We start from the raw sequence: 72,089 nt of genomic DNA, 5'->3' as shown, positions 1-72,089 counted from the left end.
CGCAAACACCCCCACCCGCCATCGGCCCGTACCAGTCAATCACACGCACAAGTACGACACGCACACCCCCCTACGCGAACACCCCCACCCGCCAACGGCCCGTACAAGTCAATCGCACGCACAAGTACAACACGCACACCCCCCCAACAAGCCTACGCGAACACCCCCACCTGCCAACGGCCCGTACAACTCGATCGCACGCACAAGTACGACACGCACACCCCCCCAACAAGCCTATGCAAACACCCCCACCCGCCAACAGCCCGTACAACTCGATCGCACGCACAAGTACGACACGCACACCCCCCCAACAAGCCCACGCGAACACCCCCACCCGCCAACGGCCCGTACCAGTCAATCGCACGCCCAAGTACGACACGCACACATAACGTCAACACCCAAACAAGCACAAGGACTTTGCAAACAAGTCGCACAACAACACTGAACATGTCTCCTGTGTACACACCATACATAATCAATGTCCTGGTCACAGCCAAACAGAGGTCAACACTAACACCCACCCCATATAACACACACACAACCAATTCAAATTAAGCCACACCCACTATTTGACCAATAAAAGGGTCCACACATACAACCCATCATCCTTTGCAACATACCCATTCTTGCGAAGAAACAGAGAGCATACCAACAATTGCAGCCACATACCTCCACACGTACACCCTATCACATCTACACCCACACCACCCCCTTCACAATCACAACCACACACCCTCATCCATACACACCATCACCCCCTCAATCACATACACCCCACACCATGACCACACCCAAGAATCCAAAGTTCACTAACCCGGAGAATGAGATACTTACAGATGAATATTCCAAAACAAAATAGGCTGGATGCACTGCTGTGGGTTAAAGAAAGTTTTATGCAAAAAGTTTGGAGGTTGTTGAAGTTGAGGTTAGGGTGCTCCACAAGTGGCGTAGCCGACCTACTACGGTAAATAAATGAGTACTTGATAAGCGCCCTGACGAATGTTAGTGCGTCCCTGTGGGCACACCGTGTGGTTCGTATAAACTACAGACTCCGTTGTAAATGATGTGTCAATTTATTATTAGTCATAAATTCAACAGTTCATTTGTATTGTGGTTTACTTCAAAGGTAATTCATTTCATATCCAATTGCGATGGTTGAACAATATATATTCATCAATGTGAGCAAACACGCTCCAATGCATTTCGGGCATAGCCCTTACTCAAGGAGCTCTGAAAAATGAAAAATGATACAATGTAGACTGATAGTAATAAATCAAGAAGTTCATCACACAACTTAATAACATGCAGCAAAGAACGTGCATATTTGGTTAAGCGAGGGACAGGGTGCGGAGGTTTGGAAAGGAGGCAGTGAGTGGTGAAATAAGGGGTGACAAGGTGGTTTGGACAAAACGATAAAGACGTGTGGTTTGGGTGGGTAGAACACGTACCAGTAATTGTTGAATGGCGGGATCAGGTTAAATATCGCTGTAAAGGAAAATTAGGATTAGCAATAGGGCTTCTCATGGTGGGAAAAAAAACGTGGGCGAGTGGAAGTGCTAACTCATGTTTCAACTTACTTCAAACGCTGAAGCTGAAAATCTTGAAGTGGGATCTGAAAGCTCCTCGGTGTGGAGACCATTCGAGGAGTGTAAATCATGGGTTTGTGACCCGCGGCATCAGGGTGTTTAAATCGGCCGGGTGTTTCGATGCCTCGTCATGTTTGTTTGAACATGGAGGAAGGACTGTGGGATGTCGCCAAAAAGCGTGGCGGACATCTTGGAATGGTCAAAAGGGGTTGGGAGTAACAACTGTAGGTCCGCACTGGGGATGGGGATGGGTGCAATGGGAATGGAAGGATAAGTAAGAAGAAAATTAAAAAGAAAAAAATATGTAAAACACATGTGAAAAAGGTTGCATCTTCAACCATACATATTAGCAATGCATACTGATACAAGATGGTATTTACAGGTAGCAACTGAGTTCAATGCAGTCATTAAGACCAAATGGTATCAAGGATTGCAAACGATAAATCCAGGATGTTTCGCGTTGTAAAAGAGTTCTGTTGTTGTCTTTACCTTCTTTTTCTTTTTTTTTTTTTTTCACCAGCTCTAATACCATGTATTTTAATTGAGCTATGTTGTGCTTGAGTTCATGGAAGTGCGTGGCTACACTTGATCTTTCATTTCTTGTCCGTATATTAGATTTGTGCTAATTGAGCCATGTTTTTTTTTTCCTTTCAGTTTTCCCTATGTAGATTTTTCCACACGGGCATTTTTACAGGTAGATAAGGTTCATTGAATCACAGGTAGCGTTGACATTGATCTTGATTTTGTTCCCTCTCATAGGGTGGTTGATGTGATTGCCTCTGATGACGTTGTTGCAACTGTTGCAGTTGTGGCATGGGAGTGTGCCATTATAAGGGGTTTGTTCAATTGGTTTCTTTGATAATATCTCCTTGAGATTCGCTGTCCTGGTGTACGCAAAGATTGGAGGGGCGCTGAATAATTCTTTAAAATCAGGTTTGGTGGCAAGTATCCTCCAATGGTTTAGTATGATTTTTCTAAACTGGTGACTTTGGGTGGAGAACTGTGAAACCACAACCATTGTTGCGTGTTATGGTATTTACTCTCTCGGTTGCTTGGGTTAAGATGTCTTGGGGGTACCCCCTGTCTTTGAATCTGGTTTCAGTTTCTTTCATGCAGACATGTGGTGGGTGATGATGTTATCCGTTTAATTCGCAACATTTGGCTGTAGGGAAGGTGTCTTTTAAGTGAGTTCTGATGAAAGCTGGAAAAGTGGAGGGTATTGTTTCGATCAGTTTCCTTCCTAAATAGGTCAGTTACAATTTTACCTTCTGTTAACTCAATGGAGACGTCCAAGAAATTTATCATGTGATCACTGATGTTCCAGGTTAGTTGAATCCTCTGGTCTCTAGTGTTTAATTGAATGAGACACCCTGACGCCGCGGGTCACAAACCCATGATTTACACTCCTCGAATGGTCTCCACACCGAGGAGCTTTCAGATCCCACTTCAAGATTTTCAGCTTCAGCGTTTGAAGTAAGTTGAAACGCGAGGTAGCACTTCCACTCGCCCACGTTTTTTTTCCCACCATGAGAAGCCCTATTGCTAATCCTAATTTTCCTTTACAGCGATATTTAATCCGATCCCGCCATTCAACAATTACTGGTACGTGTTCTACCCACCCAAACCACACGTCTTTATAGTTTTGTCCAAACCACCTTGTCACCCCTTGTTTCACCACTCACTGCCTCCTTTCCAAACCTCCGCACCCTGTCCCTCGCTTAACCAAATATGCACGTTCTTTGCTGCATGTTATTAAGTTGTGTGATGAACTTCTTGATTTATTACTATCAGTCTACATTGTATCATTTTTCATTTTTCAGAGCTCCTTGAGAAAGGGCTATGCCCGAAATGCATTGGAGCGTGTTTGCTCACATTGATGAATATATATTGTTCAACCATCGCAATTGGATATGAAATGAATTACCTTTGAAGTAAACCACAATACAAATGAACTGTTGAATTTATGACTAATAATAAATTGACACATCATTTACAACGGAGTCTGTAGTTTATACGAACCACACGGTGTGCCCACAGGGATGCACTAACATTCGTCAGTGCGCTTATCAAGTACATACTTACAGATGAAGTCATCAGAGTCGAGCCACAGGTGTTTGGCGCATTGGTCAGACAGACCAGCCTGGCCGAAAAAACACGCCTGTGGGAGAGGATCGTAGACCGGGTCAATGTTGTTGCACCCATCAGGCGCACCAGGGGGCAATGCCAGTCCAGGTGATATGATCTGCGGAGGATGGTCAAGAAGAAAATGGACCAGGACTACGCCTCTGCACACTACACTGGAAGTGGTGGTCCCCGCAGACCTCCTGTATACCATCCCTGGGAGGAGAGAGTCATGGCCCTGCTGCCACCGGTGGGAGTACATGGAATAGAAGGAGCCGTTGAGTCTGGTGAGTGTACAAAAAATACATGTTACATGGGTGGACTTACAACAGTGCCCAGCAGCATGGGGTGGGTGGCCATGAGTCCTAGCAGGACACAACTAAAAGTGGTTTGTTGCAAGTGGGAGCCACAAATGGTGGAAGGTGGAGGGTAGGAGGCTGCTCTCATCCCATATGTTCCAGGGCCTCACCCAGGCACCATGCCCAATCGACAGGGATAGGGAAATATCACACAAGATAGTAGACCACAGCTCCTAAACAATTTCATGTTGCGGACACACCTTCCAGAGATGCAATATTTTGTGGCACAGTAAGGCAGTGTAGCAAGTGAGCAAGCACAAACAACCTATCTCCATCCCTGTCTCCCCCTCCCTCTGTTGCCCTCTCCCACTGTTGCCCTCTCCCTCTGTCGCCCTCTCCCTCTGTCGCCCTCTCCCTCTGTCACCCTCCTTCCCTCTGTCGCCCTCTCCCTCTGTCGCCCTCCCTCCCACTGTCGCCCTCTCACTCTGTCGCCCTCTCCCTCTGTCGCCCTCCCTCCCTCTGTCACCCTCTCCCACTGTCGCCCTCTCCCTCTGTCGCCCTCTCCCTCTGTCACCTTCTCCCTCTGTCGCTCTCCCTCCCTCCGTCGCCCTCTTCCACTGTCACCCTCTCCCTCTGTTGCCCTCTCCCTCTGTCGCCCTCTTCCTCTGTCACCCTCTCCCTCTGTCGCCCTCCCCCACTGTTGCCCTCTCCCTCTGTCGCCCTCTCCCTCTGTCGCCGTCCCTCTCTCTGTCGCCCTCTCCCACTGTCGCCCTCTCCCTCTGTCGCCCTCTCCCTCTGTCGCCCTCTCCCTCTGTCGCCCTCTCCCACTGTCGCACTCTCCCACTGTCGCCCTCTCCCACTGTCGCCCTCTCCCTCTGTCGCCCTCTCCCTCTGTCGCCCTCTCCCTCTGTCGCCCTCCCTCCCTCTGTCACCCTCTCCCACTGTCGCCCTCTCCCTCTGTCGCCCTCTCCCTCTGTCGCCCTCTCCACCTGTCGCCCTCTCCCTTTGTCGCCCTCTCCCACTGTCGCACTCTCCCTCTGTCGCCCTCCCTCCCTCTGTCGCCCTCTCCCACTGTCGCCCTCTCCCTCTGTCGCCCTCTCCCTATGTCGCCCTCTCCCTCTGTCGCCCTCTCCCTCTGTCGCCCTCTTCCACTGTCGCCCTCTCCCTCAGTCGCCCTCCCTCCCTCTGTCGCCCTCCCTCCCTCTGTCGCCCTCTCCCACTGTCGCCCTCTCCCTCCGTCGCCCTCTTCCTCTGTCGCCCTCCCTCCCTCTGTCACCTCACCGCATCTCCCTGGGCATACACACAGTTGCACCCAAGCACTGCACAGGCCTTACAAACACCATAGAGCAGAATGTTTAGGGATGTCTCCTAATTACCAGCAGTCATCTACTAAGTGCCTGCAACACACACACCATTTCCAGGCAACACTGTACTGTGTCAGGACACACATATCGGAAAGCTCTGTAGTACACAATGGGCACAGGTATAGGCAGCACAAGTCCCTCCTGTGATCACTGCAAACACAAACACCAGGACAAGGTCACACATCCTGTGCATGAACACAAAACCACAATTATGCCAGCATGCTACAGCAGGGGGCAGCCAAATAATGAACGATGGGCGCTTGCAAATCACACTCAAACTACTAGCATGGCCTATCATACACCCACCTTACAGAAACTCATCCCCTGGGGACAGGCTTTGGAGTGCAACACTGTCCAAATTGTCATGTACCACAACAAAACACTCACTCATATGAATTTATTTATTTATTTATTTAGTGTATTTTGTTATAGCGCACAGATACCCCAACGGGGTGTCCCGGCGCTCCTGTGTGATCTTATGCTGAATTAAGAGTTGTTTGAAAAGATGATAGTTAACAGAACAATTAAGTTTTTAAGGCTTTCCGGAAGAGATGTTCTTCCTGGGTAGTCCGGAGGGAGTTTGGTAACTTATTCCAAAGAGCAGAGGTACATACTTGGAAGGTTTTTCCGCCTGAGCGAGTTTTTTTAAATCTGGGAGTGGTGAGGAAGTTTTTTGAAGAAGAGCGGAGAGTCCTGGTGTTGTTATAAGGGGTGAGGCAGGTGGAAAGGTAGGCAGAGCCCTTGCCTCTCAATGCACGCTGAGCCAATACCAGTGCTTTGAATTCTACCCTTTTTTGTATAGGAAGCCAATGAAGTCTACGGCGATGGGGCGAGATATGCTCGCGAAGGGGAATGCCACCAACCAGTCGTACTGCAGCATTCTGGACTGTCTGAAGTCGATGGCAAAGACCTGCAGACAGACCAGTATACAGGCAGTTGGCGTAATCCAGATGCGAGGTGATCAACGCCTGGACTACGGTCTTCCTGGTAGTGTTGGGTAAGAAGTTGATGAACTTTTTCACCATCCTGATCTTGGCAAAGCATGCTGCAGAGACTGTGTGAACTTGATGTTGCAGTGAGAGGTTAGAATCCCATCTGACCCCTAGGTTTTTCACCGAGTCTGTGGGTTGGGGTGGTGCACTCAAGTCAAGAGGCCACCAGATATGGGGATCTAGTGGATACGGCTGGTGGAGGAAGAGTACCTCCATTTTTCCTGCGTTAAGCCTTAGGAGATTATTGTCCATCCACTGGGCGATTGTGCGAAGGCAGTTTTTTAGTGGGTCGAAGGTTGTTTGGGTAATGCTATTAAATGAAAACAGAAGTTGAATATCATCGGCATAGGAGGTGGCCTTTATTCCAGTTTGGGCGATGATATCAAAGAGGGGTGAAAAATAAGCATTAAATAGGAGGGGGCTCAGTGAGGAGCCTTGAGGGACTCCCCACCTAAGTAGGTGGCTATCTGAGGTGAATGGGGGAGTGAACACGGCCTGCGTACGGTTGGATAGGAAGGATGCAATCCATTTTAAGGCCGTGCCCTGTACGCCTTTGGATTGTAAGCGGTCAAGGAGGAGGGGGTGGGAGACGGTGTCGAATGCTGCCGACAAGTCAAGGAGCACCAACACCGCTCTTGATCCCTCGTCCATCCTCCAGCGTACTGCATCTGCCATCTCGATTAGTGCTGACTCAGTGCTGTAGCCTGGTCTAAAGCCGTGTTGGGAGTCATGGTAAGCACCTGAGGTTTCTAAAAAACCCGCTAGTTGTTGCTGAGCGAGTTTTTCGAGCACTTTGGCGGGGGCTGGTAAAAGAGAGATCGGCCTGTAGTTGGAGGGATCACTAGGGTCGGCGTTAGCTTTCTTAATTATGGGGACTAGCCGAGCATGCTTCCAGGAGTCTGGAAAGACTCCCATATGCAGCGAGTCATTCCAAATCTCGTTCAATGTGGGGTTGAGGATGGGGGCTAGGGATTTATATTGCTTGGCAGGCCAAGAATCAAGAGGAGATCCGGATTTGCTTTTGAGAAGTTCATTGAGGGATTGATCTAGGGTGATCGCTCCAAAGTTGGAAAACGTATGGTCAGATCCAGTGATGGCAGTGATGGTAAAACAATTGTCTGAGTTAGTATTGCTAGGGAAGGAATCGTATATGGTGGCTATCTTATTCTCGAAAAAATCCGAGAGGCTGTTACATAGTGCCTGGGACACCAATGGGGGTCGTTTGAGAGCCAGGGGGTCGGTAAAGGATCTTACTGTGTCGAATATTTCCCTGGAGGATCCTTGAGAACGGTTGATTTTTTCTTCCAAAAAGGATCTTTTATGATCAATTTTTTTATATTCTTTTAAAGCAGCTTTATAGAGGGATTTACGGTCAGGTGAGTAGGTGATTCTCCAACGTCTCTCGAGGCGTTTACATTCCGATTTACATTTTCGGAGTTCGTCGGAGTACCACGGGGCCGATGGAGCAGAGCGGAAGGTTTTGATGGGCCTGATAGGGGCAAGGAGGTCAATGGCGGAAGAGATCCAACCGTTGAAGTTAGTCAATCGAGTGTCAAGATCAGAGGTCATTTCTGGGAGGTCTATAGGGTGGAGAAGAGCGGCCAGGCTGTCAGAGGAGATCTTACTTCAGTTCTGCCCTGTAGTTTGGCCGGGCATATGTGTCGTACTTGGAGGGGGAACAAAAAAGGAACAAAAGGTGATCAGATCAGATCACCAAGAGGGGATCACTTATGTCTAGACCCTCCAGATTGGTGAAGATCAGGTCAAGGGTGTGGCCCGCCTTATGTGTAGGGCAGCTAATAAGTTGATTTAGCCCTCCGTCTGATAAGGTAGATAGAAAATTGGAAGACGTGGGGTCCGAGGGGTTGTCTACGTGGAGATTAAAATCTCCAAGTAGTGTGAAATTAGAATATCGCGATGTTGCTTGCAGGACATAATCTAGGAATACTGGGAGATGAGATGTTTTAGAGTTTGGGGGACGATAGACCAGGAGGCCAGTGAGAGTAAAGTTGGCCGCTATTTTAATACAAAAAGGGAGTGCTTCGATGCGTTCCAATTGTTTGTAAGGGAAGGAGGATATAGTCCAATGGGACCTGTATATTATAGCAACTCCGCCTCCAGGGTGAGAACCTTGTCTGTTAGCGCAGAGTATACTGTAGCCGGAGGGGATGGCTAAGTGTATGGCGGGATTGGTTTCATCCCCTAACCAAGTTTCGGTTAGGAATAGAAGGTCCCACTTATCCTCTTCCAAAGTATGGGCGATATCAAGGGTATGTTTAACTAGGGACCGGCAGTTGATCATACCAGCCTTTATTCGTGATGAGTTGGTAGTGGTCTGTGTGAAGAGGCATTTGTGCTTAAGGTCGGCAGGTTGTTCTGAAAGACATTTTGTGAAAGGTAGATGGGGACTAGCATCTTGGGGTATGATAGGAGGTATGATACAGTGTTTAGGCTTTAGAGGCTTAAGCAAGGCACTGTCATAGGAGATAGGATGTGGGGAGTCGCAAGATGTAACAATACCAGCGTCTGCGGCCGCATACTGGTCGCGGACGGGCGCAGACGGGCAGGACTCTGGCACGACTCCGGCGCAGGTCCGGCGCGTCCTCTGGCCGCGTCCGCTGCGCGGAGGCATTAGCGTCCGTTTTTATAGTGGCCAATAGGGAGCGTGAAGATGCTACCCCGAACCAAGATGGCCGCCAAAGTCAGATCTACCTGTCCGAGGCGCGGCTGTCTCAGCGTCTAGATCGGCTGAGGGTGGCCCTAGTATCAGGGTGAGTCGATCGCGCTTATTAAGTCAGGCGGGGCGGCATTACCACCACTTCTAAAGTCAGGCAGGGTACAGACTGATTACAATATCTTTCAAACAGTGCAGCTAAGCTTCGTGATCAAGCTGAGTGCAGTGAAGTTAAAAGCTGAAGAATCAGTGAGGTTTTTAAAAGGTGCAGAACAGAAAAGTAATCAAACAGAATAAAACTGCAACCTCCTGGCTTCCGCCTAAGGAGGGGTTTAGATACACAACGAAGTGGAGTGCTGGATCAAAGATGTCCTTTTATAGTGGCCAATAGGGAGCGTGAAGACGCTGCCCCAAACCAAGATGGCCGCCAAAGTCGGATCTACCTGTCCGAGGCTCGGCTGTCTCAGCGTCTAGATCGGCTGAGGGTGGCCCTAGTATTAGGGTGAGTCGATCGCGCTTATTAAGTCAGGCGGGGGGGGCATTACCACCACTTCTAAAGTCAGGCAGGGTACAGACTGATTACAATATCTTTCAAACAGTGCAGCTAAGCTTCGTGATCAAGCTGAGTGCAGTGAAGTTAAAAGCTGAAGAATCAGCGAGATTTTTAAAAGGTGCAGAACAGAAAAGTAATCAAACAGAATAAAACAGCAACCTCCCGGCTTCCGCCTCAGGAGGGGTTTAGATACACAACGAAGTGAATACGCATACAACTCATACATGCACATTGCAGATGCTCAAGTCCATTGTGCCGCTCAAACAATGCACGTGCCCCATCTCATGAACGTTGTGGATGCACTGAAGTACCAACATGGACATGGGTATTGACAAGGTTATGTGTCTTACAGAAGTGCCAAGTTCAAAAGCCATGATCTATAAGTGTGTGTACAGGTCCAGGGGTGTTGGCATTGTTTGGCCATCATGGTACAGCAAAAGACATCCAAAGTAGTAGATGTCATGCAAATTATTGATGCTCTGTCTCTTACATCAACATGCTGTATCTAAACTCTGTGCATGCTTGACGCAGACATAAGGATTTACACCGTATCCTGGATGTTGAGTGAACATGACCAATGCTTTACATGTGTTGTGCCGGCAATACAAGACACAGCAATGGCTGTGTCAGTCATTGTCAAGAGAATGGAAGAATGAAAATACCCCAGAGTACATGTCAATTTACTACCACTACATACACAACAGAACAATGTCAACAATGTAAAGCTTGTGGAACTGTGATGCTCATAATGGATAACTAAACAAGATGTCACTTGATAGTGCCTTAACAGTGTCTGTCTCTCCCACACACAGGGGAACATGTGGCGCCCCCCCCCCAACCAGGGGGGAGAAGGATCCCAGTCCCAGGCTCAGCAGGACCCAGACCCCACCGACAGCGACGCCACTCAACGCACTGTGGATGACCCCAACCAACCTGGCTCTTCTGAATCCCAAACCCCTGCACCAACTGTACCAGCTACATCTCAGCCAACCACCGGACCCATTCCCACCACATCCCAGCAGACAGGTCACAGCCCTGCCCATGATCCACAAGAGAGCCAGTCTGAAAATGAGGGACACCCTTTGTCGGGCGCCCCTGAGGTTGCTGACGACCTCCACCCTGGCAGCACTCGGGGGGCCCGTCGATCGGATGTGCCCAAAAGCGCAGGCCGTGTTTGTGTGGGTCAGGGTGGTGGGAATGGCGGAAGGCGGAGGCGAGATTCTGGCCAGTCAGCTGCAGCACCCGGTATGCCTGAACTCGCTAACATCCTGGAGGCATACCGGCGGGACACCAGGGAGATAAGCCAGCTTGCGGAGGCCCTCAACCAGGTGAAAGAACAGCAGGCAGAGCAAATAGCCAGGCAAGACCTACATTATGGACGGGTGGAGGCAAGTCTGGCTCAGCTCTTGACGGTGCATCGGGAAATGAGCCAATCGCTACGTCAGATAGCTGCCAACATGCAGCACCCTCCCTGTGTCACAAGGCCAGCAACATCACGGCAACGTGTGACACCAGCCACAGGGAGGGAGGAGGAGGAGGAACTCTCTGACGTAGCATCCCATGCATTGTCCAGGCCTGCACCTGAAGGTCCCCCAAGGAAGGTGGGTCGTCCACGGCTAAGACGTTGAGGGGCAGTGGGCCATGCACATCTCCCAGGACACTGGACCTGGCATATTGCCCCTGGGTGCAACAGCATCCCCTATGAGACTCTCCCATGTGGACTTGCTGGTCACAGTCTGCCCAATGATGCCAAGCACTGTGGCCTGGACTCTGTTGACTGAAACTGTAAGGCATCTCATCTCCGGCAGTGAACTTTGGATTCCAGCCCTTTCTGTACAGCACCTATTCACGTTTCCTGCACAAGATCTCCCAATAAATATACTAATCCTCATAAGCATTTGGTGAGTTATCTTTGAACCAGAACATGAATTGATATGTGTTTGCAAATGTATGAAATACAAGGGTATCCAAAAAACAGCAGCCAACCACACACTTGGATCAGAATCTGAGTGCGGACACACATCGGTCAGAAATTCCTAACAACTAGATACATGGATGGAAAGACACACCTGTGTGGGATAGTAAATGCTGGAGGGGGTTTGGATCCCAAAACTGCTATCACAGGCAGGCCCAGGAGAGTCACTTTGAGGTGTACAGATCAGTGTGACAAAACTAGTTGTCCACGTTAAGCCTGGGCGTAGTGTGCGGAGTGGGGCTCCGCGGAGCTACGCGAAGTGGGCGAGAAGCTACGCCCACTCCCGCACTCCGCGTAGCCCCACTACGCACCTCCCTCCCGCTCTCCCCTAGATACATTATTTAAGCAACTACCCTGCAAAATACAATTATAGTGTCCGGGGCTCGTCCGGGGCTCCCTCTTTGAATAGCGTCCTTGCCTGGATACCAATGTGCATGCGCGGGTGGCCGCGCATGCGCATTTCTCCCGAGAAATGCGCATGCGCGGCCGCCCGCGCATGCGCATTTGTTTCCAGGAAAGGACGCTATTCAAAGAGGGAGCCCCGGACGAGCCCCGGACAAGGTAAGTGCTTTATAATTGTATTTTTCAGGGTAGTTGCTTAAATAATGTTTCTAGGGGAGGGCGGGAGGGAGGCGGGTGGCGGCCGACTCGGCTACGCACACGGAGTGGGCGTAGTGTTGCCGGCTACGCTGTCTACGCAAAATGCGTAGAAGGCAACACTACGCCTACTCAGTGGGCGTAGCCGAATCGGACGCCCAGGGTTAGTCCACGTAGGGAGTACCTACAACTGTGTCCTCAGGTATGTGAACTATCATCTGCATGATGCAGTACTGTGGATGTGATGAATGGCGCACAGGACAAGGGTGGCAGGACAGACTGTGGGCAATGGGCTGTAGCACTCTACACAAGCACACCTGAATAGGTGACCTACCCCTATGTAGCTACAAGTACTATACTACTGTAATGGGAGCAACGCATACAGAACAACTACCCACATCTGAAAAATACCTACACCAGAACGGGGAAATCACACCACACCCAAGAGACGTGGTCATGGTGTGTGTCCCCTGTGGCTACTTGACTGACTGTGACAGCTATGTTTTTGCTGCTGTGGCGTTGACAAGGTAACACTGTACAATATTGTGCCTATGGAAGGTGTGTGTGTGCTGTACACGGCACATGACCTGGTGGTACATAGACCCAATGTCATGTGAATCTGCCATAGTCGTGCCAGTATGTGTTGCACACACAGGCATAGCAGCTGCAATGGCTGAGTTTGAAGCATTGTGATAGCAGGAGGGTGAATGTCTGGTGTTGTCTGTGTGTAGGGTGGCAGGAGCATGCTCTATAAATGGATGGAAAGAGGGTCATCCTGTAGGTCTCTGTGTCCCTGGATAGTGTGCGCTGCATGGTGGCTGTGTATGCAGCAGCAGCAGTGAGTGAAGACATGACGGCAGGAGGGGTGTGACAACTTGCAAAACAAGCACATACCACAAGGGCATTGGCAAGCCACAAAGTGACATGTGTATGTGAAGGCAGGGGTGTCTGCCTCACTCAGGGTCACTGCAAATAAAATGGCACAGTAATCACCAAAGATCACAGTCACTGGATCAGGGCCCTTACGGACAAGTGGGGCACAAGACACACAGCGTCAGCAGGTGTAGACTACAGCTAGTGTGTTCAAAGCTAAACAGCAGCTACAAAGCCATCTACCACACACACAACATATTATTCTAGCCTTCCCCAACACCATGCGTGTGGTCACTTTACAGGTAAACACATAACAAGCATAAGCTAACTTCATGCCAAATAGTATACATGCACATTAGAAGGACATGTGCGTTGACATCAAGGCGGCACAATATTCTGTAGAAGTCAGACGTCATGCACAACATGATTATTTACATTGTGAGCCCATAGAGCATTATCAAACATACATGTGCATTGGCAAGAACTCCAAATAACACTATTAATGATGTCACCTGTAATGCAGCAGTACTATTGGCTACAAGCCTGTCAAGGACTGGCCGTACCTTTCTTCATCAGAGTGGTGTGATGCTCAAAGGGTTCCACCTCCAAATAGCCCCTTGGTCTGATTACAAATGACAGACACAAAAGGGTGATCAGGCGAGGGAAGGAGAGGATGGGAACTGCTGGGAGGGAGACCTGAAACAGAGGCAAATAACCATTAGGAGTACATTCTCATGTCACTGACACTTCAAAAACCTCATTTTCTACACTGTACCAGTCACACCTGTGAAGTGTACTGACTGGAGACAATTGTAGATGAGTAATCATGCTATCACATGAGATCCGATGCTATGACACAGACACATAAAACCTAGGACAGTCTGTCATCCATTAGAGTCATGTGTAACGCTCACAAGTGAGCTACCATGCAATGAGATCTATGTTGTGAAAAATCATTCACTGGCTCAGATGAGGTGGACCTTACAAACAAATGGAAACATATGGCAATGCTACTTACGCTAACTGTAATGTCTGTATGTGATTATGGGTACCCATAAGGGCCATGTAGGCAAACTTGACTTCACCCACAACAGCTGTAAGTATCACATATGATGAGGAAGCTAATGACCTACATGCAATGAAGGCACTCTGTAGGCAGTCTTTTGATCTATCAAGTTTGCATTACTATGCTAAACATGATATGCAGGTAGAAGAAATATAAAGTGCAAGTGATGTTGATCCAAGCCACATAATGAGACCCTAGCATTGCACAGTAATGCTGCACGGGACTAGAGATTCATGTGAATGACCGCACTCCACTGGTGCAACACAATAAATTACAAATGCATCATCCCAACATTTTCATTTCTCATGCTAAACATACATGGCATCATGTGAATCAAAACAGAACTGCTACTCACTGTGAAGGCTGGCGTTGCAGTATTTTTAACCTGCACTGAGGTAACGACATGACAGTGACATGATATACTGCAACAAGGGGCAATGCATCCATGTAAACAGAATCACAGGACAGTTATCTTAACATGTGGAACATAGACTGGGCCACACCTACACCACATGGTTTGATGTTAATCAAACTGGACTGGCCCACAAGCTGGAGGTGAGGATCCAGTCACATTCTAATGCACACAGTGAGGCTGCAATCCCCCACAGAGTCCGTGGTTGTGACCTCTGACACAATGTCAAGCCATGGTATATGCAATGTTGCAGTGTCAATGTCTACACACATTGATGCATTCACCAGAGTCTCAAACTACAACAGATGACAGTCAGATGGGGTGACTATCCTGTCATGGGAGTGGGCATACATGTAATAAGTAACATAATGTTGTTGCATGTATGCATGGTCTCACTACATGCACATGAACATGTACCACACGTTTCAAAACATACCAACGCTAAACAGCCTCATATGAGTCCTTACCCAAATTGACTTCTCCACATGTCCATGCATGCTCCGTTGATTTGGCTGACGTTGCAATCATTATGAGCAATAGCAGGATGACCACGATGACCCCAACGGACAACAGGCAGGGCGAGCTGTGGATGAGAGTGGCACACAAGGGGTCAAGTTCTGTATAATGTCATTTTGACAATGTCCTGTTGAATATCCAGATGTTGCAGTACACCTGTACATTCCAAATACACACATAGCACGTATGTGTGTTGCATTACATCTGCACCTGTGTGACACTGCACAACAAACATCCAAGTGACCTTGCATACAGTCTGTTGCATACACAGCATGCTATCCATGCAACTCTATAGTACATGTTTCACATTACAGCTGCTATGACTCACCATTATGAAAAGAAGTTGCGGATGAGGTGACTCCGGATATCATCTTCACCCTCCTCGTCGCTTGCATCCTGGGCAAGGCCTTCATCCTCAACGGGCGGATGTTCCAGCTCATCAGGATCAAGGTAGAGTGGCACGGCCTTCTCCACTGCCATGTTGTGTAGCATGCAGCACATGGTGAAGATGTCACACACCTTGCGTGGGCTGTATTGGAGGGCTCCGTCTGTCTTGTCCAGGCACCTGAACCGGCTCTTCAGGAGTCCAAATGTTCGCTCGATCACCCGCCTGGTCTTCCAATGAGCATTGTTGTACTGCTGGTCTGCAGCTGTTCCTGGGGTTGCGTAGTGGAGTCATTAACCACGGCATGTTTGGATATCCAGCGTCTCCTGCAAATTGACATAATGGAAATGAGTGTGTAATATGATGCAGATCATGAAGTTGTGACATACTGACATACATAGCTGACAGGGTATACTCACCAACAAGACATGCCCGGTGGTTGTGCAGCTGCAGCATCATCTGTGGTACCCTGCTATGCCTCATGATGAAAGCATCGTGGCACGATCCTGGAAAACGTGCACAAACATGTGAGATAATCATGTTGGCAAGACACACCACCAGGGCATTTATTGAGTGGTAGTGTTTTCTGTTGCGATTCGCTTGCTCCTGAGCCTGTGGTGGCACCAGAGTAACATGTGTACCATCAATTGCACCAATTACATGTGGCATGCGGCCCAGGTCATAGAATTCCCCCTTGACATCTGTCAACTCTTCTGGAGTAGGGAATGTAATGAATTCATCTATGTGCAGCAACCTAGCTGCCAATACATCACCCAATACCCGGCTAAACATTGTCTGAGACATCCCTCCCACATCAGCTATGCTAAATTGGAACGTACCTGTGGCAAAGAAATGGAGGGCTGCCATCACCTTTACCTTGGGTGTCAGCGCAGTTGGATACCTGTGGCGTGGATGTAGGTGAGCCTCCAGCCTGTCCGTCAGGTCCTTGATCATCTGTCTGTTGAAGCGACAACGACGGATGCAATTGCGCTCCCTCATGGCTTCCAAGTCAGGCAACGGCCTTTCCAGAGGGGGTGCCCTGCAATACACAATTAATCGAAAATGACTTCAACTGTCTGACTAAGACAATAACAATGTACATGGCACAAGCAACACTGCTTCAAATAATCTAGACAATTTGGAGTGTGGCGTGGGATACACACTGATGTAACATGTGCCAGCTCCCAGCCACTCCTCCGTGAAAAGTAAAAGACCTGTGGTGTGTGGAATGGATATACAAATGAGAAAAACAAGGACCCCCTTTTTGGCAGACGGGACGCCGCGCCATACACGCCGTGTGAGCATTATCCTGCCGCGAGTCGTTTTTTCATCAGACTTATACAAGTCTCCATTTGCCAACAACTGTCGTCCTGACGTTTTTATAATTACCGCAGACGAACATCATTCACTGCCGGATTTCTAATATCGTGATAGAGACACTGAGCTTTATACGTAACTATATAGGTGATAGTTGGCGTCCTGGGACTGTTATCCTGGCTGTAACACTTATACTGCACGTTGCCAGTTTTATACATCTTGAAAGTTTTGTAAACGCTCAGGACTTCATCTATTCTGTCCTTGACCGCGGATACATTGTATGCTGTTTTAAGGTATTGCTCCATCACTTTTCATGACTAGCAATTGAATACATCCTAATATCAGCAGATTCGTTTTTTTTTCACACAGGAGCATCATTTGCCTGTTGTTGTTTTCTATCTTTATATGAAGATATCATCTGCTTGTTATCAATGTTAAAATATAATCAACTGTGACTCCTGAGGAAGGCGTTTTTTGCCGAAACGCGCGTCGAGTTCTAATTTGCCATTGCACTTTAGGCACTACTTATGATTTAGGGTGTCTTTTGTATTGAATTGTTTTAATTTCCTGTTCTTTTAAATTTTTATGTATTAAATGTAAATGTTTTGATTAGTGTATGTATATGCTATGATAATTGTAAAACCTCATCATATAGTCTGATTTTTGCTCAGGTTCCTATATGATTTTTATCATATCAATTAAAAATATGTTTGTTTTATAAATTTACTTCTTGAATGTTCCTTTTGCTATTGGGTCAGATCAATTGTTTGCCTATTAGTTAGACGGCCTAGGAAATTTTGTTCACATAGTGTGGAATGGATATGGCATGCATACAAATGATCTGATGGAAAGGTCTTAGTGAACATGACAATGTATCATGTCAGTGACACACGACATGTGAATGTCAGTAGGAGGTTGTCTGCACATCCAGACAGCGGACAGCAATACACACACACACACCACATGTGCCATCATTTGCACAGTTCTGCCTTGGTCATGTTGCGGTGTGTACTTTTCCTAACTATTACATGACCATCATCATACAGCATAAATGTTTGATTTGTGACAAATGGTCTGTGATGCCATCACACATATGAGCGGGTCATTAACACACGTGGCATGGTGTGCGTACATTAGAAACCCGGTCATCACGCCAAGGACACAACATAGATGCTCCTACAGCAGATGTACTGAACTGTATGGACTAGTTACTTACCTTTTGTAACAAAATATCAGTAAGGAACAGTAGTTAGTAGCATATTCCCGACTTTGAATACATAACAAGCTTTTGACAAATTTGCCTCCCTGGATGCCATCGATCTGCCCAGTGAGTCGGGGCTATCCAGGCCACACCGGAAAAAAGACAGTGTCGCTGATTGGCATCCTACAAGTATTGCCCGTACCTACAACGCACACTCTGCCAGCAGTTACACAACCATGTCCCACAGAGAGTGTGGATAGCGGACAAAGAGGCATGTGATGTTAGAAGACCTCATTCCCAGACTCAGGGAGGATGATGACATGTTTCCGTAGTGCTCATACCTCTTGGATACCCTCTACAGCGGAACTAACGGGAATGTAGTCTGCTATTTGGAGGCCTGGATGCCCATGCTCTCTGGGGTGGGGTGGGAGGACAGGGAACATGATCAGTCCGGGGAGGGATGTGGGCGTCTGACGTGCCTATCTACAGCCAAACATGCTGCGTGCCTGTACATGCTGGCCAATATAGATACAGTACATTCCTCAAGATAGGCCTGTAGAGGCTCAGCGGAGCGTGAGTGGAGTTGAAGGACCTCAGTGAGGAGGTTGGTCCCCACGGCAGCAACGGGGAGATGAAGGGGCAAGGCTCCGGCCGGCCACGTAAACATAACACTGTACTTTGCCCGCTCATCCAAAAACACATTTGGAGAAGAGACATCACCAGTGTCTGGCTAGGTGTCCAGACCACTCGCATCCCCCAGTCCACCTGTCCTGTCGTCTTGGGACTGACACTCATGTGCCAGTGGGTCTTCATGACCCTCTCAATACTCATTAACACCCATTGTAATGAGCTGTGCCCGGCTCATTGAAGTTTAACTCCCCATGCAGCATTAATAGCGGTGTTCTGCCGCACAGTTTCAGTTTTGTGGCTCAGGGGTTAGAGGCAGCAGACCCGGAAGCTGAGATCGGTCCTGGACCAGGGTTCAATTCCCCGCCTCGGCGGGTCTTGGGCTAAAATTTCCACGGACTCGATAATTCTCGCCCCGGTGCCTCCTCGACTCACGGGTTCACACTCTGCAACTCTGGGCAATAGCTTGCTTAATCTCCACAACGGCCTCTCGCGGCGGGATGCCTGACTTTCACCTTGTGGATACCCTGCTATCACACAGGGGAATACCAGGAAGGGTTCCCTAAGCAAGCGCCGGGAACCCCACTGTGGGTAGCTGTGCGCTATATAAGCTCAACTACATTTACATTTACATTTCCACGCTGGAGCCGTACAGTGTGTGGTATTGGGGACAGCACCACCCGAGAACGTCGCCAAGGCTGACACCTGGGGGACAGTTGCCAGTGAGGTTGTGAGGTGAACCAGCGAGGACCAGGATGACCATTCAGATCCTGTCTGTCCCAGCGGTTCTGGGACGTATGCGCCGCCTGCGTCAGGGACAAAGCGAGTGATGGCGTCAGGGGCAATTCACCAGACGTGCTCGTGCCCCCAGACGGGTCCGCTGGGCCAGAAGCCGCCGCGTAGGCCATTGGTGGGGTGAGGGACATCATGGACATGAGGAAGTGCACTTACTCCTCCTGCGTCACATGCAGGGCAGGGCCTGGAGGTCGTGGTGCAGGCTACGACGGCTGCAAATCTGACGGAGCCGCGTGGGTGGTGTCACCCGAATCCCATGCAGCATTGCACGTGCAGTGTGGTGATTTGGAAGTGCAATGACATATCTTTGACTTATTTGGGTTACCTGACGACTCAGCCCTGGAGGACTGATGTCAGATTCAGGGGCTCTGATGTCTCAACACCCCCGCCCAGGCACTCGTCCTACGTCCAGACCATGAGCTATAGTGGACGATGAGCTATAGTGGTGCAGGGCCAACTGCTGGAGTCTGAGCGGCTTGTGGGTCCAATCATACCTGGATTCATATGTCTGGTCCCGGCAGTCGGAGCAGCTCTTGTTGTTGTGCTTGACGTGAAAACAGTGGGGACACCGAAGGTGAGGGTCAGTCACCAACTTGAGTCATTTGCATTCCTCACAGGCTTTGAAACGGACATCCATATTGGCACCGTCCGGAGTCAGACAATCCAAGTGAAATGGTCATAAGTGAACGTACTATGATTTTGGGGCAAAAATGAGTAAGCTTACACTTATACGGGATCAGCGCTGGTGTTGTGAAAAAAGAGTACCTGACGCGGGCACGCAGAGGTGACGTCTGAGTACTCAGACAACGTCATCAAGGCACACACAACGCCAACTACACATGCTGAGCCGCAGGACATGCGTACTGACACACAAGTGTACTGCTGAGCGGAAATTGCCATATCCAGGATGACACGTGGGGATATTCAAAGGTAAGTAATATGATACTGACCTGTTAATTTCATATGCAAACAGCATGCACAATGTCGCACATGGCACATACATGATGTGGTCACACAGGGTCATGCTGTGCGTCTATTACACATCTGTGACAGTGGGCATGTTGCTGTCATCATGTGCCAGTTCCCTGTACTGAATGGTGTGCCATTCCAGTGTTGATGTGCATCACAATATGTTGCAGACGTTACTCCGGTGTGAAGTGTTGAATGCATGTGATGCACATGTGCAATATGGTTGATGACATGTCTCGCCAGCTCTTCTCACATCAATTGAGGCACAAGGTCACAGTCCCTGTGCTTCTTCTATGTCTGCCACACCTGGGGCATGCTGATGTATGGATGCCATGCTGATGTATGCATCCACATCCTCAACATGAGTGTAGACTACATCCCTGCTATGTGATTTCCTGGAGTCACTCTCCCAATGGTGACATGAAGGAGGACAGGGACGCAGCCTACACATTCGTTCACTTGAGCAGGTCTGACGCACTCTACCCCAATGGTACGTGCGTGTGTACGCCTCGTTTCCCTATTGCATTTCAGCCATACGCGAGCCAAGCGTACCCCAATGGTACGTGCGTGTGTACGCCTCATTTCCCTATTGCATTTCAGCCATACGCGAGCCAAGCGTACCCCAATGGTACGTGCGTGTGTACGCCTCGTTTTCCTATTGCATTTCATCCATACGCGAGCCAAGCGTACCCCAATGGTACGTGCGTGTGTACGCCTCGTTTCCCTATTGCATTTCAGCCATACGCGAGCCAAGCGTACCCCAATGGTACGTGCATGTGTACGCCTCGTTTCCCTATTGCATTTCAGCCATACACAAGCCAAGCATACTCCAATGGTAGGTGCGTGTTTACGCCTCGTTACACCATTGAATGGGCTGCATAAGCAACGGCAATGTCACCGTACTTGTGTGGGTATTAGAATAAATACATAGGCAACATCTAGAGGAACAGTGTACTGATCAAAATGCAATCAGGTTGTCATGGATACAGAGTTTTTTGAGCCTCCTACAGGTGTTCTAGTAAATTCAGTTGGGCAAAAGTATACAATGTTGCAAATGTTGTTGTTCAGCTCAGGCTCAGTTTTCAAACCATGCATATGTGTGTAATGGCCTTATGTGTGATGTGATTGGATGGAACATAGGATGCTAACTATGGTGGCCTATCACACACTATTCCTTGGACTCACAGACCCTCTGCAGCACAGATATAAGGGAGCATGTGGCTGTGGGAGGGCACTTGCCTGCACAACATTGGTGTGGTAACCACAGCTGCTGTCTCTGAATCCTCTGGACCCTGATTAGCTGAGCATGGAGAGGGCACCTGCATTCGCTGATGCTGAGAACAAGGCCCTGCTGGATGCCCTCCTGCCCAACTACAGCAAGCTGTATGGGAGACCAGAGGATCAGGTGAGTGATGTGTGCAATACCTTGGAGTGTGCACCTGTTGTGTGTGTGACATTTTAGCCACTGTGTATGTATAGTGTATAGATGCAATGTTGTTAGGAGTGAGTGCCAGGGTGTACAGTTTGTTTCAAGAGGGTTCTTTGTTGTAGTGGGGTGTGTGACATCGTGTCACGTGCTGCAGTGCACCCAGATGTAGCATACATTTCTCGGTGAGTGCCATGCTCTAAGAGTGTTTAGCACCCGTCATGTCTTCTGTAGCCTTTCAATGGCATGTAATGCAGTAGTGTTTGCTCACAGGCCACATACTCCTGGACAATGATGCAAATGTGTGGAGCCTACGATGCCCTATTGTCATCAAGCATTTTGTGCACATATGTGTGTCTTTAGAACATGGAGCAGGTGTACTGATGCTCTTTTACTTTACATTTGTGACAGGTATCTGCCTATGAGAAGGGTGAAATCTGGGTGGACATCGACAGGGCTGTCAGGAGTGAGGGGGGCCTCGCAGAGGCTCAGAAACATCAAGAAGAGGTGGCAGGACAACCGGTGCTGGACCCGCCGCATCGCCAGAGTACAGCTGGGGCTGGAAGCACCACGCCGGCATGGCGGCACCCGCCACCTCACCCCCCACATGCTCTGGGTCCTGGAAGTGGTGATCCCAGACCTCCATAGGCAGTTGCAGGAGGGACAGCAGCAAGAAGGGGGTAGGTACATGTCTGTTTGTTGTCATGTGTGTCACATGCTCCCTGCAGTGCTCCAAGGCATGGTAACACTCCCATAGTTTGAGTGGTGTGGTCAGACAGGCACTCCATGCATTGGCATTAGAATGTCCCAGTTTCTGCAGCTGCTACTTTACATGCCTTGCCCTACTCCACATAAGGCCTGCACTTTGGCTGATGTTTGTTTTTCACATGTACTCCTATGGTGCAATGTCTCAGTATGCATATTCCTTTGCGCATCATCATGTTGGAGGGGGGTCTGTGACACCTGTTGGTACATTACATGTAGCACCACATGTGCACTGTGTCTGCCATTCTTAATATTTTGGCACTGATCTTGAGTGTCAACATGTGTTTTCTGCAGGAGTCAGCCTCAGTGGCCTTTGTCCATGGTACTCTTTCGAATTGTCATGTGTTGGCTACAGGTGCACAATGTTAATGTGCAACATTTTGGGCTTATGCATACTCACACTTGGCAGTGCGTGTGTGCATATTCGCCAAATAAGTAGAATGTTGTTTCTGACTAATAATGATGGTCAGTCACACAATTAGAGCTGGGATGGTGCATTGAGCTAAAAAACGGTGATGGATTGAAACCATGATCTCTTGACTTGGTAAGAGTATTCTGCATCATTCAGAAACTCTGTCCATCACCACCCCCCTCTTCCAAAATCAGTTTATCCACACTATGTGTGGGAGGGTATGCTCAGACGTGAGTCCCTTGCTCATTGCACCATCAGGATTCAAGCAAGCCAAGGCTGTGATGCCAGAAACCGGTCCCCGGAAGCTTGTTTCCTTACCAGTATAAGAATTGGCTTGGTAGTTTGGTTTGCCCTGTTCCCATCATGCACTGGGACAGGAACAGACTAATTTGCATATAGCCAGGTTCTGAGCTGGGATGGTGCATTGAGCTAAAAAACGGTGATGGATTAAAACCATGATCTCTTGACTTGGTAAGAGTATTCTGCATCATTCAGAAACTCTGTCCATCACACCCCCCTTTTCCAAAATCGGTTTATCCACACTATGTGTGGGAGTGTATGCTCAGACGTGAGTCCCTTGCTAATTGCACCATCAGGATTCAAGCAAGCCGGGCCGAAGAAGGCTGTGATGCCAGAAACCGGTCCCCGGAAGCTTGTTTCCTTACCAGTATAAGAATTGGCTTGGTAGTTTGGTTTGCCCTGTTCCCATCATGCACTGGGACAGGAACAGACTAATTTGCATATAGCCAGGTTCTGAGCTGGGATGGTGCATTGAGCTAAAAAACGGTGATGGATTAAAACCATGATCTCTTGACTTGGTAAGAGTATTCTGCATCATTCAGAAACTCTGTCCATCACCACCCCCCTTTTCCAAAATCGGTTTATCCACACTATGGGGTCGATTAGGATGGCGGACGGAAACGGGTACTGTCCGCCATGTGTGGGGAAATTTTACTCCCGGCCGCGTCGCGGAGAATCCGCGGTTGCGATTAGGATATTAATGTCACGAAACTCCGACCGCGGCGGACGGATCATAACAAACACCGTCCGCGGTGGACGGAACACATCTAACTCCGTCCGCGGCGGACGGAGCCTAATGAACAGCCACGGCCGCGGACGGCAATGACCGCGGAAAAATACACATTCACCGCCATACCTGTGAAAACTCCGTGTCCGCAATTAGGATACATCCGTCTGTACCACGGTAGGCACAGCCATCCACGTCCGCGGCGGAAAGAATGTAACGATAAACAGTGCATCACTGCGGAAGGCCAACACGCACAACATCCCTAACGTCAAACAAATGTCAGAAAGTGTACCGCAAGTAATTAGCAAACACACGAAAATTGACAACCCCCCCCCACCTGATACACCAACACCAAGCACAAGCCACCATGACATCCCCCAAGTACCCAATAATGCACACTAGTCAACATACCCACCTACCACCTGACTGCCAACAACCATTGAGACACGACTATAAAATGACACCCACCCACTACCACAATCCTTTGCATCACAGCATTGCTGCTAGCAAGAGGCCCTAATCAATATACAGCTTACTCAAATAGAAGACACACAACCACCACTCTACCACACCCACCACACAAACACCCACTACACCATTCCTACACATCACACACCACACACCTGCACCCCCTAACTCACTCAACCCACACACTGAGCACCACACACCATGGTACCCAAAAAAAAAACCTAAATTCACGGAGACGGAGTTGAAGGTAATGGTAGATGAAATCATCCGTGTTGAGCCCCACATCTTCGGGGCCCAAGTCCAGCAGACCTCCGTGGCGCAAAAGAACTACATGTGGTACAGAATCGTCAGTCGGGTGAATGCGTCAGGGACCGTGCCAAGGACGAAGCACGAAATTCAGAGGCGGTGGCATGACCTGAAGACCAGGGTCAAAGGCATCCGCGCCAAAAACTATGCAAAAGCCAATCATACTGGCGGCGGTACACCCCCGGAGCCCATACCCTACACCGATTGGGAGGAGAAGGTGCTGGTTATACTTCACCCAGAGAGCCTAGACGGACTTGAAGAAGGAGAAGAGGCTGGTAAGTACAAACCAAGCACCACGATCAGTACGACATGGTCAGGCTCACACAACTGAAAAGACATATCTCCTACGCCCCAACCCATGCACGTCAGACACATACTCACCAATATGTACATGGCTACCAACAGGCCCCCATGTTCACGGGGAGGGCGGTGGTGGTGGTGTGTGGGGTGTGTGAGAGCTCACAACTACAACTCCCAACAGGCCCCCATGTTCACGGGGAGGGCGGTGGTGGTGGTGTGTGGGGTGTGTGAGAGCTCACAACTACAACTCCCAACAGGCCCCCATGTTCACGGGGAGGGCGGTGGTGGTGGTGGGTGGGGTGTGTGAGAGCTCACAACTACAACTCCCAACAGGCCCCCATGTCCACAGGGAGGGTGGTGGTAGGTGGGGTGTGTGAGAGACCAGCACTACAACTCCCAACAGGCCCCCATGTCCACAGGGAGGGTGGTGGTGGGTGGGGTGTGTGAGAGAGGTCACAACTACAACTTCCAACAGGCCCCCATGTTCACGGGGAGGCCGGTGGTGGTGGTGGGTGGGGTGCGTGAGAGCTCACAACTACAACTCCCAACAGGCCCCCATGTTCACGGGGAGGGCGGTGGTGGTGGTGTGTGGGGTGTGTCAGAGCTCACAACTACAACTCCCAACAGGCCCCCATGTTCACGGGGAGGGCGGTGGTGGTGGTGTGTGGGGTGTGTGAGAGCTCACAACTACAACTCCCAACAGGCCCCCATGTTCACGGGGAGGGCGGTGGTGGTGGTGTGTGGGGTGTGTGAGAGCTCACAACTACAACTCCCAACAGGCCCCCATGTCCACAGGGAGGGTGGTGGTAGGTGGGGTGTGTGAGAGACCAGCACTACAACTTACAACAGGCCCCCATGTCCACAGGGAGGGTGGTGGTGGGTGGGGTGTGTGAGAGAGGTCACAACTACAACTTCCAACAGGCCCCCATGTTCACGGGGAGGGCGGTGGTGGTGGTGGGTGGGGTGCGTGAGAGCTCACAACTACAACTCCCAACAGGCCCCCATGTTCACGGGGAGGGCGGTGGTGGTGGTGTGTGGGGTGTGTGAGAGCTCACAACTACAACTCCCAACAGGCCCCCATGTCCACAGGGAGGGTGGTGGTGGGTGGGGTGTGTGAGAGACCAGCACTACAACTCCCAACAGGCCCCCATGTCCACAGGGAGGATGGTGGTGGGTGGGGTGTGTGAGAGGCCAGCACTACAACTCCCAACAGGCCCCCATGTCCACAGGGAGGGTGGTGGTGGGTGGGGTGTGTGAGGAAGGTCACAACTACAACTCCCAACAGGCCCTCATGTTCACGGGGAGGGTGGTGGTGGTGGTGGGTGGGGTGTGTGAGAGACCAGCACTACAACTTCCAACAGGCCCCCATGTCCACAGGGAGGGTGGTGGTGGGTGGGGCGTGTGAGAGAGGTCACAACTACAACTCCCAACAGGCCTCCATGTCCACAGGGAGGGTGGTGGTGGGTGGGGTGTGTGAGAGACCAGCACTACAACTCCCAACAGGCCCCCATGTCCACAGGGAGGGTGGTGGTGGGTGGGGTGTGTGAGAGAGGTCACAACTACAACTCCCAACAGGCCCCCATGTTCACGGCGAGGGCGGTGGTGGTGGTGGGTGGGGTATGTGAGAGCTCACAACTACAACTCCCAACAGGCCCCCATGTTCACGGGGAGGGTGGTGGTGGGTGGTGGAGGGTAGGGTGTGTGGGGTGTGTGCGACAGGACACAGAAATGTTTACAAATCGATATGAACATGTAATGTCCACATTACTGACCAGCTCAATCTTGTCCCTCAGGCGATCGTGAACTGACTGGGGAATCCAGCACCCGGCCGCAAGACTCTCCTCCCACACATACCGGACTCTCTGGGGACGATGACACAGGCAGCTCTGGTGCGGAGGATGGTGCGGGCCCAAGCAGACAGCCAGGGCCATCTGGCTCACAGGGACTCCCGGGCCCGACAACCGTCGCATGTGTGACTCCAGCGACACCTGCCTCAGTGATCTGCAGACTCCCCACCACCACCACCACCACCACCACCAGTACCACCAGTACCACCACTCCTGCCTGTGCCACCCTGCCTAACCCAGCGCACGACGCAGGTCCATCGGTCTCACACCCAAGCAGGGTGAGTGGGCCAGAAAGGAGAGAGGCGACGGCACATCAGGCAATCAGGCGACCCACACTCCGCCGCACAGAGGAAGGACAGCTACCCCAACCTGTGGCAGAGTCCCTTGAAGCCCTGGCCAGGTGCCAGGCTTCATACGACTGTTCCCAGGAACATGCAGATCGTGCACACCAGGACTCGGTGGACAACACGAACATGTTGCGTGAAATGTCGGGGTACCTTGGCCAGATAGTGCACATCATGGGCCAGCAGACAACAATGTGGAGGGAATGGATTGCCCGGAACAACCCCCCTCCCCCTCCACCAATTGTCGTTGCGCCACCGCCACCGTCACCTGCACCTCCAACGCCACCGTCACCTCCACCTCCACCTCCACTGCCACCGCCACCACCACCACCACCTGTGCCCCTGGCGACGGATGTGGCCCATGAACAACCTGCACCCCCAGCTGACTCACTTCCACCTCAAAGACGCAAGGGCTGCCCGAGGCTGGAAGTGGGTGAGAGCAGTGTTGGAGCGCCATCCACACGCTCCAAGAGGGGCCGCCAATGACTTTGTCACTGCCTGAGCCAGACATTCACCCTGCAAAGTATCCTGTCCCACATAGACAATCATTGCCACTGGTCTGCTGGACTAGCCTGACACCCCCCAATGTGGTGTCAGCATGGACATTTCATCTGCCAATACCTTCAACTCCAACTCCCTCCCCCCCACTTACTTGTAAATAATCACCACCACAAATGCACAACCTGTAAATAAATGTCACTTACACACTCAATGATGTTTTGCCTCCATGTTTATTCACAAGATTGCCTTCAGAAACAGACGTAAACAGGCGCAGGGATCCTAGTCGTACATAATCATGGCGCTGCGGGAGTGACCTAGGGAAATTCAGAGACAGCAAACACACGTCAGGAAACAGATTCACACACATCACAACACACTGCACAGCAACATTCCACAAACTACACTCATCACAAAAGCATGGGATGAGAGGACACACATCATGGAGACTTGTATGTCCAAAGAAATGAAGACACACATATGCAACCATCACAAACCACAACACACAGCTGATGCACCCCACATCCACACAACACCAGCAAACATACATAAGGCATTGTCAACCGGCACAAGAGGTAGTTACTTACATTCAAGGGAAGTAGCGATCAATGAGCTGGCGCCTCTGGTCCACACCTTCCTCCTCACCACTATTCTCATCAGTCGACATGGGTGGGATGGGAGGCCGAGGAACTTCTTGGTCTTCAGGGTCCAAGAGCAGTTCAATGTCATTGTGCACGGCCAGGTTGTGGAGCATGCAGCAGGCAATCACGATCCTGCATACTTTGCCTGGTGAGTAAGGCAGGGCCCCTCCGGTCTTATCCAGGCACCGAAACCTAGACTTTAGCAGTCCAAAGATACGTTCAATCACTCTCCGTGTCCTTCCATGTGCATCATTGTAGCGCATTTCACCCGCTGTTGTAGGATTACGTAGGGGACTCAGGAGCCAGGGCCGGTTTGGGTACGCCGAGTCGCCTATTTAGGGGGATGACAGACACAAATATCACAACAAGATATGGTGGGTACCCCATGCCACACAGAGATCACAAAAGTCCCCACTGCACACTCACCAACAAGCCACGCTTGACCGGGTCGCAGATTTGCCATCAGTTGGGGGACAATGCTGCTCCGCATGATGTGGGCGTCATGTGCGGAGCCTGGAAATCTTGCACACACATGGGAGATGATGTTGTTTGCCAGGCACACCACCTGCACGTTCAGCGAATGGAAGTGCTTGCGATTCCTAAAAACCTGCTCACGTGCCCGTGGTGGAATGATAGCGATATGTGTGCCATCAATTGAACCCACTACGTGTGGTATCTGGCCCAGTGCATAGAAGTCTGCTTTGACTGCTGGCAACTCTTCCGGCCGTGGGAAATGGATGTAGTCATTCTTGTACAGCATCATAGCTCTTAAAACATCCCGAAGTACCGTGCTGAACATGGACTGTGACATCCCCCCGGCATATCCAACTGTGTACTGAAAGGTGCCAGTAGCAAAGAAATGTAGTGCTGCCATAACCTTTGCTGTGGGTGTAATAGAACCAGGATACGTCCTTCGTGGCTGCAGATGAGGAGACAATTGGGCAACAAGCTCCATCAACCGACGTCGATCCAGCCGGAATTTCCTAATCACCTCCTCGTAAACCATATCCTCCAGCACAGTGTATGGCCGATGCACATTTGGAGCCCTCCTGTGTGGGAGAGAGATGTAACTTGACTCAACTTACAAACGACGCATACGTGTGCAACTCCATCACATGTAAGCCAACATTTGCAAGAACAAAAATGTTTAGGAGAATGGTCATATGTGTGACATCTCTGATAGTTAATACAATACGGAGTGGCCCTTTAACAATGTGCAGCCACTTGCAACAGGAAGTGTGTCAACACGTACAACGCAACTTAGTCACATGTGAACGTTACTGACAATACGTGTGTCTTGACCCTAATGTTTAGAAGCCACATCACAGACACACATGCAAGTGCATGCACACAAACGATAATGATACACACACACCATGTCATCATGCACCAATGCCAACACCAATAATGTTAAGCATACGGTAATTACATGGATGGTGACACAACATCCAAGACACATACACTGAATGCATGTGTACCACCACCATTGTAGTCACCTCGCCAGAACCACACACTGACAACAAATTCATAATTTGGCCATACAGCCGTGATGTACTGTGTAGTTGTGAAGATGTAATAACGTCTGTAGGGTCACACCCGACGTCAACACGTCAAAATGCACATCTGTTGCACATTGTGTGCCCACCGATGGGCATAGTATGGACACACATGGAATAGTGAATGACATATGAAGTTTCCCTATCACGCTCACAACCCTCATGACGCAACTGCAGACAACACATCACGGTGCAGCGTCTGACAAGATAAAATCAGTGACGCCGCCATGGCGGTGCACAGCTTCCGCTACTTTCCAATGGCCATACGCGGCCAGCGTCCCTCTTCCCATTGGCTGCATGTGCACGACCGTCATGGGCACACATCGGCAACCGCACGTGCAAGCTTCCTGCACGGAAGCTTCATTTGCAACAATGTTCTATGACTGGCGCCACCATGGCGGTGCACGTACTCAGCGGGGGAGGTGCAGGCCTATACACCCTTTAGATGTACTCAATGGACATGGCCGTTCATGTCCCCTCTTACAGTCACATTGCATCATCCACCCTACACCGGCCGGAGCGGCCGGGCCTAGGACGGCCATGTCCACAACCGCCGTGCCAGCCATGTCCACAACCGCCGTGCCAGCCATGTCCACAACCGACGTGCCAGCCATGTCCACAACCGCCGTGCCAGCCATGTCCACAACCGCCGTGCCAGCCATGACCACAACCACCGTGCCAGGCCGGGCCTAGGACGGCGGTTGTGGACATGGCTGGCACGGCGGTTGTGGACATGGCCGGCACGGCCGTCCTAGGCCCGGCCGCTCCGGCCGGTGTTGGGTGGATGATGCAGTGTGACTGTAAGGGGGACATGAACTGCCATGTCGATTGAGTACATCTAAAGGGTGTATAGGCCTGCACCTCCCCCGCTGAGTACGTGCACCGCCATGGTGGCACCAGTCATAGAACATTGTTGCAACTGAAGCATCCGTGCCTGAAGCTTGCACGTGCGGTTGCCGATGTGTGACCGCGACGGTCCGTGCACATGCAGCCAATGGGAAGAGGGCCGCTGGCCGCGTATGCCCAATCGAAAGTAGCGGGAGCAGTGCACCACAACACCAGGGCCAGTCATTGGCCCTTTTACGAACACGCATCCAGGGCTGACCAATTGCTGGCGACGTATGCCACTGACACGTGCTGAGGGCCCTATATATGTGTGTTGTCCAAAAGCACACATCCTACCCTGGGAACCAGTGCTGCCTGTTCACCTCGACCTGCTGCTGCTGCTGAGCTGACCACCGACTGCTGCCTGTGACCATCACCTCGACCTGCTGCTGAGCTGACCACCGACTGCTGCCTGTGACCATCACCTCGACCTGCTGCTGAGCTGACCACCGACTGCTGCCTGTGACCATCACCTCGACCTGCTGCTGAGCTGACCACCGACTGCTGCCTGTGACCATCACCTCGACCTGCTGCTGAGCTGACCACCGACTGCTGCCTGTGACCATCACCTCGACCTGCTGCTGAGCTGACCACCGACTGCTGCTCTAGTGCCATACTCCGTGATCTTGCCATGTCGAGAGGCAAAGAGATCCGGTCTCGTCCCTTCACCGCCGCGGAGCTTGATGTCCTCGTGGACGGTGTGCTCCGCAACTATGGACGGCTCTACGGCGCACCCGGACAGGTGGTAAGTGCAGTGTGGGACATGTTGGTGTGCATGAGGGGGCCAATGACTCCTGGCTACTGCAATCTTAGCTGTGTAGTGTGGACTCGACATATTTTCAGGATTGTGCATGGCGGATGACAGATACGTGTTGCCCCTATCTGTGTGACAGGCCAACTGTCCACTGACTTACACCCTTTTGTCTCCCATCATGGTAGGTCAAGCTGCACCTTCGCAAGGACGTGTGGAGGAGCATTGCACGTGAAGTACGGGCATTGGGGGTGTGCAACAGACGACATACACACTGCCACAAACGCTGGGACGAGATTTCCAGGCTTAGCAAGAATGTAGCGGAAGTGACACTGGGGATGATTCCAAGGACGCCACGTCTGGCCCGACGCTCCATGACCCCTCTCATGCACCGTATCATTGCTGTGACGCATCCTGACCTGTCCGAACGGCTGAGTGTCGATCAACAGCAAACTAGCGGTGAGCATACTGTCTGTGTAGTGCAATGCATGTATTGGTGCACAGACACAGTATTGAGTTCCGTGGTGCGTATGTATCTCTGCGATGCCATGTTGGTCCCATTGGGTGGGTGTAATTTGACATCCAGGTCCGGAATGTTGACCCGCCACTTGCTTAGTAGTTGAGTGTTGAAGCACATGCCGTAGTGGTCCGTGGCCCCATGGCAAGACATGTGTGCAGATGTACGTGCTCCTGCCCTGTCCGCATGCTGTACATGTGTCACGGCCACCAACGCTTATGTAATGTGAGGATGACTGGTAGAGGTGGGCCGTGTGCAGGATGGGGGCTACAAGAACTTTGTCAGCTATGGAATTAGGGAATCCTTGTCCTTCTGTACGTGAGTGTGCCCATGACTTACACCTCTTTTATGTGCATTTCAGCTATGACAGAGGACACTCAGCCACAGACGGAGGAGATTAGTCGAGGCAATGAGTCCGGGTCAGACTTCGCACACACGCAGACTGACACAGAGGAGGGCAGCGCCGGAGAGGGGGACAGGACCGTCCCTGAGGACTCGCATGTGGAGACACCATCGTCCTCATCTTTGGAAAATCTTGGTGAGCCAGCACTGTTGTCACAGACTGGGAGTGGGCAATCATCACCTTCTGTCGGAACACAGCACACAGGGCGCACACTTCCGCCAACTGCACCATGTACTGTTCGTGCATGCAGGAGTAGGGGGAGCAGAGTGGCGTTCGGTGCAGGCACCGCTGCCCCTGCCACGGTGAGCCAAAATGCACTGTGTGCTGAGGCCGTTGATCTGCTGCGACAGCTGTGTGTGGGGCAGACCAATATGACAAATGCTTTCCAAGACCATGATAGGAAGTTGGGTCAGGTGGTGGCATTCATGGAAGGGATGCATGGCGATCTTGCTGGTCTACACAGGACAGTGCAGTCATTGGCAAGCAGTGTGTCGTCTGCAATAGTACAGTCGCATGGACAGGGTGCTACTTCTGTTTCCCCATCTACACCACTGGATGTCTCAGGGGGTAGTGATTATTCTGAGCAGGACTCTAATACAGGTTATTGCACTAGAAGCAGCGTCAGACAGCACGTCAGGGCACGGAGGGCACAGACACCATCCCCTAGGTCAGCAAAATCTGTTCACGAAGACAACGTCAGATACACTGAAGTACACACACAGGAACCACAAGTGTTGTTTGGGGGACATGCCTTCACATGCTACACAGGCATTCAACACAAAAGGTACTCCCAAGGCAAGGGATACTCACAAGTCCATGGACAGTCCCTTGGACAAGGCCACTCAAAAGACAAAGGCACCTCAAAAGAGCAGGGAAAGTCCCAAGGGCAGGCCCACAACAGAGGAAAGGGTCACTCCCAAGGACAGGGACAAGGACAGTCAAAAGACTCAGGCACCTCCTAAGAGCAGGGAGAGTCCCAAGGGCAGGCCCACTACAGAGGAAAGGCCCACTCCCAAGGACAGGGACAGGGACAGTCAAAAGACAAAGGCACCTTCTAAGAGCAGGGAGAGTCCCAAGGGCAGGCCCACTACAGAGGAAAGGCCCACTCCCAAGGACAGGGACAGGGACAGTCAAAATACAGAGGCACCTCCTAAGAGCAGGGAGAGTCCCAAGGGCAGGCCCACAACAGAGGAAAGGGCCACTCCCAAGGACAGGAACAAGGACAGTCAAAAGACAAAGGCACCTCCTAAGAGCAGGGAGAGTCCCAAGGACAGACACACAACAGAGGAAAGGGCCACTCCCAAGGACAGGGACAGTCAAAAGACAAAGGCACCTTCTAAGAGCAGGGAGAGTCCCAGGGGCAGGCCCACTACAGAGGAAAGGGCCACTCCCAAGGACAGGGACAGGGACAGTCAAAAGACAAAGGCACCTCCTAAGAGCAGGGAAAGTCCCAAGGGCAGGCCCACAACAGAGGAAAGGGACAATCCCAAGGACAGGGACAGTGACAGTCAAAAGACAAAGGCACATCCTAAGAGCAGGGAGAGTCCCAAGGACAGACACACAACATAGCAAGGTCCATCTCCCAAGGGCAGGGACACACACAGAGAGCAGGTGTCTAGTGGAGACAGGTACACCACAGACGACAAGTCTGCTGGCAGGAACAGGGCACCGACCAAGGCACAGGCAAAATCCAGAGACAACACTCCACCTACGGATAAGGCACTTCCTACGGACAAGGCTTCTACCATGGACAATGGCGCAGTCAAGGACAGGCATACATCACCCCTGGCTGCACTGCGGCTGATGTTTTCGAATGAACGCAAAACAGATGTCTCCGCAGCAGAGTCCCCCCATACCTCCACTCCCATCCAGGACAGTCAGAAGCAGAGGAGGGAGTCCCCTGTTGTTGCATCCCCCATTACACATGAATCTGAGTCCAGGCGGTAGGCACACAGCAAACGACAAGCAGGCTCCAGCACGTCCCCAGAAAGCCGATCCCCGGCTGCAGATGCTCCACCTATGGTGGGTGCTATTTGTTTAGAGTCACCACCACTTGCCAGTCCTGTCCTGTCCAGGGTGCACTCACATATCCCTAAGAAACGCAGACACACACCATTGACACCTGCCCACCCCGATGTCGCTCAAGTACAGCTATCCCCAGCTCCCAGGGCCACCCTGCCTCCTGGCCCATACAGCCCTGTGGCTCATCATTTCAGTGGTCCCAGTGCCGCAGGTGCAGTTGACTCTCATGTATCAGATAGAGCCACTGTGTCTGTTGTTTGCTGTCATGCATCATGTTCAGTCTCAGTTGTGCCCTCTCCTGTTGCAGGTCCTGGCAGTGTATCTGGGTCTATGGCTCATGTGTCAGTGAGTAGATCTGTGGCTGTGTCGCACACTCCTGTTTCTGGTGCTGGCAGTCTGTCTGGGTCAGTGGCTCACGTGTCAGTCACTACATCTGTGGCTGTGTCTCACATTCCAGTTTCTGGTGCTGGCAGTGTGTCTGGGTCTGTGGCCCATGTGTCTGTCACTCGGGCTGTGGCTGTGTCTCACACTCATGTTTCTGGTGCTGGCAGTGTGTCTGGGTCTGTGGCCCATGTGTGTGTCACTCGGGCTGTGGCTGTGTCTCACACTCCTGTTTCTGGTGCTGGCAGTGTGTCCGAGGCAGCTAGTTCACGCAGTCCACCAGATTCTGTGATGTGAGGTGATGATCACTTTACTCACATGTTATGTCACATGGTGTGTCCATTGTCCATTGAGAACAGCCTTGCACTGTTGTGGTCCCTGGGACGGGTTGGTTGGGACACATACTTGTGCTGCCTCTGATGTACCTGCTCTGTTGGGCACAATGCCCTGTTGCTGTTCTGATACTGCTTTCTGCCCTCTCGTTTACTGCCAATGATGTACCTGCTCTGTTGGGCACAATGCCCTGTTGCTGTTCTGATACTGCATTCTGCCCTCTCGTTTACCGCCAATGATGTACCTGCTCTGCTAAGCACAATGCCCTGTAGATGTTCTGATACTGCATTCTGCCCTCTGATGTGCTGCCTCTGATGGACATGTTCAGTGCTATGGACTGGTGATGCACTTAGCCCCTCTCACGTGCTGCCTCTGATGGACATGTTCAGTGCTATGGACTGTTGATGCACTTAGCCCCTCTCACGTGCTGCCTCTGATGGACATGTTCAGTGCTATGGACTGGTGATGCACTTAGCCCCTCTGATGTGCTGCCTCTGATGTACCTGCTCTGTTGTCCACAATGCCCTGTAGCTGTTCTGATACTGCATTCTGCCCTCTCACGTGCTGCCAATGATGTACCTGCTCTGTAGTCCACTATGCCCTGTAGCTGTTCTGATACTGCTTTCTGCCCTCTCGTTTACTGCCAATAATGTACCTGCTCTGTAGTCCACAATGCCCTGTAGCTGTTCTGATACTGCATTCTGCCCTCTGATGTGCTGCCTCTGATGTACCTGCTCTGTTGTCCACAATGCCCTGTAGCTGTTCTGATACTGCATTCTGCCCTCTCACGTGCTGCCAATGATGTACCTGCTCTGTAGTCCACTATGCCCTGTAGCTGTTCTGATACTGCTTTCTGCCCTCTCGTTTACTGCCAATGATGTACCTGCTCTGTAGTCCACAATGTCCTGTAGCTGTTCTGATACTGCATTCTGCCCTCTGATGTGCTGCCAATGATGTACCTGCTCTGTAGTCCACAATGCCCTGTTGCTGTTCTGATACTGCATTCTGCCCTATCGTTTACTGCCAATGATGTACCTGCTCTGTTGTCCACAATGCCCTGTTGCTGTTCTGATACTGCATTCCTGCCTCTCACGTGCTGCCTCTGATGTTCATGCTCTGGTGCCCACTTTGCCCATGCTCACGCATACACTGTGATTATACCCCTATTATGTGCAATAAAGGTAGTCAATCATGTCTCGTGGTTTGTCGTTGTCATTCATGCTTGCGTACTACAAATGTGTATTTCTATTTTCTTCTCATCAGTGGTTTCGGTAATATGACACTCCCCCTCCCTACGTCACGACCCTTGCAGGTATTCCCCTCCATGCAGCCAATGGTTTGTGCATTACCTGCGTCGGCGTCCATGGTGGGCCAAGACTAGGACGTGGTGGATCGCGAAGAGCATCGGGAAAGCGTGTAGCGCTGGGTCCATGGTGGCGAGCAGCTTGTGGTGGGTATCTCTGCTATGTATCTTTTCTTCGCTGTGGGGAATCCGCCGTGTTCAGACAGGTTGTTTTTCCGCTGCGGATTTATGTGTGATTTCCGCCATCTTGATTTGGGCAACGGTCTTAGACGTCAGTACGTACGGCGGAGTCTCAGGATGTGTTCCGTCCTCCGCCTGGTCGGGTGTAGTTGGCCGGCGGTGCGTGCTTTTCCGTCGCGGACGGAAATTTGACACTGTTCCCTATCCTGATATGGCGGACGGAGTGTCCGCGGCAGGCGGACACGGAAAAGGCATTTTCCGCTTACTCCAGGGCCGCGGTAGCTCCTCCGTCGGCCATCCTAATGAGCCCCCATGTGTGGGAGGGTATGCTCAGACGTAAGTCCCTTGCTCATTGCACCATCAGGATTCAAGCAAGCCGGGCCGAAGAAGGCTGTGATGCCAGAAACCGGTCCCCGGAAGCTTGTTTCCTTACCAGTATAAGAATTGGCTTGGTAGTTTGGTTTGCCCTGTTCCCATCATGCACTGGGACAGGAACAGACTAATTTGCATATAGCCAGGTTCTGAGCTGGGATGGTGCATTGAGCTAAAAAACGGTGATGGATTAAAACCATGATCTCTTGACTTGGTAAGAGTATTCTGCATCATTCAGAAACTCTGTCCATCACCACCCCCCTTTTCCAAAATCGGTTTATCCACACTTTGTGTGGGAGGGTATGCTCAGACGTGAGTCCCTTGCTCATTGCACCATCAGGATTCAAGCAAGCCGGGCCGAAGAAGGCTGTGATGCCAGAAACCGGTCCCCGGAAGCTTGTTTCCTTACCAGTATAAGAATTGGCTTGGTAGTTTGGTTTGTCCTGTTCCCATCATGCACTGGGACAGGAACAGACTAATTTGCATATAGCCAGGTTCTGAGCTGGGATGGTGCATTGAGCTAAAAAACGGTGATGGATTAAAACCATGATCTCTTGACTTGGTAAGAGTATTCTGCATCATTCAGAAACTCTGTCCATCACCACCCCCCTTTTCCAAAATCGGTTTATCCACACTATGTGTGGGAGGGTATGCTCAGACGTGAGTCCCTTGCTCATTGCACAATCAGGATTCAAGCAAGCCGGGCCGAACAAGGCTGTGATGCCAGAAACCGGTCCCCGGAAGCTTGTTTCCTTACCAGTTTAAGAATTGGCTTGGTAGTTTGGTTTGCCCTGTTCCCATCATGCACTGGAACAGGAACAGACTAATTTGCATATAGCCAGGTTCTGAGCTGGGATGGTGCATTGAGCTAAAAAACAGTGATGGATTAAAACCATGATCTCTTGACTTGGTAAGAGTATTCTGCATCATTCAGAAACTCTGTCCATCACCACCCCCCTTTTCCAAAATCGGTTTATCCACACTATGTGTGGGAGGGTATGCTCAGACGTGAGTCCCTTGCTCATTGCACAATCAGGATTCAAGCAAGCCGGGCCGAAGAAGGCTGTGATGCCAGAAACCGGTCCCCGGAAGCTTGTTTCCTTACCAGTTTAAGAATTGGCTTGGTAGTTTGGTTTGCCCTGTTCCCATCATGCACTGGAACAGGAACAGACTAATTTGCATATAGCCAAGTTCTGAGCTGGGATGGTGCATTGAGCTAAAAAACGGTGATGGATTAAAACCATGATCTCTTGACTTGGTAAGAGTATTCTGCATCATTCAGAAACTCTGTCCATCACAACCCCCCTTTTCCAAAATCGGTTTATCCACACTATGTGTGGGAGGGTATGCTCAGACGTGAGTCCCTTGCTCATTGCACCATCAGGATTCAAGCAAGCCGGGCCGAAGAAGGCTGTGATGTCAGAAACCGGTCCCCGGAAGCTTGTTTCCTTACCAGTATAAGAATTGGCTTGGTAGTTTGGTTTGCCCTGTTCCCATCATGCACTGTGACAGGAACAGACTAATTTGCATATAGCCAGGTTCTGAGCTGGGATGGTGCATTGAGCTAAAAAACGGTGATGGATTAAAAACATGATCTCTTGACTTGGTAAGAGTATTCTGCATCATTCAGAAACTCTGTCCATCACTACCCCCCTTTTCCAAAATCGGTTTATCCACACTATGTGTGGGAGGGTATGCTCAGACGTGAGTCCCTTGCTCATTGCACCATCAGGATTCAAGCAAGCCGGGCCGAAGAAGGCTGTGATGCCAGAAACTGGTCCCCGGAAGCTTGTTTCCTTACCAGTATAACAATTGGCTTGGTAGTTTGGTTTGCCCTGTTCCCATCATGCACTGGGACAGGAACAGACTAATTTGCATATAGCCAGGTTCTGAGCTGGGATGGTGCATTGAGCTAAAAAACGGTGATGGATTAAAACCATGATCTCTTGACTTGGTAAGAGTATTCTGCATCATTCAGAAACTCTGTCCATCACCACCCCCCTTTTCCAAAATCGGTTTATCCACACTATGTGTGGGAGGGTATGCTCAGACGTGAGTCCCTTGCTCATTGCACCATCAGGATTCAAGCAAGCCGGGCCGAAGAAGGCTGTGATGCCAGAAACCGGTCCCCAGAAGCTTGTTTCCTTACCAGTATTAGAATTGGCTTGGTAGTTTGGTTTGTCCTGTTCCCATCATGCACTGGGACAGGAACAGACTAATTTGCATATAGCCAGGTTCTGAGCTGGGATGGTGCATTGAGCTAAAAAACGGTGATGGATTAAAACCATGATCTCTTGACTTGGTAAGAGTATTCTGCATCATTCAGAAACTCTGTCCATCGCCACCCCCCTTTTCCAAAATCGGTTTATCCACACTATGTGTGGGAGGGTATGCTCAGACGTGAGTCCCTTGCTCATTGCACAATCAGGATTCAAGCAAGCCGGGCCGAAGAAGGCTGTGATGCCAGAAACCGGTCCCCGGAAGCTTGTTTCCTTACCAGTTTAAGAATTGGCTTGGTAGTTTGGTTTGCCCTGTTCCCATCATGCACTGGAACAGGAACAGACTAATTTGCATATAGCCAAGTTCTGAGCTGGGATGGTGCATTGAGCTAAAAAACGGTGATGGATTAAAACCATGATCTCTTGACTTGGTAAGAGTATTCTGCATCATTCAGAAACTCTGTCCATCACCACCCCCCTTTTCCAAAATCGGTTTATCCACACTATGTGTGGGAGGGTATGCTAGGACGTGAGTCCCTTGCTCATTGCACCATCAGGATTCAAGCAAGCCGGGCCGAAGAAGGCTGTGATGTCAGAAACCGGTCCCCGGAAGCTTGTTTCCTTACCATTATAAGAATTGGCTTGGTAGTTTGGTTTGCCCTGTTCCCATCATGCACTGTGACAGGAACAGACTAATTTGCATATAGCCAGGTTCTGAGCTGGGATGGTGCATTGAGCTAAAAAACGGTGATGGATTAAAAACATGATCTCTTGACTTGGTAAGAGTATTCTGCATCATTCAGAAACTCTGTCCATCACCACCCCCCTTTTCCAAAATCGGTTTATCCACACTATGTGTGGGAGGGTATGCTCAGACGTGAGTCCCTTGCTCATTGCACCATCAGGATTCAAGCAAGCCGGGCCGAAGAAGGCTGTGATGCCAGAAACCGGTCCCCGGAAGCTTGTTTCCTTACTAGTATGAGAATTGGCTTGGTAGTTTGGTTTGCCCTGTTCCCATCATGCACTGGGACAGGAACAGACTAATTTGCATATAGCCAGGTTCTGAGCTGGGATGGTGCATTGAGCTAAAAAACGGTGATGGATTAAAACCATGATCTCTTGACTTGGTAAGAGTATACTGCATCATTCAGAAACTCTGTTCATCACCACCCCCCTTTTCCAAAATCGGTTTATCCACACTATGTGTGGGAGGGTGTGCTCAGACGTGAGTCCCTTGCTCATTGCACCATCAGGATTCAAGCAAGCCGGGCCGAAGAAGGCTGTGATTCCAGAAACCGGTCCCCGGAAGCTTGCTTCCTTACCAGTATGAGAATTGGCTTGGTAGTTTGGTTTGCCCTGTTCCCATCATGCACTGGGACAGGAACAGACTAATTTGCATATAGCCAGGTTCTGAGCTGGGATGGTGCATTGAGCTAAAAAACGGTGATGGATTAAAACCATGATATCTTGACTTGGTAAGAGTATACTGCATCATTCAGAAACTCTGTTCATCACCACCCCCCTTTTCCAAAATCGGTTTATCCACACTATGTGTGGGAGGGTGTGCTCAGACGTGAGTCCCTTGCTCATTGCACCATCAGGATTCAAGCAAGCCGGGCCGAAGAAGGCTGTGATTCCAGAAACCGGTCCCCGGAAGCTTGTTTCTTTACCAGTATAAGAATTGGCTTGGTAGTTTGGTTTGTCCTGTTCCCATCATGCACTGGGACAGGAACAGACTAATTTGCATATAGCCAGGTTCTGAGCTGGGATGGTGCATTGAGCTAAAAAACGGTGATGGATTAAAACCATGATCTCTTGACTTGGTAAGAGTATTCTGCATCATTCAGAAACTCTGTCCATCACCACCCCCTTTTCCAAAATCGGTTTATCCACACTATGTGTGGGAGGGTATGCTCAGACGTGAGTCCCTTGCTCATTGCACCATCAGGATTCAAGCAAGCCGGGCCGAAGAAGGCTGTGATGCCAGAAACCGGTCCCCGGAAGCTTGTTTCCTTACCAGTATAAGAATTGGCTTGGTAGTTTGGTTTGCCCTGTTCCCATCATGCACTGGGACAGGAACAGACTAATTTGCATATAGCCAGGTTCTGAGCTGGGATGGTGCATTGAGCTAAAAAATGGTGATGGATTAAAACCATGATCTCTTGACTTGGTAAGAGTATTCTGCATCATTCAGAAACTCTGTCCATCACCACCCCCCTTTTCCAAAATCAGTCACACAATTAGGCCTTGGGTGTCAACAGCTGTGATGCCAGTGTGAGGTGTTGTTACACTTGGTTCAGGTCCAAGGATGGCATCACATTTCAGTTCAAGCAGGACTTTTCCCAGGTGGCACAAGGTCTAAGCAAATCAAACATGTCCAGGTCTGGGTTTGGGTGACAGGGTGGGTAAATGAGCATGTGATGCATCATCAGCTATCCTGTTGTCAGGCAGTGGATCATCATTGTGTCTCTCATACAAGTTTTTGCCTTGCCTGTTGCTTGTATCCTAGTATACATTGAGCGTTGTGTCTCTCACAATTGGCCAAAAACTAGACTTATCATTGTGCAGAGTTCAGTGTCATGTGACTCATGATGCATGCCATGTTTAGAAATGAGCCCAAATGATTTGTAGCTGATATGTCTGATGTGTACAGGTGACTGATATGTTTTTATTCTTCTCCTTGCCCACAGCTTCATCATCTGAATCTGGAGGAGACACAGGCGCGGACCAGGCAGAGGAGCGACAGTGCCACCTGCTTTGAGGAGTCAGAGGGAGGCAGTGGCACGGAGGGTGAGGAGAGTCTGCAGGCCGGACGACATGTGACTGACACACCTTACCATGCCGACAACTCCGAGTCAGACTCTCAGGAGGAGGGGGAATATGCAGCAATGGTCACTTCTTCATCTTTGGCTGGCCGCCCCTCCTCCAGTACCATCTCCACCCTCCCAGTCGTTAGTGTCCCTAGGGTCTGTGCTAGCCCCTGTGTCTCCTTTGTTCTCGGCACCGCAGCCCCTGTCCCTGTGTCCCCTGCTGCCCTCAGTGCTGAGACTGTGGACCTACTCCGGCAGATAGCAGTAGGTCAGACATCCATGCTGACTGTCCTCCATGGACATACACAACTGATTACACAGTTGGTGTCGTTCATTGAGGGTATGTCTTCGGCCATGTCTGATCTACGTCGGAGTGTGGCTGCCATTGAGTCAACACTGACGGCAGCTCTGTACACCCAGCAGCATCTGTCCCCCCCATCCTTCAGACCCATCCACCTCTGCCTCTCACATACCTACACAGCATACACGCACATGCCACAGGTCATACACACCCAGCACACACACACTGCGTAAGAAGCTCAAAGCTCCACGCACCCAATCTCAAGGGGATGTAGGCACACCCACAGGGAGAGGGGAGACACCTCACACACGCATCCACACACCCAGGGGAACAGACTCACAGCCCTCTACCTCCCCCCCCAATGTGTACCCGGGTTCAGGTGGTAGTTTTTCCGCACTGGCTGAGGTGTGCAGCCAGGTTTTTGAAGCTACTTTCGGCGATGCACCAACCAGTGTGGATGAATCCACTACACCTGCACCCACTCCACCTGTCCTTCCCTCTCCTGTCCATGCGGTGCCGGTGGATTCCACAGATGGTGCCCTCATAGTTTCCACAGCGGATTAAACGCCATGTGCAGGCAAGTTTGGGTGTGATAACACCCATGGAGGCACAAACTGTTGCTCAGACTTTTTTGAACTTCAGTTTGTGTGATAATGTCTGTGACTGCTGTGTGCTTGGGAGCTGGTGTGATGTTCAAATATAGTTATGTTGGCATGTGTCATTCTCCTGATGGTAATGTGGTTAACAATGGTATGTTTATGATGTAAAGGCTGGGCACTGGTGGGCAGTGGTGGGGGTGTAGTCCACACACACACTCTGATGCTGGGCACTGGTGGGCACTGGTGGGGGTGTTGTCCACACACACACTCTGATGCTGGGCACTGGTGGGCACTGGGGGGCTGTGGTGGGGGTCTCAGCCACACACACACTCTGATGCTGGGCACTGGTGGGCACTGGTGGGCAGTGGTGGGGGTGATGTCCACACACACACTCTGATGCTGGGCAGTGATGGGCAGTGGTGGGGGTGTTATACAGACACACACTCTGATGCTGGGCACTGGTGGGCACTGGTGGGGGTGTTGTCCACACACACTCTCTGATGCTGGGCACTGGTGGGCAGTGGTGAGGGTCTCAGCCACACACACTCTGATGCTGGGCACTGGTGGGCACTGGTGGGGGTGTTGTCCACACACACACTCTGATGCTGGGCACTGGTGGGCACTGGGGGGCAGTGGTTGGGGTCTCAGCCACACACACACTCTGATGCTGGGCACTGGTGGGCACTGGTGGGGGTGTTGTCCACACATACACTCTGATGCTGGGCACTGGTGGGCAGTGGTGGGGGTGTTGTCCACACACACACTCTGATGCTGGGCACTGGTGGGCACTTGTGGGCAGTGGTGGGGGTGATGTTCACACACACACTCTGATGCTGGACACTGGTGGGCAGTGGTGGGCAGTGGTGGGGGTCTCAGCCACACACACACTCTGATGCTGGGCACTGTTGGGGGTGTTGTCCACACACACACTCTGATGCTGGGCACTGGTGGGCACTGGTGGGGGCAGGGGTGGGGGCAGTGGTGGGGGTCTCAGCCACACACACACTCTGATGCTGGGCACTGGTGGGCAGTGGTGGGGGTGTTGTCCACACACACACTCTGATGCCGGGCACTGGTGGGCACTGGGGGGCAGTGGTGGGGGTCTCAGCCACACACACACTCTGATGCTGGGAACCGGTGGGGGTGTTGTCCACCCACACACTCTGATGCTGGGCACTGGTGGGCACTGGGGGGCAGTGGTGGGGGTCACTGCCACACACACACTCTGATGCTGGGCACTGGTGGGGGTGTTGTCCACATACACACTCTGATGCTGGGCAGTGGTGGGCAGTGGTGGGGGTGTTGTCCACATACACACTCTGATGCTGGGCACTGATGGGCACTGGTGGGGGTCTAAGCCACACACACACTCTGATGCTGGGCACTGGTGGGCACTAGTGGGGGTGTTGTCCACACACACACTCTGATGCCGGGCACTGGTGGGCACTGGTGGGCACTGGTGGGGGTGTTATCCACACACACACACACTCTGATGCTGGGCACTGGTGGGGGTGTTGTACACACACGCACTCTGATACTTACACTTACAATGACATAGCAGACGTATGTCTATTACACTGGTGAAGTGCGGTGACGTACTTCGATGACGTAGGTGCGGCACGTCTCCGTATTGCAGTGGTGTTGTGCGGTGACGTACCGTACCCCGAGGTCGATGACGTAGGTGTGGTACGTCTCCGTATTACACTGGTGTTGTGTGGTGACGTGCCGTACCCCGAGCTGGATGACGTACATGCGGCACGTATTACACTGGTGGAGTGCGGTGACGTACTTCAATGACGTCGGTGCGGTACGTCTCCGTATTACACTGGTGAAGGAGACCGCAGACCACTTACCTTGCCACGCCGCTTGCCAGCAGGAGAAGCGGCCACCGCCGAGAGTCACCTTGCCTCAGAGACCCGCGCCGCCGCTCCGGGAACCACAACACCCAGCAGGCCTCGCGGCGGCGCGTTGTGTGACGCGCACAGACAGCGCCGAGGGCGCCTTAAAGCCGGGCAAACCCCGGCTGAGCGGGGGAGACCGCAGACCACTTACCTTGCCACGCCGCTTGCCAGCAGGAGAAGCCGCCACCGCCGAGAGTCACCTTGCCTCAGAGACCCGCGCCGCCGCTCCGGGAACCACAACACCCGGCAGGCCTCGCGGCGGCGCGTTGTGTGACGCGCACAGACAGCGCCGAGGGCACCTTAAAGCCGGGCAAACCCCGTCTGAGCGGGGTAGACCGCAGACCACTTACCTTGCCACGCCGCTTGCCAGCAGGAGAAGCCGCCGCCGCCGAGAGTCACCTTGCCTCAGAGACCCGCGCCGCCGCTCCGGGAACCACAACACCCGGCAGGCCTCGCGGCAGCGCGTTGTGTGACGCGCACAGACAGCGCCGAGGGCGCCTTAAAGCCGGGCAAACCCCGGCTGAGCGGGGGAGACCGCAGACCACTTACCTTGCCACGCCGCTTGCCAGCAGGAGAAGCCGCCACCGCCGAGAGTCACCTTGCCTCAGAGACCCGCGCCGCCGCTCCGGGAACCACAACACCCGGCAGGCCTCGTGGCGGCGCGTTGTGTGACGCGCACAGACAGCGCCGAGGGCTCCTTAAAGCCGGGCAAACCCCGGCTGAGCGGGGGAGACCGCAGACCACTTACCTTGCCACGCCGCTTGCCAGCAGGAGAAGCTGCCACCGCCGAGAGTCACCTTGCCTCAGAGACCCGCGCCACCGCTCCGGGAACCACAACACCCGGCAGGCCTCGCGGCGGCGCGTTGTGTGACGCGCACAGACAGCGCCGAGGGCGCCTTAAAGCCGGGCAAACCCCGGCTGAGCGGGGGAGACCGCAGACCACTTACCTTGCCACGCCGCTTGCCAGCAGGAGAAGCCGCCACCGCCGAGAGTCACCTTGCCTCAGAGACCCGCGCCGCCGCTCCGGGAACCTCAACACCCGGCAGGCCTCGCGGCGGCGCGTTGTGTGACGCGCACAGACAGCGCCGAGGGCGCCTTAAAGCCGGGCAAACTCCCGCCTCGCGGGACGCGAGCGGGTCGCCCGGGGCTGAGCCCGGGCAAAGGGCGGGCCCTCTACGGCCCTCATCGGCCAGAAGAGGCTGGGCTGGGCCAGATACGCTGCAGGAAAATATCTGCGTGACCTATACTCCAAGTAAGACTTGCTGTTCTAAGAGTTTCCTACTTGCCTTTTTGTTTGCTGAACGCTGACGTAGTGTGGAGTCAGCTAATCATGCCCAAGAAACCTGAGGAAGTCCAGTCAAACACTATTAACAATTATTTGGTGCAGACTGTTAAAAAGATAAACATGCAGAGGAGGGAGTCTTTGGGGTTGAGCCAATCCCCTGATTTACGATGTTCGTCCCCTTCCGCATCTATTTTGATTGATGACACTATATTGCAAGAAGCTCACTGTGTGGCCATTACTAGCAGCCCTATTTTCCAAGGATTAACTGGTACACTTGTCAATGCTACCCAGGCCTCTGAGGGATCGAATGTAGAGGCTGAGGACGATACAGAAACCGACATTGAACTTGAACAAGTGAAACAGACTCGCGTTCCAGCGGACGAGCAGTCCCCCACAGGGCATGCCGCCAGGTCGAGACGACCTTGCACTAAAAACCCACCAAAGCGGGCTGGGTTACGTTCAGGGGCAAGACGGAAGAGGGCTATTACCCCAAAACTTAAGCAAATGAACAGTGTTGAGGATACATCAAATTATACTTTTGAGGATGCCTTTTTTGAAAAAATTACTGATTTCCTTGAGCTAAAAATCAACACTATTATTAAACCTCTAATTTCAAAAATTGATAAATTGCAAGCGGAGGTAAAGAAATTGGGTGGACTTCATACTTTGGTTGCTAGTGGGGTAGAAAACATAACTACAATAGTTACACATTTGAGTAATAACACAGGGGGTTGTGTTGTTGGAGATGTTGTAAGTGAAGGTTTAGGAAATCAATTGCCTGAGGAGAACCTACCATCTCACCAACTAACCCTGATTGTTAACAATGAGGGTTCTTTATCAGACAATATCCCAACAGATTCAACCCCTTCGGTCAATATCCCCCCAGCACAAGTACACTCAACAGACCCTCTACAATTTATAGTAGAAGCCACACCAGTGGTTTTAGTTTTAGCAAACGTCCCTCCACTGGAAGGGGGAACAGTGGAAAGCCCCACTTCTCTCAGTAGTAAAGCCTTACACTGGCTGACCAGTAATACGCGGCTAGCACCAGGGGGAAAGCACCATTTGGCAAGTGTAATTAAGTCAGTAACTAGGGTCCCCTGGCTGGGAAACCGGCCGAAAAAATTTAAAGGAGACTGTGTAGCAGTGAGTTTTTCAACTAACGATGTCCTTCCCAACATTCTTGCTAATTTATTCCCTCCCCAACGCAGACGGGGCACTGTTGTTCCCTTAACTCTAAAGTTTTTTTATGGTGAACAGCAGAACGTTACTTATCCAAGGACCCCTGCCCCAGGGTGGGATAGCAATTGGGATTTGAATTTTAGATGGGATCAGGACCTAATGCACAATGTAGCAGCTCACCATTACCACTCAGCACAGTATAATCCCGTTGCACAACCCCTCCAATTGTTCAACCGCTTTGCCCCGTTATCCTTCATGGATCAAAATGATTGACTCTCCCCAAGATATGATAGTAAAAGCGAGGACTCTCAGTCTGCTCTCAGTCCTTTAGTTCAGAACTCTGCAGGTATTAGGGCCTGTAGAATTATGAGCTGGAACATCGCGGGTCTCAGAGCTAAATTTAATGATAAGAACTGGCTGGACATAATTAGATCCTACGACGTTCTTGCTTTTCAAGAAACATGGGAAACATCAGACAGTCTGGTTCTGGACGGCTTTTCCCATTTTACTGTACCCGCAGACCCTAGTAAAGCTGGAAGAGCAAAGGGGGGCTTGGCAATATATATTTCATTAGACATTAAGGGAAAGCCAAGATATATTAAATCTAACTCAGCAAACTGCTTAGCGGTTGAACTAACTACATCAAATTCTTACCCCATATTATTTGTTAACTTTTATAATTCCCCTGTCAGTCAAACCCAAAACGAGCACTTGGTAACTTTAGAGGAATTCATGTTCATTTATAGTGAGAATAGCGCCTACGGGCACGAGGTGATCCTTATGGGAGACTTTAACATCCATCCCTGCCATGCGGATTGCCTAGTGGAATATGAGGAATTTTCCCCCTATTCCTCTCCACCGCATTTTGAACATACATTACGTGGACAGGCTTTGGAATTGCTCTTAGCTACTTTAAACCTCTATGAATCATGTAGTTGTTCTATAGGCCCGAGGTTACCGACATATGTGGGCAATGACTCAGGCACAATTATAGATTATATCTTTTTATCTTCTAGTATTCTGCCCGAAGTTATTAATTATAAGGTAGAAACTACAGTTTTTAGTGATCATAATCCTGTGATTTTAGAGACTATATCTCAGGGAGTCTTGGGAAAAAGGAAGACTGTTGCTTTATGCGCGACAGAATTGGTCCTGAAAGACCAGAACCGGAGACTGAAATGGGACCAAGTAACCCCAATCACCTTTTTGCAGGAAACTCTGGCTAAAGTTGAGGGGGAGGTTGCTATTTGCCTGGATAATAAGAATTCGGGTGCCACCATGATTGAGGCTTTCAACGCCATCTGCCGTCAGGTAAATTTAGACCTGACTGTTAAGATAAAGCCAAATAGGATCAGGGGCCCCAGATGGTTTGACTCAAACTGCTCTAAGGCTCATTCAATCCTCCTAAAGGCTCTAAAAAATAAACCTAGACATAAAGAGCAGATAGCGTCACTGAGGAAACAATATAATCACGCTATCAGGGTGAGGAAATCCGAGATAAAAAATGAGGCCTGGAGTGACTTGTTACTGCCCGAAACACAACGGGATAGCGCCAAATTTTGGGCAATCATAAACCACCCATATTTTGCGGGACAAGACAATCAGAGAGCAGACTGCATTATACCAGATGACCAGTGGGTGACACACTTTAGTAACATCTACAGCTGTCCTGATACCACCTCAGACTGCGAGATGTCACTCATACAACTAACAACTACCATCCCTCCCTTTAGTTTAGAGGAGGTGAAGAAAGCAATTAATGATACACTCCACAAAAAGGCACCGGGGCCCGATGGGGTCCCCGCAGATTTTTTTAAGAGTGCTCCGGAATTAAGTACCAAGATTCTCACTAATATTTTTAACGCTACTAGAGACCTCATTTTTCCTATCAGCTGGGCCAAGTCCACATTAGTACCGATCTTTAAAAAAGGACTGAGGACAGACCCGGCCTGTTATAGGCCAATTTCTCTCATAGATTCAAGTGTTAAAATCTTGGGAAGAGTCCTTTTAGGAAGACTGACTCAGCTCTTAGAAGGGAAGGGTGTGCTATCAAATGCACAATACGGCTTCAGAGCCAAAAGAGGAACCTTAGATCAGTGCCTAAATCTAGAACTTATTTTAAACAAATACGTAGTCGCCAGGGGGGGCTCCCTGTACATGGCCTTTATGGACCTCTCATCAGCTTTTGACCTGGTCAACAGGCAAAAGCTGTGGAGGATCCTTCTGACCATGGGCATCGACCCCCCTTTGGTTGGATACCTAGCTGAGTTACATAGGGACCTTATGACTTCGGTCAGAGTGACCAAGGAAGGAAGATGCACTTGCCACTTTAACTCGGAGAGGGGGAATAGGCAAGGGTGTATCCTTGCCCCCCTCCTCTTTACTCTCTATATAAATGACCTGGAGGTAGCTATGGCAGCATCCCATGTTGATATTCCGCGTGCAGGTGAGACAAAGTTACCTGTCCTCCTGTACGCGGACGATGCAGTCTTACTGGCACGCTCCGGAGTGGCACTGAATAAACTTCTTTCATCTTTTGGAGATTTCATGACCTCGTTGGACATGAAAACTAATACAGAGAAATCTCATGTTATGATCGCAGGAGCTGCAGGCAGAAAAAGAAAGACGAAAACATTTTTCTGTGCAGGGAAAGAGGTCAGGAGAGTCCCATCCTTCCCATACTTAGGGGTGACCTTTGATGAAAAGGGCACTTGGGGGCCCCAGCATTCCGTAAAAAGCAACGCTGTTGCAAGAGCGGCAGCAGGGTTGCTTGGTTTTGCTAAGAAATTAGGTGCCCGTCCCATGGAAAGCATTATTAAGGTCTATAAAGCAAAATGTGTGTCCGTTGCCCACTACGGCTCTGTTATTTGGGGGTATACTAGTCACGATAAAATCCAGAAAGTAGAAAATAAATTTTTGAGATCTCTGCTTTCAGTCCCCCAATCGACTCCTATTTATGCATTACATACAGAGCTAGGATTGGGCTACATAACTGACACCTTAAAATTAGCCCCAGTTATTGGATGGATCAAAACTTGGCTTAACCAGGAGCTCACATTAAATCACATTATTTTAAAAGACTGTTTAGCCCTGGATAGAGCCCTACACATTCCGTGGGCAAAATATGTACAAATGCAGTTGACCTTAGCCGGTCGACCAGAACTTTTCTCATCTCCAGACTTGATAAGACAGGAAGACCTTAAAACAGTAAAAAACACCCTGACTAACTTATATGTCTTGGAGAGGGAAGCTATAGAGTTAAAGAAACCCACGGTAAGGAAACATTGTATGCTGACATCTGTCCCAGGAATGGAACCATACCTTTTCCTGGTAACCAAACCATACCATCGTTTCCTTTTGACGAGATTTCGTTTTGATTTGATCCACCTCATTCTGGGCAATTTTAAAACTTGGAATAGACCCGATGATGCTGAACCATGTGACTGTGACCACTTTTCCACTCAGTATACGACTCATTTTATTATGTTTTGCGGACATTATACTGAGATAAGAAAAAGATATTTGCTTCCAATTTTGCGTAATCAGGGCTTTATTCAGGTTAAACCAGCACTGATGTTTTTGCAACTCCTTCCTAATGTAAAAGTGGCCTTCCATGTTGCTAGTTTTTTAGTCGCAGGAGCACGTACAAATAAGCATCGTATAAGAGTGAGGCACTTTACTCCTGAACATTGACTTCCCTTGTTAGCTTATTTATTCTAAGTGTTTGTTTTTTAGAGGGTCTCTTTTTAATATATTTTAAAGATTTTTATACAATTTGTTTTATATATTGTGATATTAGCGTATTTTAAAAAAAAATTATTATTTGTAATAATTATGCATTAACTTGTGTTCTGATGAATTATTGCTATGTAATCATGCTCCTTCTTTTATGATTTTTAATAATCGAATAAAGATAATTGACTGACTGACTGACTGACTGGTGAAGTGCGGGAGTGTGTGGACCAACGTACCCAGACATTACAGTCATGCAATGGAAATGTGCGCGTGTGGCAACACGTACAGGTATGTTGGACTTCGTTGTACTCACCTTCTGCGCCATCGTCAGTTACTAAGTAAGAGGTGGTGGCCGTACAGGATAGGGATGAGACGGACGATGGCGTTCTTGTCCTGCTTGTCGCGTACCAGGGTGCGGTTCGTGCTGGCGTGTGGTTTTACGGTAGTTTTGAGCTCTCATAGGAAAAGAGCCGTACGGAGTGTGTTCTACATGGATCGTACTTCCTGGTTCGGGAGACACGCTCTTTTTACGTTCGGACATAGCGTCGAGCGTCAGCCGACTGCAATTCGTATGGACTTTCAATTCGTACGGCGTTTTTTACGAGCCGTACGGAGTGACGCTTTAGATTGTGATCGTACTTGCTGATTCGTACGGGGACGCCTACGGGTACGATTCGTACGGGGAAAAACACTCCGAACTGCAATTTGGAGCGCTTTTTACCGGATCGGAATCGGCCCCTAAATGTGTGTACATCGGATATTCAGGGATAGTGATGTGTGTTTTCAGTATGTAACACAACAGCAGTTCACTTATATTACTGTAAATAATCTGTCACCACCTTCTATTTCTCATATGTGAGGTCATGTATTGATCTAAAATAAACTTTTTATATGGAAGTCGCATGACGCATAAACACATTTTGTCTGCAAAATGCATGTAATAGACTTTTACACATGAAAAATGAATGATTGAACAACAATATTTACAACATTCTGTTTTAAAATGATGCAAGGTCATGAGGGCAAGACTCTGTAGAATAGAGCTGGCTCTTTCAGTCCCCCCCACCCAACCCCTTTATTTATTTATTTATGTAAGCGTTTTTATATAGCGCAGACTTTACCCGAAGGGTTCAGAGCGCTTCACAATAGGAACAGAACTGATATATGAGAACATTACAGGTGAACAAATTACAAAAGCAAACGCTAAATTACATGAGGCAAAAGTGACAATCATGAGCAAACAAATACAAGAGGAAGCAAACGGAGCATTATGTCCCTGGAAACTTTGTGTCCGTTCTGGGAAGAGCTAACTCTCCCAGGAGGGGGTTAATTCCCAGAGCTGACATGCTTCAGGTGCAGTGGGAGGGGAGTGGTCTCCTCTGCTAAAACAAAAGCGTGTCCCACTGCAGATGAAGCTGTCAGCTCTGTTATTAACCCCCTCCTGGGAGAGTTAACATAACAAAAGAACGGGCACCTCCTGCCCTATCGATCACCCCTCTCTCCCCCTTCCACATACCGGAGTCCGGAGTCCTTCTTTTGACTGGGTATGAGTGTTCTGTTTAACTCAGATGCTCTGTCCATCACCACCCCCTTTTCTGAATCGTTTTGGCCACTATAGGAGTGGCAGGGTATGCTCAGATGTGAGTCCCTTGCTCACTACACCATCAGGATTCAAGCAAGCCGGGCCGAAGACGGCTGCAATGCCAGAAACCGGTCCCCGGAAGCTTGTTTCCTTTCCAGTAAAGAATTGGCTTAGTAGTTTGGTCTGCCCTGTTCCCATGATGCACTGGGCCAGGCACAGACTAATTTGCATGTAGCCAGGTTCTAAACTGGGATGGTGCAGTGAGCTAAAAAACGGTGATGGATCAAGCCCTGATCTTTTGACTGGGTATGAGTGTTCTGTTTAACTCAGATGCTCTGTCCAACACCACCCCCTTTTCTGAATAGTTTTGGCCACTATAGGAGTGGCAGGGTATGCTCAGATGTGAGTCCCTTGCTCACTGCACCATCAGGATTCAAGCAAGCCGGGCCGAAGACGGCTCCAATGCCAGAAACCGGTCCCCGGAAGCTTGTTTCCTTTCCAGTAAAGAATTGGCTTGGTAGTTTGGTCTGCCCTGTTCCCATGATGCACTGGGCCAGGGACAGACTAATTTGCATGTAGCCTGGTTCTGAACTGGGATGGTGCAGTGAGCTAAAAAACGGTGATGGATCAAGCCCTGATCTTTTGACTGGGTATGAGTGTTCTGTTTAACTCAGATGCTCTGTCCATCACCACTCCCTTTTCTGAATCTTTCTTATAAATGGCAACATGACTGTGACAATTGCTCCTTTTCAAGTAGTACTGCAGTAGACACTGAAAGATTTATATAATTGACTTTACCAGACTGCAAATCAGTGTCTTTTAATAATCTAGTTAGAGCAGCAAATCAAAACATGGTCTGTAGTCAATGTAAATCTGAAATGCTATCAACTTTATTTTTAATAAGATATGGACAGTATGTTATTTTAATGTTCCAACGATGTAGACCTGATGGAACTAAATTGACAACATTAATTAAAAATGTTGTGGCTTTTCAATTATCAATTTCAGGAAGAACCTTTACAACTGCAGCAATTATTTACCATGATGGTCCTTCAACAACATCAGGACATTACACATGTTATTTGAAATGTGAAAAAGGTTGGAAGGTATGTAATGATACTCAATTGACTTTCAAACAAAGTTTGCCTTCTGACTTACTAAATTCTTACCTAGTGTTCTTACAACCGAAATTGTAGGGAAGGTAATTGCCTATGAAGATTGCAGCAGTTAATATAACTTAGTTTGCTCTTTAAAATTACTTTCTGAATGAGAGTGATGAAGGTAATAAAAAACATGTAGTTCTCATAGAGATAGTATATGTTTATCATATAGTGTGTGCTGTGAGTATTATAGATTTTTTTTATAAAAAGTAAACTAGAGGTGGAAGTAAAAGTATTGTTTCATAATGCAAAAGATGTTTGAGCTTTTCTTTCAGAAAGTCGGGTAAATGAGACATTTACAAATACTCTGGACTAATTTCCATCGAAAAGGACTTTCCATATACTATTTGGCCTCGTGAAAAGTGGATGGATCAAAAGAGAGTTTAGATATGGTTTTTAAAATTTTACATTATTTAAGAAATTATTCAATGGGTTTTTTAAACACAATCATTTTGATTGTGTTTTTTTTTTGCCCGCTGTTATATGATGAGTACTGTAGAAGTCACTGTTTTAAGTGAAATTCAATATATTCTGAGAACAGCAAAAATAAACCATTTAACATGTTGTTGAAATTATTTTGTATTTTGTATTATTACATATATATTATTATCCCATTCTCTTATGCCCACTTATCTATTTCCACCGTCTATCACTTCTCTTAACTCACCCTCACTAGCCTTTTTTCACTCGTCCTCACCTCCCTTCCCTTATTCCATTTTCCTCACTTATTCTCATTAACCACTGCTTCACGGCCCTTTATTTCTCTCCCATCCACCATTTTCCAGCTGTCAGTCACTCTACTTCACTCCCCTTACCCTTGTTTCTTTTCTTTGTTCCCTCAATAATTCCCCTTCTCTCACTCATCTTATTACACTTCACTCACTCCTTGTCTCACTTCCTCTGTCCTCTCACATCCTCAATCCCTTTCCCTCACTGCCTGTCTCTTAGCTTCAGTTTCTGGATCCTCTCACTGTCTCACTCCTCTTCCGTTATGCTTACTTCCTAAAACTGACCCACACTCCCTTCCTTACCTTTCTTTGTTTTCTTACTCAGTTCCTTTCTGTCACTCTTTCCTTCACTACCTGTATATTCTCACTCCTTCACTTCCTTTGTCTCAAGCTCACTTGCTTTTATCCTCTCTTTATTTTCCCTTTTTCATCAACCTCCCTGCCCTTCACTCACCCTCCTTTACTCTTGTTAATCTCCTACTTTGTCTCTTGTATTGTAAAATATATATTATAAATATTGTAACTTATTTTGTTTTGTCTTTCACAGATATAAATTTAAATGAAAATATAAAACTAAGTTGACATTACTTATAAGGTAAGTTTAATGTACAATATTTATTTTCTCTATACTGTTTTCCATAACCTCACTACTCTTCTTTGATATTCTCACACCTCTGTTCTCTTATTGCGCTTGCTTCACTTATTCTGAATCCCCACATTTACTCTCTTTTTTCACACTCTTCTCTTACTCTCACCTTCTTTCCGGCCTTCTCTTTTACTTTCTTTCCTCTCTCTTCTCTTATTATTATTATTATTATTATTATTATTATTAAGCGTTCTTATATAGCGCTCGATTACCTGTAGGCATCTTGGCGCTTGCCTTGGGAACCCGTCCTGGTTTTTCCCTGCGAGATACCCGTACTGGGCATCCCCAAGGTGAAAGCCAGGCATCCCGCCGCAGGGGGCCGTAGTGGAGATTAAGCAAGCTAATGCCCAGAGCTGCAGAGTGTGAACCTGTGACTCGAGTAGGCACCGAAACGAGAATTATCGAGTCCGTGGATATTTGGGCTCAAGACCCTGCCGCGTCGGGAATTGAACGCTGGTCCCGGGTCTGACCTCTGCTTCAGTGTCTGCCGCCTCTAATCAGTGAGCCACACTTCTCCTCTTACTTCTTTGTTTTATTTTTTTCCCTTCCTTTACTCTCTTTACTGCAAGTCACTTACTCCTTCTCTTTCTTCCTCTGTCCTCTTACTTCTACACTCCCCTTCCCTCAATCTCTTTCTGTTAGCCTCATTCTCTTCATCCCCTTAGTCTCTCACTCCTCTTCTGTCACATTCACTCCCTATATCTCAGCCATACTGCCTCACTCACCTTCTTTGAAACCTTCTCCTTTACTTTCCTTCCTTTCTATTCCCTTCTTTCGCTCCTTCACTCTTTTCTCTTCCCCTACTCTCCTTAATCCACTTCACTAACTCCTCTTACTTCTCTATCCTGTTAGTTCTACATTTTCCTTCCCTCATTCTCTCTCTGTTAGCCTCATTCTCTCCGTCCCTTTAGTCTCTCACTCGTCTTCTATCATGCTCACTCCCTATAACTCAACCATACTCCTATACTCACCTTCTTTCAAATCTTCTCCTTTACTTCCCTTCCGGTCTCTTCTCTTCTTTCGCTCCTTCACTCTTTTCCCTTTCCTTACTACTTACTTACTTACTCCTTCCTTCCCTCTCTCTTACCATCCTTTGCTCTTTCATTCTTTTGCTTTCTCTTACTCTTCTTACTCCACTTCAATAACTCCTTCTCTCAAACCCTCTGTCTTCTAATTTATTCACTCCACTTTTCTTACTCTTTCTCTATTACCCACAAATAATTTCCAGCGATGAATCCTTTCACATGGGGCAAGTCCCATGTGAAAGGGCCAGGGTCAGTCTTACGCCTGCTGTGAGGCAGACGCAAGATTTAGACACAACGATGTCCTAAATGTGACGTAGTGAAATCTCATAGATTTCACTGCATCACTTCTACGACCTTTTATTGCGTCAATACGCCCCCTTTGCATACATTATACATGGCGCAGATATATTGTGGCGCAGGGGTTTACAAAGTGACGCATCTACCTAGATGTGTCACTTTGTAAATATGACTCAACAAGGTGCAATTTTTACACCACTGGTGCGTCACAAAAAGTGATGCACCGGCGGCGTAAAAGTGACACATGGCCATAAATGAGGCCCTAAAGTGCACCACAGAGAAAAACAGTGTATGGAATTACAGTAAAAAATGTATTTCCAGCAATGCATCCTTTCACATGGGGTAAGCCCCATGTGAAAGGGTCTACGTCAGTCTTTCGCCTGCTGTGAGGCAGGCACAAGATTTTGACACAATGGTGTCCTGAAAGTGTTGCAGTGAAATCTCTTAGATTTCACTGCGTCACTTGTACGACCCTTCTTTGCGTCAATACACCCCCTTTGCACATATTATACCTGGTGCAGGTATAATGTGGCGCAGGGGTTTACAAAGTGACGCATCTACCTAGATGCGCCACTTTGTAAATATGACTCAACAAGGTGCAATTTTTACACCACTGGTGCGTCACAAAAAGTGACTCACCGGCGGCGTAAAAGTGACGCATGTCCTCATAAATGAGGTCCTGAAACGCACCATAGGGAAAAACAGGCCTTCTCTTTTATTTTATTTCCTCTCTCTTCTTTTATTTCATTGTTTTATATATTTCCCTTCTTTTATTCTCCTGACTCCACTTCACTTACTACTTCTCTTTCTTTCTCTGTCTTCTTACTTCTACACTCCCCTTCCCTTAATCTCTTTCTGTTAGCCTCATTCTCTCCATCTCCTTAGGCTCTCACTTTTCTTCTGTCACGCTCATTGCCTATAACTCAGCTACACTCCCACACTCACCTTCTGTCAGACCTTTTCCTTTAGTTTGCTTCCTCTCTCTTTCCTTCCTTTGCTCCTTCACTCTTTTCTCTTCCCTTACTTTCTTATTCCACTGTACTAATTCCTTCTCTTACTCCTTCTGTCCTCTTATTTGTACACTCCCCTTCCCTCATTCTCTCTCTGTTAGCCTCATTCTCTCTGTCCTTTTAATCTCTCACTCCTTTTCCATCACGCTCACTCCCTATAACTCGGCCATACTCCTACACTCACCTTCTTTCAGACCTTCTCCTTTACTTTTCTTCCTGTCTTTTTCCATCCTTCACTCCTTCACTCTTTTCCCTTCCCTTACTCCTGTTTCTGCAGTTCAGTAACTGCTTCTGCCAATCCCTCTGTTCTCTAACTTACTCATTGCCCTGTTTTCACTCTCTCTGTGTTACTCCCAATCTCTCCGTCCTCTTAGTCTTTCACTCCTCTTCTATCATGCTCACTCCCTATTACTGAGCCGTATTCCCAAACTCATCTACTTTCAGACCTTCTCCTTTACATTCCTTCCTCTCTCTTCCCATCCTTCGCTCTTTCACTGTTTTCCCTTCCCTTACTCTGCTTAATCCACTTCACTAATTCCTTGTCTTACTCCCTCTATCTTCTTAGTTCTAACTCCCCCTTACCTCATTCTCTGTCTGTTAGTCTCATTCTCTCCGTCTCTTTAGTCTCTTGCTCCTCTTCTGTCAAGCTCACTCCCTATAAATTAGTTATACTTACACACTCACCTTCTTTCAACCCCCCTACTTCACTTCCCTTCCCCTCTCGTCCCTTTTTTTGCTCCCTCACTCATTTTCCTTTCCTCTCTCACTAAAATTAGGACTGGGGATGGCAGCAGTGGTTCTCTAATGCTCGAACAATGATCATAATACTTTGTTCCCCGTAACAAAGTAGGGCATCACAATTTTTGCATTTAATGGAGGCCTCATTAAAAACAGGCTGAATATTTGGGATTAGCTGCTCTGGTTGCCCCCTCACCGATGCAGTTATTCCTCCAGTTGAAGTAGAGGCACCATCTCTTGGAGCCTCTCGTGCTAGAGCCCTGACACTCTTCCGGGCATAGTTCTGGGGGTGCCTCCTCTGCACGTGCCGAATCATAATTGGATTACCAAAATTATACTTCATTCTGGGGTCTTTTCTGCAAAATATAGTATGGCACATATTGCACTCCACCTTTGGAGCATTACAATTCACTGTCTTCTGAAAGTACAAAAAATGGGGGCGATAGTGTACATTAGAGAGAGACAGTGAGAGAAAGAAGGTATGAGATGAAGAAGAGATGTGAAGTGCACATTAGATAAAATATAGTGGGAGAAGGGAAGTAACTGTGAGTAAACTTACTATGTAACACACAAATATTGCACTCTATACTATAAGTCTCACTTTATACCACAATCATTTCACTACTATCTCATAAATTTCAAGTAGAATAATAAAAAAATGTCTCAAACAATTTATAATTTCTAAATATAAATTTATTCTTTAGAATTTTCATAATTTAGAAGAACTTCTAACATCAACTGATCAGGAATCTCCTCATCAGAACTCTTCATACATGACTTCTCGAACGCAATATAGTCCAAACATTCCATTAATTCAGCATCGAAAGTCTCATCATTAAAATCCTCCATTCCATCTCCTCTCAAAAAAAGGTCTTCTTCATGGTTAGTGTTCTCAACAGGATCATTTAAGACCTCAATCAAACTCGCCTCAACAAAGGTCGCAGAAATGTCAAAATTAATATTAACGGTGTCCTCATTGAGATCCATATTCTTTTCAAATTTCTTGCTGAAAATTGCAGAAAAAATTTAATTTTTTGTTTTCGGTAATAGATAATATTAAACTAGCTTTATCAAGTATTAAATTCCCCTTACAAATTAACAACTTACCTTTTACAAAGCAGTAGAAGAGTTAATATTGTGTAAATTTCACACCAGAAATAGAACACCAAAAATTCCTCACAAATGTACCTCAAAGAATACTATCGCAAAATGGCTGTGTTTCCCTCTCATTAGAAAACCTTTTCTTTAGTAGAAAACCAATGAAACTTCATCACACACAAATTCAAAACCAAAGAAACATTTTAATTAGTTGTAAATTTCAAAAGCTAAATGGCTCTTGGGTGTCTGTAAACATTCTAAATGGTCTGCATAGTCTGCCATCTTGTGACTCTGAAGAACAGAGACAAAAGAGGTGAAAAATAAATGGGGAAATAATTAAAAGGGGGCAGAGTAGACACCCCCTAACCCCCTAGGTGTTCTAAAGGAGGCCTAGAAGGACCCTGAAGGGCAAAAAAAGATTTCTTTTTTTTTATTTTCGCAGGGTAAGCGCTGGGTGCGCTCCCGGGTTCGCTCTCCGGTACGCGCACCCTGAGCGTACCACAGGGAAAAACAGTGTAAAAAAATAGAGTAAAAAAATAAAGTAGAGTGTTTAGAGGAAAGTAATGCATTGCTGGATTGTGTCCCAAAAATGATGCAACTCCAGCAATGCATCCTTTCACATGGGGCCAGTCCCATGTGAAAGGGCCTGCGTCAGTCTTATGCCTGCTGTGAAGCAGGCGCAAGATTTGGACGCAATAGCGTCGTAAAAGTGACGCAGTGAAATCTCATAGATTTCACTACGTCACTTCTACGACCCTTCCTTATGTCAATACGCCCCCTTTGCATACATTACAGCTGTCACAGGTATAATGTGGTGCAGGGGTTTACAAAGTGACGCATCTACCTAGATGCATCAGTTTGTAAATATGACTCAACAAGGTGTATTTTTTACAGCACTGGTGCGTCACAAAAAGTGACGCACCGGTGGCGTAAAAGTGACGCATGGCGTCATAAATGAGACCTTCAGTCTTCTACTCATGCGTCATATTTAATGTATGACACATTATGTTGCAAGGAGTTACAGATACGTCAGTATTTCTGACGTATCTGTAAGCGCAAAAATGATGCATTGCTAGAGTATGTCACAAAAGTGACGCAACTCCAGCAATGCATCCTTTCACATGGGGCCAGCCCCATGTGAAAGGGCCTGCGTCAGTCTTACGCCTGCTGTGAGGCAGGCGCAAGATTTTGACGCAATGGTGTCCTAAAAGTGACGCAGTGAAATCTCATAGATTTCACTGCATCACCTCTACAATCCTTTCTTGCGTCAATACGCCCCCTTTGCATACATTACACCTGACGCAGGTATAATGTGGGGCAGGGGTTTACAAAGTGACGCATCTACCTAGATGCGTCACTTTGTAAATATGACTCAACAAGGTGCATTTTTTACAGCACTCGTGCGTCACAAAAAGTGACGCACCGGCGGCATAAAAGTGACGCATGGCGGCATAAAAGTGACGCATGGCGTCATAAATGAGACCTTCAGTCTTCTACTCATGCGTCATATTTAATGTATGACACATTATGTCGCAACTAGTTACAGATACGTCAGTATTTCTGACGTATCTGTAAGCGCAAAAATGATGCATTGCTAGAGTGTGTCACAAAAGTGACGCAACTCCGGCATTGCATCCTTTCACATGGGGCCAGCCCCATGTGAAAGGGCCTGCGTCAGTCTTACGCCTGCTGAGAGGCAGGCGCAAGATTTTGACGCAATGGTGTCCTAAAAGTGACGCAGTGAAATCTCATAGATTTCACTGCGTCATCTCTACGACCCTTTCTTGCATCAATACGCCCCCTTTGCATACATTACTCAGGAACAATGCGGATGCTGGGTTCCCCCAAGCCCTCGTCCTCCTGGATCTGTCAGCCGCGATCGACACGGTGGACCATAACATCCTTCTCCACCGTGTCGGGCAGGCTGGCATCCAGGGCACCGCTTTTGACTGGGTCAAGTCCTTCCTTACTGGAAGAACACAGGCGGTCCGCCTGGGGTCCTACACTACCAGTAAAACCCCCACGTATTGCGGAGTCCCCCAGGGCTCCTCCCTATCACCACTTCTATTCAATCTATACCTCCGGCCTTTGATCCAATCTCTTCAAAAATGGGACATCGTCGTCTACAATTATGCCGACGACTTACAGATCATCCTTCCGCTCAATTCACCTCATGCCATCAATACGTTTCACGCAGTCATGATCCACATCCAATATTGGATGAACCAGAACCAATTAAAACTTAACCCCGGGAAAACTGAGCTCCTCCTCCCGGGACTCAGTCACGCTTACTGGGGGCCGCAGTTCTGGCCTCCTGAGCTAGGCTCGCCTCCAATCCCGGTGAAAGCAGTAAAGAGTCTGGGAGTGATCATCGACGCTGAACTTTCTCTCAGAGCTCAGGTGGGAGCGGTAATATCTTCCTGCATGTACCAGCTCCGGAAGATCCACAAAGTCCGCCACCTACATCCCCCTGCCGCACTTACCCAAGTTGTCATTTCACTCGTGCTCTCCCGTCTGGACTTCTCTAACTCCATCTACCACGGACTTCCATCTACCCTGACCCACCGCCTCCAAGTTGTCCAGAATCAAGCGGCCCGCTAGATTCACAACACCCCCAGATGCCAGTCAGCCAAACCCCTACTCCACAGTCTACATTGGCTCCCAATAGACCAAAGGGCAGCCTTTAAGGTGGCATGTCTCACTGTTAAAACCCTCCACTGCTCCGGCCCCGCGTTTGTAAAATCTCTTATCCGCCCCTACTGTCCACAGCGTGACCTCCGATCTGCCCACCGTCACCTGCTAGCCACCCCCAAAATCAGAACCAAGAAACTCGGCGGCCGCCGTTTCTCCTATCTAGCCCCGGGACTTTGGATCCCCCTCCCTCTCTCCATCAAATCCTCCTCCTCTCTTCTAATCTTCAGAAAACTACTTAAAACTCACCTCTTTCCTCCTCCTAGCTAGAATCCCGCTATTCTTGTTTCCCCATCACTCATTCTGTCTCTCAGCGCCAGGAAGCCTCGGCATCAGTGCGCTCTACAAATCTCACCTAAGATAAGATAAGAAAAGATTACACCTGACGCAGGTATAATATGGCGCAGGGGTTTACAAAGTGACGCATCTACCTAGATGCGTCACTTTGTAAATATGACTCAACAAGGTGCATTTTTTTACAGCACTGGTGTGTCCCAAAAAGTGACGCACCGGCGGCGTAAAAGTGACGCATGGCCTCATAAAGGAGGCCCTCAGTCTTCTACTCTCACTTTTTCATTCACTTTCTCTGTCTTTTTACTCCCTTACTCACCTTGTCTCACACTCACTTGCCTTTATCCAGTCTGTATCTCCACTCTTTCCTAAATATCAATGCTCTTTTCTTACCCTTCCACACCCCCGTTCCTTTACTACATTTTCTTCACTTATCCACATTCCCCATGTTCACTCTCCTGCTCCTCACTCTCCTTCCGCAATCTCACCTTCTTTCAGTCCCCCTACTTCAGTCCCTTCCCCTCTTGTCCCTTTCTTTGCTTTCTCACTCATTTTCCTCTCCTCTCTCACTGCCCTCCACTTCACTTACTCTTTTTCATTTTTTTAAGAATACAGCTCTTTGATGACAATTGGAGGTAGTTCTGAAACGAACTTTTTTTTTTCTTCTTTTTTCTTTTTTTTTAACAAAAACAAAAACAGGGGGTGGGGGAGGAGGGGGTGGGAGACGGTGTCGAATGCTGCCGACAAGTCAAGGAGCACCAACACCGCTCTTGATCCCTCGTCCATCCTCCAGCGTACTGCATCTGCCATCTCGATTAGTGCTGACTCAGTGCTGTAGCCTGGTCTAAAGCCGTGTTGGGAGTCATGGTAAGCACCTCCTAAGGTTTCTAAAAAACCCGCTAGTTGTTGCTGAGCGAGTTTTTCGAGCACTTTGGCGGGGGCTGGTAAAAGAGAGATCGGCCTGTAGTTGGAGGGATCACTAGGGTCGGCGTTAGCTTTCTTAATTATGGGGACTAGCCGAGCATGCTTCCAGGAGTCTGGAAAGACTCCCGTATGCAGCGAGTCATTCCAAATCCCGTTCAATGTGGGGTTGAGGATGGGGGCTAGGGATTTATATTGCTTGGCAGGCCAAGGATCAAGAGGAGATCCGGATTTGCTTTTGAGTAGTTCATTGAGGGATTGATCTAGGGTGATCGCTCCAAAGTTGGAAAACGTATGGTCAGATCCAGTGATGGCAGTGATGGTAAAACAATTGTCTGAGTTAGTATTGCTAGGGAAGGAATCGTATATGGTGGCTATCTTATTCTCGAAAAAATCAGAGAGGCTGTTACACCAATGGGGGTCGTTTGAGAGCCAGGGGGTCGGTAAAGGATCTTACTGTGTCGAATATTTCCCTGGAGGATCCTTGAGAACGGTTGATTTTTTCTTCCAAAAAGGATCTTTTATGATCAATTATTTTTTTTCTATATTCTTTTAAAGCAGCTTTATAGAGGGATTTACGGTCAGGTGAGTAGGTGATTCTCCAACGTCTCTCGAGGCGTTTACATTCCGATTTACATTTTCGGAGTTCGTCGGAGTACCACGGGCCGATGGAGTAGAGCGGAAGGTTTTGATGGGCCTGATAGGGGCAAGGAGGTCAATGGCGGAAGAGATCAAACTGTTGAAGTTAGTCAATCGAGTGTCAAGATCAGAGGTCATGTCTGGGAGGTCAATAGGGTGGAGAAGAGCGGCCAGGCTGTCAGAGGAGATCTTACTCCAGTTCTGCCCTGTAGTTTGGCCGGGCATATGTGTCGTACTTGGCGGGGGCGGGGGAACGAAAAAGGAACAAAAAGGTGATCAGACCAGATCACCAAGAGGGGATCACTTATGTCTAGACCCTCCAGATTGGTGCAGATCAGGTCAAGGGTGTGGCCCGCCTTATGTGTAGGGCAGCTAATAAGTTGATTTAGCCCTCCGTCTGATAAGGTAGATAGAAAATTGGAAGACGTGGGGTCCGAGGGGTTGTCTACGTGGAGATTAAAATCTCCAAGTAGTGTGAAATTAGCATATTGCGATGTTGCTTGCAGGACATAATCTAGGAATACTGGGAGATGAGATGTTTTAGAGTTTGGGGGACGATATACCAGGAGGCCAGTGAGAGTAAAGTTGGCCGCTATTTTAATACAAAAAGGGAGTGCTTCGATGCGTTCCAATTGTTTGTAAGGGAAGGAGGATATAGTCCAATGGGACCTGTATATTATAGCAACTCCGCCTCCAGGGTGAGGACCTTGTCTGTTAGCGCAGAGTATACTGTAGCCGGAGGGGATGGCTAAGTGTATGGCGGGAGTGGTTTCATCCCCTAACCAAGTTTCGGTTAGGAATAGAAGGTCCCACTTATCCTCTTCCAAAGTGTGGGCGATATCAAGGGTATGTTTAACTAGGGACCGGCAGTTGATCATACCAGCCTTTATTCGTGATGAGTTGGTAGTGGTCTATGAGAAGAGGCATTTGTGCTTAAGGTCGGCCGGTTGTTCTGATAGACATTTTGTGAAAGGTAGATGGGGACTAGCATCCTGGGGTATGATAGGAGGTATGATACAGTGTTTAGGCTTTAGAGGCTTAAGCAAGGCACTGTCATAGGAGATAGGATGTGGGGAGTCGCAAGATGTAACAATACCAGCGTCTGCGGCCGCATACTGGTCGCGGACGGGCGCAGACGGGCAAGACTCTGGCACGACTCCGGCGCATGTCCGGCGCGTCCGCTGGCCGCGTCCGCTGCGCGGAGGCATTAGCGTCCGTTTTTATAGTGGCCAATAGGGAGCGTGAAGACGCTACCCCGAACCAAGATGGCCGCCAAAGTCAGATCTACCTGTCCGAGGCGCGGCTGTCTCAGCGTCTATATCGGCTGAGGGTGGCCCTAGTATCAGGGTGAGTCGATCGCGCTTATTAAGTCAGGCGGGGCGGCATTACCACCACTTCTAAAGTCAGGCAGGGTACAGACTGATTACAATATCTTTCAAACAGTGCAGCTAAGCTTCGTGATCAAGCTGAGTGCAGTGAAGTTAAAAGCTGAAGAATCAGTGAGGTTTTTAAAAGGTGCAGAACAGAAAAGTAATCAAACAGAATAAAACAGCAACCTCCCGGCTTCCGCCTCAGGAGGGGTTTAGATACACAGCGAAGTAGAGTGCTGGATCAAAGATGTCCTTTTAAAGTGGCCAATAGGAAGCGTGAAGACGCTGCCCCAAACCAAGATGGCCGCCAAAGTTGGATCTACCTGTCCGAGGCTCGGCTGTCTCAGCGTCTAGATCGGCTGAGGGTGGCCCTAGTATTAGGGTGAGTCGATCGCGCTTATTAAGTCAGGCGGGGGGGCATTTCCACCACTTCTAAAGTCAGGCAGGGTACAGACTGATTACAACATCTTTCAAACAGTGCAGCTAAGCTTCGTGATCAAGCTGAGTGCAGTGAAGTTAAAAGCTGAAGAATCAGTGTTGGACCCGGCCTCATGGCGTGATCCTACCCCTCCCGCGTGGTGGGCCCCGGATGACATTGGCCCTCCACAGAGCCCCGGGCGGACCCTTCCGCCCGATCCTGCATGCACCAACACTACCGGTCCGGCCACCATCCCGGACCCCCACTACCGGCCTGACTCCGTCATGGGCCCATCACGTCCTGAGCACGAGGTCTCGCCTGACTCCATCTTGGGACCACCACGTCACGAACACGTGGCCTCGGCCCCGGCCCTCAGCGAAGCCCCGATATCGAGGCGCCAAGACCTACCCAGGTGGTCGAGTGGCCACTCGAAAGATCCCGGAGGAAGGGGAGTTTCGATGGGCCTCCAGCCGTCCCCGGACGCCTGGTATCGATCGCCCCCGGCATCCCTGGGTGCTGGCTCCACCCCCCTGCTGGGTGTCTGGACACCATCATCCCGGCCCCTCTGGCCCCCAGGCGCGAGGGTCCGGACATCAAAGGACTCCAGTCCTATATCTGGGCCAGCCCCGGAGTAGGACGGCAGTTGTTTCCTGGACTGGAAAGCCCTACTGACGCTGTCACGGCCGACATCAGAAGAACTCATTGCCTGTAACCTGAAGAGACCCTGAGAGCCTGCTGGCGCTGCCGCGGGCCACCTTTGCCGAACCATCTTGAGAGCCTGCTGGCGATGCCGCAGCCCACCTTTGCCGAACTATCTTGAGAGCCTGCTGGCGCTGCCGCAGCCCACCTTTACCGAACCATCTTGAGAGCCTGCTGGCGCTGCCGCGGCCCACCTTTGCCGAACCATCTTGAGAGCCTGCTGGCGATGCCGCAGCCCACCTTTGCCGAACCATCTTGAGAGCCTGCTGGCGCTGCCGCAGCCCACCTTTACCGAACCATCTTGAGAGCCTGCTGGCGCTGCCGCGGCCCACCTTTGCCGAACCATCTTGAGAGCCTGCTGGCGCTGCCGCGGCCCACCTTTGCCGAACCATCTTGAGAGCCTGCTGGCGCTGCCGCGGCCCACCTTTGCCGAACCATCTTGAGAGCCTGCTGGCGCTGCCACGGCTCGACCTCTTGGAACTCCCCGGCTTGAGGATCGAGAGCTGTGCGCAAGGTATCCCTTCATACACCCCAACCGAGACTGTCCCGCTACCCTGACCCCCCCTTTTACGAGACTTTACAGACCCCTCGGTCTACTTGTACATATCGCTGAGAACCAGCAGCCTTTATTTCCTGATAAAGCTTACGAACTCGACCTCTGGTGTGGTGTCCATTTGTAGTGTGTGGTTACTCTGCTATACGATCCTAGGAGAGGGCCCTCACCCAGGAGCGCCTCTCAGTAACGCTCGGCTACTTCTTGACGGAGAGGTGGACCTAGGGGTGGTCAGTCAGACCTCTTCTGCCTCCCCCGGGGTCGCCTTTCTAACATTGGTGGCAGGCGACGGGATCCGAGCCGACACAGATCATACAGAGAGTAATTCACTCACTACCGAGAAGAACACACCGCGACCATGACTACTCAGAAAACCAGACCGACTGCGGAATTCCAGAAAGAAAAGATGGAAGATTACAGCCACAAGGAATTAAAACAATTCTGCAAGGACCTAGGCATCTCTACCACGGGCCTCAACACCAAAGAGAACTTTAAATCAGCCCTGCAAGCCTGGGCGGACGCCGATAACGCGCCACCCCAGAATGAAGACAACCCGGGCCCGAACGGACGCCCGGAGACCGACGCGAACCCAGCGGGGGAAAGACCCGCAAACCTGGACACGGGCCTCCCCCACGGAGACGCCCGAGAACGAGAGAGGAACCGGCTCCACGAGTTGGAGCTCGCACGACTCCAACAAGAAGGAGAGATACAGCTGGCAGAAAGGAAATTAGCCCTCGAGCAACTACGACTGGAAGGAGACCTAGAGGAAAGGCAAAGACAACGAGACCTCGAAGAAAAGAAACTCATGCTCGAGCATGAGCGCAAAAAACACAAAGGGCCTTGACTCACAACTCAGCAAGGCTGAGCCAACTTTAAATAAACTAAACGACAACAACTGCCAGTGCTGAGAACCTACCTAAACGGATTTTAATCTGAAACAAAATGGTTATTATGAATACAACACACAACCTGCTTTATAAATTGCAACTGAATTTTTAATTCTTTTTCAATGCTTAAACCATATACTTTTTTTATATGCATGGAAATACAAAAATGTTTATATACACAATATACAACAAAGTGAATAAACGCCACACTTAGACAAAACAATTTCACCATTTATACAATTCACACTCTCTTGGCCAATCAATCATACTCCATTCAAAAACACAAACATACTGTGATCTCGGTGTCAATGTCCCTTTAAACTTAGCAAATAACTTAGGGTTTCTATGTACAATTCTTTTATAGTTCGTCAAGTTATCAGTGAGACTTGAGCATGAGCGCGGCCTCAAAGAACTGGAAATCAAGGCCAAGACAAACAAAACCGGCACCGCCGGGGGCAATACCTCACCCCCGCCGGTGGACACGAAGGTGCACATACCCAAGGAGGTCGTCAAAGAATACTATAAGAACGACGACATCCAACAGTGGTTCAAAGCCTACGAGGTCGCCATGACCGCCCATCGAGTACCCCTCAAAGCCTGGGGCGCCGGCTTATGGGGAAAGTTCATCAACGAGGGGAGAGACGCCCTGCTAGAGCTCCCCGACGCCGAGATAACCTCGTACGAGCACATGAAGACCGCCCTCCTCACTCCCTATGGACTCACCCCCGAAATGTACCGGCAGCGATTCCGAGACTGTAAAAAAATCCCCGGTACCACTTGGGTGGAGTACGTGAACTTTTACAGCAGAGCCTTCGAAGGGTGGATCAGATGCTGCCAGGTCACCACCTACCAGCAATTGGTCGACCTCATCCTATGGGAACATCTTTCCAATAACTGCTTCATCGAACTCCGGCAGCACCTCCTCGACAGCAAATTGACAGAGCCACGAAAACTCGCTGTCGAGGCAGATAGATGGGTGAGCACCCGAGTTCCCCGGAGTCCGATGGGAGACTACGGCCGGGGATCCCCGGGGAACCACCAACCACGAGGCGGCGGAGGAGGCCAGAGCAGGGGCCGAGACACCCCCACGGGGTCATCCCCTACCTCCCAGTCGCCATCCCTGGGTTGGAGGGGGGGCCCCCCAGCAAGACCCGGGCCCCGCCCGAATGTTACGTGCCACAGATGCCAGCAGCAGGGCCATTATGCGAACGACCCTCTCTGCCCAATGAACCAGCGACCCGGCACCACCGGTCCCCCAAGCCGCCAGATCGCGGCCGCCGCCCTGAGTGCAGAGGGAGGCGAAGAAGAGGGTGACGACACCGAGCAGGCCGAGTGGGAACCCGCCGCCATGATCTTAGCATGCCTGGGTGATCGAGACATGATCCCCCGAGACCCGATCCCAGGTAACACCCAGAAATACCGCCAATGGGTCACCATCAATGGACGCCGGGCCGAAGCCCTCCGGGACACTGGAGCCAGCGTGACGGCGGTCCGCTGCCACTTGGTGACCTCCGAACAAATTCTTCCCTACGTCTTGTGCCCCGTACGGTCGGCGGACAACTCTGAGAGTTTGTGCCAGATGGCCCGCATCCCCTTCGAGTGGGGAGGGGTGTCGGGCATACTGAAAGTGACTGTCCGAGACGATTCCCCCGTGGACTGCCTCCTCGGGAACGACCTGGAAAGTTCCCTCTGGGCCGGCGTAGAGCGGAGAGAGCATCTGGGGATGCTAGGCCTTCCCGAGTGGGTCTGTGCGACCACCCGCTCTATGTCCGCCCGGGCCTCCACCCCAACGGAGGAAGCCCCGATCGAGGAACCGGAGTGGCCCGCACCTCCACCGCCCGCCGTCCCCGAGGACGCCGACCCTGAACCCGGCCCCCAGGGGCCCAGCCATGAAGAAATCACCGAGCTCGGCCACCTTCCAGAACTAACTCAGTGGCGCCAAGAAGGTGGCCCCACCCGCGAACAATTCCGACAAGAACAGAGCACCTGTCCCTCCCTCGATGGAATTCGATGACAAGCTGCCACTCAAGCCGCTGGAGACCCTGCGGGGTCCCACTGGGTCTATTGGGACAACGACCTTCTCTACAGTGAGCAGAAGATTGCCGAAGTAGGGGCCAGCCGGGTGCTGGTCGTTCCCCTCCGATTTAGAGACTTCCTCTTGAACTTAGCACATGATGTGCCCCTCGCCGGGCACCTGGGGCAGGACAAAACTTACAACCGCCTGGTGACTCATTTCTACTGGCCGAAAATGCGCAACGATGTGCATAATCACTGCAGAACCTGCCCGACCTGTCAAGCCAGCGGGACGAGCGGGGGGAAAGTCAAAGCCCCGCTCCAGCCTTTTCCTGTGGTCACCACCCCCTTCGAGCGAGTGGGGATAGACATCGTGGGGCCCCTGGACCCCCGCACCTCTCAAGGGCACCGCTTCATCCTCGTTCTGGTGGACCATGCCACCCGCTATCCGGAAGCCATCCCCCTCCGAACCATCACGGCCCCAGTGGTAGGCCGAGCCCTAATGGGGATCTTCTCCAGAGTCGGCTTCCCCCGAGAAGTCGTGAGTGATTGGGGCACAAACTTTATCTCCCAGTATATGCGATCCCTGTGGCAACAGTGCGGGGTCACATATAAGTTCACCACCCCGTATCACCCCCAAGGGAATGGACTTGTGGAGCGGTTTAACCGGACACTGAAGGGAATGATCAAGGGCCTAGAGGAGCCACTACGACGCAAATGGGATGTTCTGCTGCCTTGCCTCCTGTTTGCGTATCGCGAAGTACCCCAGAAGTCCCTGGGGTTCAGCCCCTTCGAACTATTGTATGGGCACCCGGTCCGAGGCCCCCTCAGCCTGGTCAAAGAAGGCTGGGAGACGGCTGTCCGAGGTGCTCCACCAGATGTCTACCAGTACCTCCTGACCCTCCGCAACCAAACTCGGAAGTTCCGGGAACTGGCCGAAGCCAACCTGGAGGCTAGTCAGGAGGAGATGAAACGCTGGTATGACCGGAACGCCTCGTCCATCGAATTCGAGCCGGGCCAGCAGGTCTGGGTCATGTCCCCGGTTGAACCTTGCGCCCTCCAGGACCAATGGACGGGGCCCTTCAAGGTGGTGGAGCGCAAGAGCCCCGTCACTTACTTGGTGGACATGGAGTCCCCCAGGAACCCCCTCCGGGTTCTACACGCTAACCGGCTCAAGCCGCACTTTGCCCGCACTGAACTAAGTCTGCTATTAGCGACCGATGACGGAGCTGAAGACGACTTCGAACCTTTGCCAGATCTCATGAGCTCCACTGAGAAGGACGGCTCCATCGAAGGGGTCATGCTTTCCTCCACCCTGACCCCAGAACAGCACCATGACTGCCGGCAGCTGCTGGGGCGGTTTGCAGATCTGTTTTCCCTCACCCCTGGAGTCACCCGGTGGTGTGTCCACGATGTAGACACCGGAGACAGCCCGCCTGTAAGGCACCGAGCTTTCCGAGTGCCCGACCGAGTGCGGGCCTGCATCCAGTCCGAGGTGGCCAAGATGCTAGCGCTGGGGGTAGTCGAACCCTCCGACAGTCCGTGGGCCAGCCCAGTTGTCCTGGTCCCTAAAGCCGCCGCCCCCGGCACGCCCCCGGAGCTCCGGTTCTGTGTTGACTACCGGGGGCTGAATGCCATCACCAGGACCGACGCCCATCCCATCCCCGGGCGGATGAACTGATCGATCGCCTGGGGGCTGCGAAGTATCTCAGCACCTTCGATCTCACGGCCGGGTATTGGCAGATCGGCCTCACACCTGGAGCGCAAGAGCGATCCGCCTTCTCGACTCCTGATGGCCACTACCATTTCAAGGTGATGCCCTTCGGCATGAAAAACGCCCCGGCCACCTTCCAGAGACTCGTGAATAGAGTGCTGGCCGGGCTAGAAGAGTTCAGCGCCGCCTACCTAGACGACATTGTGGTGTACAGCCTCCGCTGGGATGCGCACCTGACCCACCTCCGGGAGGTCCTGACGGCCCTCCGTCGGGCCGGACTGACCATAAAGGCCAGCAAGTGCCAGATAGGACAAGGGTCCGTGACCTATCTGGGACACCAAGTAGGGAGCGGCCAGGTGGCTCCCCTCCAGCCAAAGATTGACGCTATCCAGGCCTGGGAGCCCCCGGTCACCCAGACCGCCGTCCGAGCCTTCCTGGGGCTCACTGGATACTATCGACGCTTCATCAAAAACTATGGGAGCATTGTGGGGCCCCTCACAGAACTGACCTCAAAGAGA

The sequence above is a fragment of the Lissotriton helveticus genome, chromosome 6 (genome assembly GCF_964261635.1).
Source record: "Lissotriton helveticus chromosome 6, aLisHel1.1, whole genome shotgun sequence".
Lineage (NCBI taxonomy): Eukaryota > Metazoa > Chordata > Amphibia > Caudata > Salamandridae > Lissotriton > Lissotriton helveticus.
Note: the sequence above shows the minus strand (reverse complement) of the source record.